This window comes from Bubalus kerabau, chromosome 1, assembly GCF_029407905.1.
Source record: "Bubalus kerabau isolate K-KA32 ecotype Philippines breed swamp buffalo chromosome 1, PCC_UOA_SB_1v2, whole genome shotgun sequence".
NCBI lineage: Eukaryota > Metazoa > Chordata > Mammalia > Artiodactyla > Bovidae > Bubalus > Bubalus kerabau.
Genome location: NC_073624.1, coordinates 13,950,847 through 14,022,935, shown reverse-complemented (window position 1 = coordinate 14,022,935; position 72,089 = coordinate 13,950,847).

Sequence of the window (72,089 nt, the reverse complement as noted above, 5' to 3'; positions counted from 1 at the left end):
GAACCCTACACAGCATCTTATATGTATGGCGTGGGGCCAGGGGGTGTGGATATGGAGGTACTTGGACTGGGGAAACAGAGGCAGACAGTGGGGGCGGTGGGGTGGGTGGGGGGGCAGTGTAATCCTGAACAATTGTGACTCCAGGGCGCCAGGGGGCCCAGCCAGGACAGCAGCAGAGGAGACAAGAGGAAATCTTGATTCCTCCAGTTTTGTCAGGATTCAAATCGCATTGCTGGGAAGGGTTCTGTGATCCTGTCTCTGTGTTGGTGACTGAGGTTGATGCAAAAAAAAAGGAAAAGAAAATAGAGCTTGGTCAGTCTAAAACTCCAGGTATTTATGTGGGAAATAAGCAAGTGCATCATAATATTAATAATTACTGCCTATGGATCACCTGTGCTTCCCAGGTGGTACTAGTGGTAAAGAACCTGCCTGCCAATGCAGGAGACGTGAGAGACGCAGGTCTGGTCCCTGGGTCAGGAAGATCCGCTGAAGGAAGGCATGGCAACCCAGTCCAGTATTTTTGCCTGGAGAATCCTGGTGGGAGCCTGGTGGGCTACAGTCCATGGGGTCACGGAGTCAGACATGACTGAAGCAACTTAGCACACATGGATCACTTGCTTGTGTGGGATGTTTCTATGTATATTATTTCTAACTTTCACAGCAAGGTTGTATTCTGGTGCCAATTTCACAGATGGGGGAAAAGGTTCCTATTAAAGGGTCCAAGGTCATACAACTTGGACATTGTTGAGCCAGAATTTAACACCCATTCCAAGTTCACAGCCCAGACTCCTTCCCTGGCACCGAAGTGCAAGACAAGGCTGGACCCAAGTACCCCAGGATGTGAAATAACCATATTCAGGGGAATCTTGGGAAGCAGGGCCTCTATCCCACCGTGGGGATAGGAACTGCATCCCAGAGGGGTGGAGGACATGAGGTGTAGAAGCTCTGAGATGACCAAGAAATAGTGAGTCATCCTATTAACTGTTAGGGGAAGCACATTGATTGAAACCGTCCACCCTGGCCAGGCACCATGGTTATCATTTGCATGAGTTATTTTACAATAGGAGGTCTGATAAGGAACACAGAACTAATAAGCTACCACCAACTGCAAGAGTTCGGAAAAAGTCAAAAGGAGACGAAACGTGTCCAACCACCTCCCAGAATCCTTCTTGCTGGTGTCCATCTTGGCTAAGCAATGTGTGTGCCACCAGGAAGGACCCTGAGTCAGAATGATTTGCCAAAGACAACGCAGAGACTAATCCCATGACCTTAAAACCCGAGACTGCAAGCCACGTGGCGGAGCAGTCCTCCTGAGTTCCCTTACCCTACTGCTCTCTGCCCTGGCGTCCCTTCCCAATAAAGTCTCTCTCTTTGTCAGCACATGTGTCTACTCGGACGATTCATTTCTGAGTGTTAGACAAGAGCTCACTCTCGGGCCCTGGGAGGGCTCCCCCTTCCTGCAACAGTACTGAACCAAACTTGGGTTCTCTCCCCTGTGTAAAGCCAATCTACCGACCCCAGGCTGTGGGGAAGGAAAGTGAAGTGTCTATTGCAGTTGCCAAGCAAGGAGTCCATGTAGTTAGTGTTTGAACCACTCAGACTTCCTGATGGGGTTCAGCATCTTTAAAGGCCAGGTGAGGCAGGGGCATCCCGGGATCTGTGATCAGCTAGTGCACTGTTGTCTGACTTGTTGATGGTGAGGGGACAGGAGAGTGTCACAAGACATTCACATGATCAAGCCTTAAGTTCCAGGAGGCCTGGGGGCTATGTGCTCATGGTCATCAAGTAGTTGTCTTCCATTTGATGGTGGTTTTTGTATTTATAAGAAAAACTCAGGAAATGTGCATCAGATACTATTATCTAGGTCCTTCAGAGAGGAGCTACAGCAGAGGATATGGGGGAGGGATTTGGCCCTGGGAAGGCCCCATAGTGTCCTGTGTGTGTGTGCGCGCAAGCTCAGTTGTATCTGACTCTTCATGACCCCATGGACTGTAGCTCACCAGGCTCCTCTGTCCATGGGATTTTTCAAGATCACAGGGTCCTGCTCAGGTATAATCTTGGGGTTTAGGATCTGAGAAGAAGAAAACAGAGCCTAGGTTGGCACTAGAACACACAAGGCTCTGGAGGCACCAGGACATGTTCTGTAGGTGTTAGGGGACCAGGGAATGTGTTTGAATAAGACAGTGATGTGAGAACTCAACAAGACATTGGTAAGGGGTCTTGGGATGAGGAGAGAATAAATGACAATAGGAGACTCAGGTTGTTGAAATTCCAGCATGGGCCAAAGAGATGTAGAACAGAGTAGCCCAAGAATGGCAGGATGGTGTTAAGTGTCTGAAATGATTTGGGGTAGAATGGGGGTCTGGAGCACGAGGCGAGGTGTGAACTGGAGCTTCAGGTGTGGAGACGGCAAGTGAAGGTAATGCTTGAGTGGACTTCCCTGGTGATCCAGTGGCTAAAACTGTGCTTCCCAATGCAGCCAGCCTGGGTTTGACCCCTGGTCAGGGAACTAGATCTCACATGCTGCAGCGAAAGATCCTGCATGCTGCAACGAAAACCCAGTGCAGCCAAACAAATAAATAAAAATACTTTCAAAAATTGATCCTTGAAACCCTAGAAATGGATTTAAGCAACAAGGGTAACAGAAGACAAGAGAGGTCTTGTCACAAAGGTCAGAGAAGCAATGGAGATGGAAAAGAAACTATGTGGGTGGCTGGGAAGGGTAGAAATTCAGTTCCCAGGGGACTGCCTCCGTCAACCCTGTCTGGTCCCGACCTAAGACACAGCCACCAGGCTGGGCTGTGACTTGGAGCCCTGACATGTGTCTGGCACTCGGAGCTCACATCCTCTTTTGTGAAAGGTACGTAATGCTGGAGAAGCAGAGCACCTTCTTGGGGCTCAGCCAAGGGCAGCTCGTGTGGTGCTGAGTGCTGTCTAGTTACCTGTTCTTTCCCAAGTTCAGGACCTCCTCAAGATCAGGGATCGGATATTTGTATCAACCCCAGTCGACACCCGGCCTGTCAGTCATTCGTTGTTACTATTTTTAATCGATCTATCTGTCTGGCTGCTCCAGGTCTTAGTTGCGGCACTCAGGATCTTTTGTTGCGGTGCATGGGCCTCTGCAGCTGTGTGACACAGGCCCCAGCGTGCAGGGCTCTGGAGGCTCCAGTAGTTGTGGGGAGCGAGCTTAGTTGCTCTGAGGCATATGGGATCTTAGTTTTCCGACCAAGGATCAAACCCCCGTCCGCTGCACTGGAAGGCAGATTCTTGTTTTTTTCTTTCTAATTAATTAAGTAATCGTTGGCTGTGCTGGGTCTTTGTTCCCGTGCGGGCTTTTCTCTAGTTGTGGCGAGTGGGGGCTCCTCTCTACTTGTGGTGCACAGGCTTCTCATTGTCGTGGCTTCTCTTGTGGAGCACAGGCTCTAGAGTACTCGGGCTTCAGTTACTTGCAGTTTCTGGGCTCAGTAGTTGCAGTTCCCGGATTCTAGAGCACAGGCTCAAATGTGTTGGCTTAGTTGCTCCTTGGCATGTGGGATCTTCCCAGACCAGGGATCGAACCCCTTCCTGCTCTCTGCTTGGGTTTCTCTGCCTAGAATATCAGCCTCCAGTTTCCATTGATGGGGCCGTGACAGCAGCTCAGCCATGTGCTTGATGCCAGTTTCAAGTCGGGCAGAGGGTAGTTGGGGGCTTATGGGGCCAGCTGCGTCTCTCAGACAAGGTCGTGGGAGCAACCTGCTGCTTTCTGGACTTCCGTGGTCTCAGCTGGTGAGGCATCGGTGGGTGGGCATGGCCCCACGGGCACTTTCCCCCACGGCTTAGTGAGGGGAGGCATGGTGTGCAGAGAGCTTGGACAGGACCAGGGCTTCAGGATGGGCACAGCTGCTCCCTGAACCTGAATCCAGGTGCCTTTTATCTCAGCCTGGGGGTGAAAGGAGAGACCTCCATCTGCGTGTCTGGTGAGAGGACGTGGGAAGGATTTCTTCCCTGTCATCAGTCCTTACAGAGCTGGCTCCAGGAGTCTGTTACAATGCCCCCTCCACTCCCGGTGGCTGTTTTGCCCGTATGTTTGGGTGGGGCGGGTTGAAGGGCAGGCGATGAGTGTTTGGGAGCCCAGCCTCCCCCACCCCTGGGGGCTTGGCTGCCCCAGGCTCTGATAATGCTGGTGGCTGAGACAGCTACTGAGTATCAGGCCCACTGCTCCCTGAGCTGGCGGCTCGGCTTTCATCTCTGTTTGTGGCCAAGGACAGGGACCCCGGGGACCAGCGCCCGGGCTGGCTAATGAGTAATGGGAGCCTCGCCTGTGTGTGGCCCTGGGCAGACCTCTGGGATGACCTTGAGGTTTCTGGACCTGGACAGGCCAAGGCCTGGGTCTATTTCCTCTTTATCCCCCCCTGGCTACTATCCCTCCCTGTGAGCCCCTCATCCCCTTCACCTAAATACTTTGGTTTGAGGCATTTATGAAAGTTATTCCAAAGGCTTTCCTCCTCCAAACTGTTTTGGTTACACAGAAGAAAGAGATGGGGCTGCTCTGGGGAGCCCTACGGCCTCCAGTTACCTTCTTCTGAGTGTTTGTGCAAGTCTCCTTCCAAGGATGGTGAGCAGAGCCACCGAGAGGTCAGGCGCACACCTTCGTGAGGGCCGCATCATCCTGGTCTTCCTTCCTTGCTCCAGTCGAATGGCTTCCTGCCTTTCTCTCCAGGGCCTTGAACGGCCGCCCACTCGGGAAAGCAGCTGTCTTCACTTCCTCCCCTTCTTCCTCAGCGGGTGGCTCCCGGGCTTGTCCACGTGCGAGTCTCTTCCCTGGTGCCTGTCACTGGCAGCACTGGACCCTGGGCCAGGTACCCAGATCCTCTGAGCTGCACAAAGAGGCCCCCAGCAGCCCCTCCTGGCACTGGGGGGAGCGGCCCACAGGGCAGGGCAGGTGTCCAATGCGAATGAGAACAATAAGATTGTCGTTCTCTGTTTTGCAGCCTGTGTTGGTCCTCCTCTCCACCAGACTGAATGCATGAAACACGTGAAAAATGTTTTCCAAAGGAATAAGTGAATAAATGAGTAAGCACATTGCTAGTGGCAGCAAATACTCGTGGATGTCTGTCCTCAGGGATTGAACCAGTTCCGTGATTCTAAAGCATCCCTGGGTCATGAGGCATTGAACTTGAGACAATACCCTAAAACAGTGGACTTGGGCTTTAAAAAGTACCAGAATGCTCTGTTTTATTTTGAGTTAGTTTTAGGGAGACTCCTATTTGGGAAAGGGCTCTGGCCCCTGACAAAACGTGACTTGGTTGTAGCGTCTGTATTTTGTTAGGTGCTGGATGGGTTTCTGTGGGATGGAGAAACGGACGAATGTCAAGTTAGCCATCAGGGATGGGAACAGTGCTTATTCGAGCTGGTGGGGTGTGGGGACTTCTCAGGGGTCTGCGTACCAGTGTGCCATGTGGTCTTAGCCATGCCCCTTACCTTCTCTGCCTCCACCCCCCTGTCCCCAGTCTGAGTCATGAAGTTCCACAATTCCCCATCTCCATGTCTTCTTACAAAGATCTAGAACTTGGAACTTGGCCTCATTGCATTTGCCTTCAGCAGCCTCCCTGAGCAATCTCATGTGAACATGACTGCATAGCTTTCTGGGACCTTTAGAATAAGCGGAGTTGAGGGAGGGGGAAAGAAGAGGATGCAGATGCTGGGAAAGATAGAGGGCAGGAGGAGAAGAGGGACACAGAGGATGAGATGGTTGGATGGCATCACCGACTCAATGGACATGAGTTTGAGCAAGCGCTGGGAGATAGTGAAGGACAAGGAAGACTGGCGTGCTGCAGTCCACAAGTGGGCAGAGAGTCAGACATGACTTAGCCACGGAACAGCAACAGAAGAAGAGGATGACGAAGGAAGAATGAACTGGACAAGTCAGCCCAAGGCAGTGAGGCCCGAGAAGGCCCCTCGGTCTCCCTCCCCGCTGTCCAGTCTCCAGATGGCATGCACTGTACTTCCTGCACAGTTAGGCTGTCTCCTAGGGGCTGGGCCTGTGGGGTGCAGAGGAGAGGTGGGCTAAGCGCGGTGGATTAACTTGCAGAGCTCTTCCTCATGCCCTGCTTTAGGGCAGCTGTTGCTTCAGGAAGTTCTGATACGCCTCTGGGAGTTGTGGCCAGGGCCTGCGGCTGGCCGGTGCTCCTCGGGGCTGCCTCAGCCCCTGGGGGCTGCTGTTTCTCAGCTGGGAGCCGGAACTTTGTGACGCATCCTGCCAGGAATTCCAGGAGGGTTGGTGACTGGCTCTGGAGCTTAGAACAGCTGCTTGGTGATGGCAGATGTTCCAATCTCACTTCCTCCAGGAAGCGTTCTGGAGTTACCCAGTCGGGTGCTCCTTTTCCAAGTCCTAGGGAGCTTTTTTAAAATTCCTTTGGAACACTTAACACTCTCCTTTTGTTGTCTCATGCTTGCAGTGCTTGCTGTCTGTGCCACGCGCTTAGTTGCTCAGTCGTGTCTGACTATTTGCGACCCCACGGCCTGTTGCCCGTCAGCCTCCTCTGCCTGTGGAATTCTCCAGGCAAGAATACTGGAGTAGGTTGTCGTGCCATCTTCTAGCGGATCTTCCCAATCCAGGGATCGAACCCAAATCTCCCGCATCGCAGGAAGCTTCTTTACCGTCTGAGCCACCAGGGAAGCCCTTAAGCTCTTTAACTGGTGTTGGTGTTGACTTTGCAGCCTGGCTGAGGGTGCAGTGCCCCAGGGGACGGAAGTCCAGGAAGTAAAGCCATGGGGGGCAGTTTAGGTGAATGGACTTCACTGGGCTGCTAACCCTTAGGTCCCCTTTTCTGTTTTCTTGGCCCATCACAGGACCTTGCCCTGTGAAATACTAGTTGGAACAAACATGCTTTTTTACAGCCTCGTTTTGGACTTCAAAGAGTGAGCCCCTCGTTAAGTTTCAAGAGGCAGGCTATCAAGGTGGGTGGGCTCTCAGGTTTTAGAACCCACTTCTTAGATTCACCTGAGTCATCACTAAATGGCTGCGGGAACATGAGCAAGTTACTTAACCTCTCTGTGCATGAGCAAAAGAGGAAAAGGTTAGAAGCTGCCTCCTAGAATAGGAGGTTTGAAGGACGGAGCTCACATAAGTCTCTCTGAATAGTGCCCAGCTGTGCTCGCCCACCCCGATGAAAACATCTGTGCTCAGAACAGCATTGTTCGATCCTAAGTTACTGAGGTCCTGCTTCTCGACAAGCCGAGCTGACACACCTGTTAACAGAGACACTTTTTCTGGGTCTTCCCAGAATGCAAGATATACTGAACATCCACATCCACCTCCTCCCTACCATCATCATCCCTTGAACCTTTATCTCCAGTGACCCCCTGACCCTGACCCGGTCACAATGTGGAGGCTCAGCCCTGGGGAAAGACAGGCTGTCTTCAGCCCAGGTGTGCCTGACCCTGGGTCAGCCTAGGCAAACATCTGCCTTCCGGGGAGGCCAGGCGATAACATTCCTGGGGCTCGAGTGCAATCCGGTCTGCTCCTGCCGAGAACCCTGTGTCAGGTGACCGGGGCATCCTTGCCAGCTCCCCAAGGCCCCTGGCATGGTTAGAGGAGCTGTAGGCACTTTGGCATATACTGTCCAGCCTGGAGTTACATGGCATGCCTGTCTACGTGCAATGCCAGCTTTGCTTATAATACCCCCTTCCAGAGAACAGGCGAAGCTCATGGCCTCGAGTGGGTGAGTCAGTGGTCAGGGTCATCTCCAAACTCTTCTTGAAAATATGCAGTTTCAGGGACTTCCCTGGTGGTCCAGTGGTTAAGACATTGTCTTCCAAGGCAAGGGGTACAGGTTCGATTCCTGGTTGGGGAGCTAAGTCCCATGTGCCTTGTGGCCAAAAATCCAAAACATAAAACAGAAGCACTATTGTAAGAAATTCAATGAAGACTTTTGAAAATAGTCCACATTAAAAAAAAAAATCTTAAAAAAACTGCAGTTTTATGGCTGATGCATAGAACGGTTTCAGAAGGAAGTCCCGTGGAGCTGTTGACGAAGACCTGGGTGAGAAAGCCAAGTCCCAGTAACATTCCAGCCTTTATTTCATCCCAGGCGGTGTTTCATGTGCTGTGTACGTGCATGCACATTCGTGTCCGACTCTTTACAGTCCTCTGAACTGTAGCCCTCCAGGCTCCTCCGACCATAGGATGCTCCAGGCAAAAATACTGGAGTGTGTTGCCATGCCCTTTTCCAGGGGATCTTTCTGACCCAGGGATCGAACCCATGAATCCTGTGTCTCCTGCATTGCAGGCAGATTCTTTAGCGCTGAGCTGTCGGGGAATCCCTAGGCACGTGTTAGGTGTCATGCATAATTTCACCGCAGCCCTCCTGAGGTGTGCTGGAGAACACAGGCCCAGACAGGGGCCATCACACAACTCGTAAGTGGAGGAGATTTGAACCCAAGTCTCCTGGCTTCTGGCCCAGTTCTTAGTCCTCTTTTCACATCTGTTCATCCTGGAAGGGACCCCAGAGCTCATCCTTCCATACTCGAGCCAAAGTTTTGTAGAACATTAACCTCACGGGATGGCCCCCTGAGCAAGGGTTCTGTACAAGCCATCAACCTGTGAGGCATGGTCAAGGTGTCCTGCAGTAGAGACCCACGTGTCCTGATGTTTCTGAAAGGTTCTTAACCACAGAGGGCCTGTGCTCATGTAACAATCATTAACCTCCTGAGGAAGTGTCCTTCAGAACATCTCCTGGGAAATATTAATCAAGTCCAAGGTGTTCGCTTTTTAACAGGAGAACCGAAGCACTCAGTGAGAAAGGAACTGCCTGGGGGCAGCCAGCCAGTTAGCGGCAAAGCCGGGCAGACAACCCAGTCTTCCGGACCCTCAGCTATTTCCTTCTTCCACGCCTGACTGACGGTGTTCTTTAACGTGGTATAGACCCGGAGGGGACTCAGGGTGTGGGAAGACAGATTTTACCTCCGGCCGAACCCAGGTCATGAAAAGGTCTGGGGAGTATTTGCATTCAACAGGTCAGCAAATGTGTGTCTTCAAGGGCTGTAGGATGTCTAGTGGCTGAGATCAAAGGCAGGGCTGTGAGTTGGGTTGTAGGATTCTAAGAAGGGTTTCTGAAAGACAGAAGTGTGGAGACAGATTTTGAGAGCCCGAATCACTTTTCTTTCTTTCTCCCTTTTAGTTTTTTATTGAAGTATAGCTGATTTACTGTGTTGCACTAACTTCTGCTGTGTAGCAAAGTCATTTATATATTATATATGGCAACCCACTCCAGTACTCTCACCTGGAAAATCCCATGGACGGAGGAGCCTGGTAGGCTGCAGTTCATGGGGTCGCAGAGTTGGACACGACTGAGCGACTTCACTTTCACTTTTCCTTTCATGCATTGGAGAAGGAAATGGCAACCCACTCCAGTGTTCTTGCCTGGAGAATCTCAGGGATGGGGGAGCCTGGTGGGCTGCCGTCTATGGGGTCGCACAGAGTCGGACACGACTGAAGTAACTTAGCAGCAGCAGCAGCAGTAGCAGCAGCATATACAATCTTTTAAAACAGTCTTTTCCATTATGGCTCGTCTCAATATATTGAATATAATTCTCTGTGCTATATAGGAGGACATGGTTGTTTATCCATTCTATATATAGAAGCTTATATCTCCTAACCCCAACCTTTCAATCCATTCCTCCCCCAACCCCTCCCCTTGGCAGCCACCAGTCTGTTCTGTCTGTGCTGAGTCACTTTTTTTTTTTGATACTGGCAAACATTTAAAAAATATATATATTTATTTTTGACTGCCCTGGGTTGCAGTGAGTGGGAGCTAGTCTCTAGTTGTGATGTACGGACTTCTCATTGTGATGGCTTCTCTTGTTGCAGAGCACAGGCCCTAGGGTGCACAGGCTTCAGGAGTTGTGGCACACGAACTAAGATGACTCGAGGCAACTCAGTGGAATCTTCCTGGACCAGGAATCGAACTTGTGTTCCCTGCATTGGCAGGTAGATTCTCAACCAACTGGACCACAAGGGAAGTCCCCGAGTCACTTTTAAAGGGAAAAATAATTAAATGTCGAATGTGAAAATCTTACTTTATTCATTTAAGAAAACTATTTTGCACAGATAGGATTCCTATCAAAGAGCAGTTGACCCCCCACTCCCCAGGTGCCTTTCCCTCTCGTCCCCAGATGTGCTGAGTGTCTTACACAGCCTACTGTGATTCACCCACCGCAGTCGGCCCTGACTTCCTCTGCTCCAAAATGAAGCATCAAGGATTCAGAAGCAACAACAGTACGCTTAGAAGGAGAAAAATCCATGTTTGAGTCCTGGCTCTGTGATTTGGGATCCTTCCATTTATCTTTCTGGGTCTCAGTTTTCTTGATGAAGAAAGAGAGGATTAAACCCAAAGGTGGGTCCACAGGCAGACAGCATCAGCAGCACCTGGGCTCATTGAGAACGACAGCTCCTGGTCCTCACCCAGGAACTATTGCAAGAGATTTTCCAGGGGATTCATGACGCAGAATCGGGCTTAGGAACACTGGACTAGATTATTTTTGAGTGCTTCCAGCAAATGAGTTGCTTATGCTTTGTTGTTGTTCAGTCGCTAAGTCATGTCTGACTCTTTGCGACCTCATGAACTACAGCACGCCAGGCTTCCCCGTCCTTCACTATCTCCCGGAGTTTGCTCAAATTCATGTCCATTGAGTTGGTGATGCCATCCAACCATCTCATCCTGTCACCCTCTTCTCCTCCTGCCCTTGATCTTTCTTAGAATCTGGGTCTTTTCCAATGAGTTAAGTTTTCCTATAAGGTGGCCAAAGTATTGGAGCTTCAGCTTCAGCATCAGTCCTTCCAATGAATATTCAGGGTCGATTTCCTTTAGGATTGATTGGTTTGATCTCCTTGCTGTCCAAGGGACCCTCAAGAGTATTCCCTGTTTATAGAAGGTCAATATTCTTGTCATAAAATGGAGATATTAATATTCTTCTTCCAAGTCATATATTGTATCAACATATCGAGGACTTCATAAACTGTAAAACTGCCTACAAATAATATCAATATTTATAGGAAACAATTTTGATGCATAAAAACTTACTTTATAGGGAAAATATAGAAAACTTGCACCCAAGTCTGTGGGAATCTTTCCTGCATGATATTTGCACCAGGCCTTAAGCTGGTCCCAAGCACAACTATAAAGCTGTTGAACTTTTTACTTGGTCATGTATTTAATCTTTCACTTTTCTGGATTACCCACAGAGGAAGCTGTGAAAGCAGTTTACACAAAGTCAATGTTTCCCAAAGTGTGTCCCATGGAACACTAACAGGTGTTAGGGGAGAAACAGCAGAGGTTTCTGGATCAACTCCATTTGGGAAATGGTGCTGACCCAGTTTTACTAAGAATTCTGGGAACTTCCCTGGTGGCCCAGTCGTTAAGAATCCACCTTGCAATGCAGGGGACTCAGGTTCGAACCCTGGTTGAGGAACTAAGATCCCGCAGACCTGGAGAAACTAAACCCATGCACTGCTGAGCTACTGAGCCTGAGTTCAGTAACTAGAGAGTCCATGTGTCCTAACGAAAGGTTCCCGCATGCCCCAACTAAAGCCCAGTGCAGACAAGTAAATAAATACATAAACATTTAAAGAAAGTATTCTGAGAGCCTTTCCCACACTAATATGAACAGCAAATCTGCAAGAAAGCGAAAAGTGTGGTTAGCACTGCCACACATATTCGATCAGGAAGCCCCTTCATCGAGGGCCATCTCTCAGAACCAGGACAGTTTTGCATTAAGGTTCCAGCCTCCTGGGGCTCATTCTTCTGAGGTGTCCTTCCTTTTCAGATTAGGACAGCTAGGAAAGCAAGACTCAAAGCAAACTGAGTTAAAACCTGGCTGTGGACCACGTGGGGAGCGTTGAACAAAGATGCCTCCCGGGGCATCAGTGTGCAGCCAGCCCCGGAGCATCCTTGGACCTGTGGTTGGACTCCTCCAAGGAATGAATCACTTCAGGCATCTAAGTGGGAGGAACGCTTTTGTGTGAAGAGGGCAGAGAAGGGGAAAGAGTGGTTGGTCCCTCAGCCTTCCTTGCATTGCTTCAGACTGTCAGGGATTCAGGGCTTCCCTGATGGCTCAGTGACTAAAGAGTCCACCTGCAATGCAGGAGACACAGGAGATGTGGGTTTGATCCCTGGGTCAGGAAGATCCCCTGCAGAAGGGAATGGCAACCCACTCCAGTATTCTTCCCTGGGAAATCCCAGGGACAGAGGAGCCTGGAGGGCTACAGTCCATAGGGTTGCAAAGAGTTGGACATGACTGAGTGACTGACACACACTGCACATGTTAGGGCATAGACTCTCTCTTGGGATGCTGGACCCTCCCCATAGCATGGGAGAAGGCTTCTCAGATGTCTTCAGATGAACCTGAAACCACAGTCCTCTCTATGTCACGGAGGAAGCAGTCCTACAATCTCTCTGAATTTCATATTCTCCATATGAATTGGTGGTACTCCTAGATGCCTCGGGTCCTTCATGGAGACATGATGGAAACCCAAGAGGCTAGATAGACAACAAGGATTTACTGTACAGTACATGGAACTCTAGTCAATATCTTATAATAACCTAGAATGGGTAAGAATCTGAAGCTGTACACAGGAAACTGACACAATATTCTCAGTATTATAAATCAACTATAGTTTAACTAAAAAAAAAAAAAAGGCAACAGACAATGCTATATTTCTGGCTTTCCAAAGGTGACTGCAAGTGAGGCTATCATGACTTTTTTAAAACACTTTCAAACAGTTATTTATTTGGCTGCACCAGGAGTGAGTTGCAGCATGTGAACTCTTGGGATCTAGTTCCCTGACCAGGGATAGAACCCGGGTCCCCTGCATTGGGAGCACCAGGGAAATCCCAAGGCTATTATTAATATGATCACTGATCTGGATTTAACATCCGTTTTAAAACTAGAACTTAACATGCTAAGTGACTCAATCTCTTTCTTTCCTCCAAAGAACCTCCGTGCTACCTTCATACAGTTTGAAATAAATAGTGAATCAACATTTTATATATAGAGATATATGTATATATAGATATATGTATTTTAAAAACATATTAAGCAAAGGATCTGTGAAAAAGCAGGTCTGCATTGGGCAAGACGGGGCAGAGACCAACACAACTGTTCTGATCACTCAGCCTGGGCGCCCCCGATTTGGGGTGGGGATTATCTGGAAAATTACCTCAGCTGTCCACTTCATTTTCAGTGCTTGCTCAATGAACCACTGTTACAAACATTTTTTAGAACCTTCCAGCCTGCTGCTGAGACTGGAGGTTATGATGACAGCCCTCGGACCTGGATGTGTGGAAAGAATTTCATTTTTTTTTTTTTAATGCATGAAGTCCATTGGGTTAAAACTAATTGGGGGAAGACCATACCTCTCTCAAAGAAAATAAGATTGGTTATGAAATCACTGTTTACCAAATACCCATCATGTGCCAGGTATCAAACTAGCTCCCTTTAGAAGTGTTATGTCATTTACTCCTCAGATCTGTTTAATTACTTTAAAAGTAGATAGGTGAAGAACTGGAGATGCTAAACAAACAGAAAAACAAAAACCACGACCTGCCCAAGGACTGCAATTGCTGGATTTGAAGACCAGTCTTCGCATCGTTTTTTGCTACCTTTATTCCTAGCTCCTTCCTTCTAAAATTTGAATCTTAAAAAAAAAAAAAAAACTTTATTGAATTTGCCACAATATTGCTTCTGTTTTATGTTTTTCCATTTTTTCAGCCACAAGGCAGGTGGGATCTTAGTTCCCTGACCAAGGATGAAATCCACATTCCCTGCCTTGTGAAGGCAAAGTCTTAACCACCGGACCGTCAGGGAAGTCCCTGAATCTTTTAAACTTAGAAATCTCAAGGAGGCACAAGATATATTCTCCATTCGTCTTTCATGTGGAGACAACACAAGGCATGAAAAATTCTTAATTCCATTCTAACCGTGCAAGAAACAGCAGAACTCAGGCGTCCTAACAGCCACCATTCATGATTCATGGTCTGTCTGTTGTACCTTGTTTTCCTAAAACCAGAAGAGAGATTCAGTCATGACGTGTTTCAGAGCAGATGGCTTCTCTGTGGAATTGTGGTGAGGTCCTGGGAGGGGCAGGAGACAGGACTCCCCGGGCAGACCTGCTCCTTTCTCTACGTCTGACCCTGTCCATCTGGGGACAAAACTTACACAGCCATCCTCCCCACAAGCAAGCTGGGAATGTCCCCGTGGATTTATTCTGCAGGATCTCAGGCCTCTGAGGTTCTCCGCCCACCCTGGAAGGCCTCCTCCCTGGCCACTGGGCCAGTTCCCACCTCCTCTCCTTGCTGGGGCAGCCTCTCCCTGGGCCCCCTTGGTTTGGGGGTATGAAGATGATGGTGTAACAGAGAACTCCATCCAAGTGAAGTGGGGTGCAGTGACCCTGTTCTTGGAGGATTCTTGGAGAAGAGAAAGGAGGGAAGGAAACTGTCTGGATCTGGTGTGAAGAAGGCGTCCTCCAACCTCTTCTCCAGGCGGGTGGTTTTGTCAGGAAAAGAGGATTCTGTGTGCACCCGTGGACCAGGAAGAGACACCCTGAACTGACCACAGGGCTTCCTCTAGGAAGGGGAGCGAAGAGCGGGTGCCTGGGCAGGGACATCAGAAAAGACTTTGGGCTTAGAGGCGAGGATTTCATTGTTTAAAAGGCAACACTTTCATGAAGAAGGAGGAGGAGGATGGGGAGGGGAAGGGGACGAGGAGGAGGACGGAGAAGGGAAGCCTGTTTAATAGGAAGGAAACTTAGCTTAACTGTCCTGAAGAGTTAACTCTCCTATGCTGGACTTTTCAAAAGAGAGAGAAAAAAAAAGAATTCACCACTGCAGACCCAGCACGAGGCCTGGACTCGATGGCGGCCCAGCACCCCTTTAGAAAGGGTCTCTGACTTGATGGAATGGAAATGATACCCCCTACTAATGGCCGAGCCCCAGTGTCCTCCCCTGTGAAAGGGGCTGAGGATAATTTCCCGGTCTAAAGTCAGGAGATGAGCATCCTGCCCAGGGAGGGAGACTGACTTTCCTAAGGGTGGATGCTCAGAGAGCTTCCCTCCTGCATTTGGATGGACTCCACCCTACCTACCTCCTCAAGGTAGGTACCTTAAGCTTGACAGTGCCTTTCTTCAATTGCGGGTCCGCATAATCCTGAACAGGACCCGGGTCCCCCCACCTTCCAGCCCAAACTAGTCCTGGCTCTGGCACCTTCCCACCACCCCAGGATACTGCAAGCCTGCATGTGCAAGATCTTTCAAAACCATCACCCCCACAGTCTGTGGGGTGTTCAGAGGACCCGGCACCTGGGGAGAGGAGGCAGGCAAACCGCCAGCCTAAATACCTTTCCTGAGGCCCTGGGGAGGGAGGAGGAACCATCCGTGGGAGGGCAGGTCCTACTCAGGGAGCAGCATCAACACTGGAGGGGCTGGGCCAGATGCAGGGCGATAACAGGAAAGTCTGCACGTAGCCACCTGCCCAGGCAGGGATGCCTTGCCTGGGAACTCAGGGACCCCATGGATGGATGAGGCTGTGAAGTTTGCCTCTTGGGATCCGAAGCTCCCTGCCAGGTGGCAGGAGACTGCCAGGGCTGGGGCAGGCACTGCAGGTCTTTCCCTGGAGGAGAGTGGGGAACCAAGGGGCAGGATGACACCAGGGAGCTGCAGTCCGTGTGCAGCTGGCACGCAGCACCACCGGATGTAGATTTCTTATCTGCAGCTTCCTGGGGCTGCTCTCGGCCAGGACTCCCACGCCTCTCCTGGTCCCTGGCATCCATCAGCACCCAGGGCTTTGTGCAGTGACAGCCTCCCTTCCTGGCTCCTGACTCAGACCCAGTTGAGCCTCCTAAAGCTGTGACTCCGTGGGGCTGGGGGTCGGGGCCACTGCTGCCTTGGCTTATGTTGGCTGCACGTTTTGAGACAATCACCTGACCTGCTGTACTTTGGGTTCCCCCAGACCTATTTATGCAAGAGACCCGGGTTTGATCCATTGGATGGGAAAAACCCCTTGAAAAGGAAATGGCTTCCCACTCCAGTTTTCTTGCCTGGAGAATTCCATGGACAGAGGAACCTGGTGGGCTACAGTCCATGGGGTTGCAAAAAGCTGGATATGGACTGAACAACTAACACTTTCACTTTCATAGTCCTATTTAAACTCCTGCTTTATGAAAAGCAGAAGTGAACTTAGAGATTCTATCAGTCCTGACCATTGAGGAATGACAAAAATGGTCTCTCAAAGGTGGAAAAGTAATTATTCAGGACAGAAAGTGGAGCTGAGTCTGCTAGTTGTCCCAGCAATCATTACCTGCTTCTTCCATAGAAATGCAACCCAGAAAACCAGGATCTATAACGTCAGCAGAATAAGGATGACATTTATCGACTTCCTTTGTGGCCTCTAAAATTTAGGGAAAGTGCTGTGGAAAAGTTCTAGGAACTGTCTTTAAAGGGAAGGAGTATGCCCCTCTTCACTGCTTCCTTGTTTCTGCTGGTGGGATGCTGGCCTGAGAGCTGGAGCTCAGCAGTTGTTCTGAGCCATAAGGCAGGAGCCAAGCTCTGAGAAAAGCAGACCACGTAGAAGTATCCTGATGATTTTAGGAAGCCCCTCTGGCACCCCTGTATTAATGCCTCTGAACTTCTTCCATGCCAGATCTTTTAGTTACGGCATGTGAACTCCTAGTTGCAGCGTGTGGGATCTAGTTCCCTTACGAGGGATTGGACCTGGCACCCCCCGTATTGGGAGTGCAGAGTCTCAGCCCCAGGACCTCCAGGGAAGTCCCCTCCTCTCTCCTCTCTAGTGAATGAATCACCATAGAGTCACGAAGGTTCATCACCACCACGCCCGGGATGCATGTTTCTATGCCCAGGGTCCACACTTAGACGTGACTGTGCCAAGGGCGGCTTTGTCTTTAGTTTGTGAGTAAAATGAGGCAGAGGGATGGGGGGTTGGTGATCATTAAGAGAAGCATAAATGCTCCCCGCCCCCCCACCCCCACAACCCTTTGCCTCCTTTCGCAAGAATGAGAGAAAAAACTAGACCTCACATGGTGAAGTGCCTATGGCACTGGAGAAGAGCGTGTCTGGGGGTGGGGAGCGAGGGCACATTTTACTGTTCTTCCCTGAGACCTCTTCCTAGAAACAGGAAGTTTGTTTGGCCCATCGTACCTGCCAGGGTCACTCGCTATCTACCTGGAGGCACAATCTGCCGTTTGTAATAGCACAGCCGTCGCCATGGAGACTGTGACGTAAGCAGCACATCGGCCTCCTGGCTGGAGGATGGGAACAGTTTGCCGAGAAGGGGCCCCATGTACAAATAAATACATTCCAAAGCAACAGGTGAGCCTCAGAGAAGCCATGTCTCTGGTTTCCCCTGAAATGTTTCTACCATTAAACAAACATGGCAGGAAACACAAGCATCTGTTGGAAGCAAAGCCTGGAGCTCATAGATTCCCCGGGCGGCGCCAGGGCCCCTGCATCTGATTTCCTGTGTGGGCCGGGACCACTGACCCAACCTCTCTGTGAATCTTGGTGGACTGGCGCTCTCTGCCCCCTGGCTTCCACCCTCTGCCCTGGCCTCGAGGTGGGATTAAGAGGGCAAATGCAGTTGGAGTGCAGAAGGAAGTGTTTCATTCCACCGTGGCACTAGGCAGAAGTGGGCAGGAGGCATGTTCACCCTGCCAGGGCTCATAAAAATCCTTCCAACCAGCAAACTCCACCGCGGGTTAACCCCTTCCCCTCTGCAGTCATCTTGCTATCCTAATGCAGGAAGAAGTCCACAGGACTTCTTGAGAATGACCTGTGTCAAGGGCAATCGCGGCCCTCCTTGGGGAATTTGGAACATGAGATAGTTCCTCGAGCTCATGCGTTGGGTTTCACTGTGTCTTCATGTGCCACTGGATACCTGGTTTAGTTCATGTGCAAGACACACTCTCTGAGCTTACTAATGTGTGCTCAGTCACTCAGTCGTGTACAATTCTTTGTGACCCTGTGGACTGTAGCCCAGTCAGGCTCCTCTGTCCATGGGATTCTCCAAGCAAGAATATTGGAGTGGGTAGCCATTCCCTTCTCCAGGGGATCTTTCTGACCCAGGAATCAAACCCATGTCTCCTAGATTGGCAGGTGGATTCTTTACCGTCTGAACCACCTAGGAAGCTTAGTAACAGCTACCATGAATGTGAGGACCCAGCATTTCCTGCCTGCTCAAGTCACTGATAACCTGTGCTAAATTTCCAGCCCTCTTCTTGGCACACATAGACTTATATACCAACATAAATAATTTGGTTTACTTTGAAATTCAAATATGCGTCTAGCTTATGCTCATCTTTAAGTCATAACTGGGCACTAAAATTGCTTTGCATTTAACAGGCAACTACTTAATGAATGAATGAGTGTTGACATTCATAATCTGGGTGCAGTGGTCTGTGTGTGTGTGTGCGTGCGCACATGTGAACACAGATGAATTTTTAGTCCTAAGGTTTTAGAGCCAGAAGGGACTTTAGATCCATTTGTTCTAGCATCTTATTTTATGCAGGGCGGGCCTGGGGCTCTGATGGAGTGATTTTCCCCAGGTTGCCGATAAAAGCACAGTTGGACGAAACTCCAAGACCATGGATTCTTCCACCTGAAACCATAAAACCCCTAGAAGAGAACATAGGCAGTACACTCTTTGACATTGGTCTTAGCAGCATTTTTTCTTTTGAAATATTTATTTATTTACTTGGCTGCACTGCGTCTTAGCTGTGGGACGTGAGCTCTTAGCTGCAGCACGTGGGATCTAGTTCCCTGAACGCTGATCAATCGAACCCAGACCCTTGCTTTGGCAGTGCAGAGTCTTAGCCACTGGACAACCAGGGAAGTCCCAGCAATGTTGTTTTTTTTTTTTTTCACTTTTTCAAAACACTAATTTGAAAAGATATATACACCCCTGTGTTCACTGCAGCATCATTTTCAACAGCTAAGACACGGAAACTACCTAAGTGTCCATCCAGGGACGAATGAATAAAAGAAGAGGTGATATATGTGTAGAAAATGGAGTAGTACTCAACTGTGAAAAAGAATGAAATCTTGGTATTTGCAACATGGATAAACCTAGGTCCATCCCAGGTGGCTTTCCAGGTGCTGCTAGTGGTAAGAATCCTCCTGCCAATGCAGGAGATGCATGTTCGATCCTTGGGTCAGGGAGATCCTCTGCAGGAGGGCGTGGCAACCCACTCTAATATTCTTGCCTGGAGAATCCCATGGACAGAGGAGCCTGGTGGGCTACAGTCCGTAGGTCACAAAGACTCAGACACAACTGAAGTGACTTAGCACACATGCATGGATGAACCTAGAGGATATTATGCTAAGTGAAATGAGTCAGAGAAGGACAAATATTTCACTTATACGTAGAACTGAAAAAAAGAAATGGAAAAATACGTTGACTCCCCCACTCCCCTCCCCGACTCCCCAGAAGCAGACTCATAGATGCAGAGAACAAATGGATGATTACCAGGGAAAAGGGAAGGGGGGATGGGCAAAATGATGAAGGGGATTATAAGGTGCAAAGTCCTAGTGATAAAATTTAAATAGATCACAGAGATGTAACGTACAGGCATAGGGAATATAGCCAATAACATTGTAATAACTTTGTATGGGGACAGATGGTAACTAGACTTATCGTGGTGATTGTCTTATAATGTTTAAAAATATTGAATTACTATGTCGTTCCCCTGAAACTAATATAATACTATAAGTCAATTATACTTCAGATGAAAAAAAAAAGACTATGGATTCTCAGTCCATCACTTTTTCTTTCATTATTTCCCTCTGCACTCCTCTGCTACATCCCCATCCTTCCTTCCCTCTTCCTTCTGCTTCCTTAAAGCCACACGAACTTGCTGAAGTTGTGGGGAGCCTGTGTCCGGTGTCCCAGCCTATGCACTGCACAAGTAACTCTGTGCTGGACCGCCTTTACCTGGAGCTCTGGTGGCTCAGACAGTAAAGAATCTGCTTGCAAGGCAAGAGACCTGAGTTCGATCCCTGGGTCGGGAAGAACCCCTGGAGGAGGAAATGGCAACCCACTCCAGTATTCTTGCCTGGAGAATCCCATGGACAGAGGGGCCTGGTGGACTACAGTCCATGGGGCCTCACAGAGTTGAACATGACTGAAGCGACTTAGTGCAGCACCCAGCAAGGGCCTCAGAGAAGGCTGGGAGGCCAGGCTGCTGTTCAGGCTCTTTCACTTCCTGTCTTTTCTTTTTATTTATTTATTTATTTTGCACTCGGGCTTAGTTGCTCTGTGGCATGTGGGATATTCCCAGATCAGGGATCGAACCTGAGTCTCCTGCATTGGCAGGCAGATCCTTTACCACTGAGCTACCAGGGAAGCCCTTCCCAGCTTTCTTACCTGAAAAGAAAACTGGGTCGAGATGGAGTCAGGATTCCCTGTTTGAACTTCAGCTCAGAGCTGTACCAGCTGCATGACCTTGATCAAACCATTTCAGTACTCTGGGCCTCAGTTTCCTCCTCCGTGAAAGAACAGAAATAATTCTTGCCTTGTATGTGTCCCAGGTTTAGGGGATTAAGTGAGATAATATATGTATTACACACAATACGTGTGTAATATGTATATAGAGACCAGGAAACGGGGCTTCCCAGGTGGCGCTAGTGGTAAAGAACCTGCCCGTCAACACAGGAGACATAAGAGGCATGGATTTGATCCCTGGGTTGGGAAGATCCCCTGGCGGAAGGCATGGCAACCCACTCTGGTATTCTTGCCTGCAGAATCCCCATGGACAGGAGCCTGGTGGGCTATAGTCCATGGGGTTGCAAAGAGTCAGACATGACTGAAATGACTTAAGTGTGCACGCATGTCAAGTTACCGTAACAGGACAATAATTGTTGCTATCGTTTTCAATGATTTCTTACCTGAGACAGGTGATGAATCCAGTTAACTGTGTCCTACTGTGTTGCTAAAACATCTGTGGGACAGAGATTGGCCCTTGCCCCCCACAACTTGGCGTGCTGACTCCACCCACATTTACAAGGGCTTCTCTCCCCCGCCATGCCTCTCTTTCCAGCTCCCCCAGGTTACAGGTAACCCAGTGCTTCCAGCCAGGACCCTACAGACTCCTGTTAATATTAAGGAGTGCTGCATTCCTTGCTGGGGGGAGGAAGGCGCTGGACCACACTTATTAGTGCCCTTCATCCCTTGACGTAGCTCCTTTCAGGCTCGGTACACAGAGGGTTTTAGTTGTTTGTTTGTTGTTTTTTTTTTTTTTTGCAATGTTGAAGTCTAATGAACGCTAAGCATGAAATAGCCTTCAGTCTCTACCTCTGAAAACCAAGACTGATGGCGTCTTCCCTTTCCGCTCTGCCTTTCAGCTCTGTAGCCCACAAGCTTACAGCTTTTGAGTCCCCTCCTACTCACAAGGACTGGGGTTGTTTGGGGGCACTTATGGGGAAGATCCTGCCTGAATCCCCCAACCTGAACTTTTTGCCATCTTTGTGTGGAACCCAGGGAACCTTGTTTGTTCCCACCAGTGCCTTCTACCCATTTATTCCAGGGGCACTGGCTGTGAAATTAGAAAATGGGAGAAACAAGAGGATGCTCACCTGTGTTTGCTCCAATCTCATCTTTAAAATGGGCTTCCCAAGTGGCTCCGTTGTAAAGAATCTGCCTGCCAATGCAGGAGACTCAGGAGACATGGGTTTGATCCCTGGGTAGGGAAGATCCCCTGGAGAAGGAAATGGCAACCCATTCCAGTATTCTTGCCAGGAACATCCCATGGGCAGAGGAGCCTGGTGGACTATAGTCCATGGCGTCTCAAAGAGTAGGACATGATTGAGCTACTGAGCATACAGGCACACATCTTTAAAATGGGGCCGCCCTGCTCTAGTCGACCTCACAGTCCATCCTGAGGTTTCAGTGAGCTGCCGGACGTGGAAGCGCTTCATAAGCGTCACACAAATGGAAAGGGTGATTCCTACTTGGATGTCATCGTTCTCCCTTGCTGTCTGACACCTCCCTTGCTCCCTCTTATAGATTCTAGTCCATACCACGCTCAGCCCCAGGAGGCCTGACCCGACTTTACTCGTAGCTGACTGTCTGGACTTAGTTTTGTCCCAGTGGGTCCCTGTGTGCGTTCTGCTGGGTACCAGTGGGCTCATCACTTTGTAGTGAAGTGTAAGTGAAAGCTGCTCAGTTGTGTCCAACTCTCTGCGACCCCGTGGACTATACAGTCCATGGAATTCTCATGCCCAGAATACTGGAGTGGGTAGCTGTTCCCTTCTCCAGGGGATCTTCCCAACCCAGGGATCGAACCCAGGTCTCCCACATTGCAGGCAATTCTTTAGCAGCTGAGCCACCACGGAAGCCAAGGCGCTTCCATCACTGAATTGTCAGGTTGGAAGTGGAGTCGGTGAATTCAGTTCTCCTATTTATCAGCTGAAGTAACTGAGGTCCAGAAAAAGTCAGGGGGTGAAGGACATCCCCCATTTATTACCCTGGAGAGGAAAGTCTTCTTTCCCAGAGTTTTGGAGGAAAGGAATGCAAGCCATCAGCCTCCTCTGGTGCTGATCTGCATGCAGTCGGTTGGGCTGAGGGGGCCCCAGGGGAGAAGTCCTTGCGGGGAACCAGGGCAGGCTAATTATACCCGGCTCCCTCTCCCTCCCGAATGCACAAGTGCTTGACAGCTGCTTCTTTGTACCCTTAAATATTTGAGCAGCCTGCGATCCTGGCCGGGCGCTCCTCCCTGCCCGCTCCCTCCACCCGGAAAGCGCCCAGGTCTTGCAGAGCTGCCCCTCATTCCCGAGATTAGATATGGTGCCTGTCAGCAGATAAAGAGGGGTCAGGGGCCCCAGGGGAAGAGGGGAGGGGGCGGCATCTTCTTTCCCAGAAAACAATCCCCACGGTTTCTGAATGTTATTAAGAAGGTATTAATGTAGAATTCAAGTTCATTCCAGCACGGAGTGGGTTTGCCAAGTCCAGCCAAGGGGGTTTCGTGGGTCAAGGACTATGACCTCAACTGTCCATCACTGAAGTGTATGTATTGACCGAAGGCAGGTCATTCTGCCTTGACAGATACCGCAGGAAGGAGCTGATGGTGGAGAGGAGGAACAGAGAAGAGTGTGGGCTGCAGGATGCACGCGTGCACACACACACACACACACACACACACACACACACACTCTTGTATTAATTGACAAGTCACCACTGCCCTCTACTGGCAAAGCTGTCACCTCCTCCCTGTGTGAAACACAACCTGGAACCTTTGCTGCTTCCGAAAATAATTTGATGATTTTTCACACAACTCGCAAATAAACTATATTTCATGGGTTTTAGACAATGCATTCATTCATTCGTTTATTCCACAAGTAGTGGAATAAGGAGTGGAAAAGCAGTGTATGTCCCTGCTCTCCGGAAAGTTATAATATTCTATTTCTAAAAGGAGGTAAGGGGACTTCCCGGGTGGCCCAGTGGTTAAGAAACTGCCTGCCAATGCAGGGGATGCAGGTTCAATCCCTGGTTCGGGAAGATATCACGTGCCTCGGAGCAACTAAATCTGAGCCACAACTGCTGAAGCCCGGGAGCCTTGAACCTATGCTCTGCAACGAGAGAAGCCTGACAACCACGACTAGAGAGTAGCCCCCACTTTCTGCAACTAGAGAAAAGCCTGTGCAGCAACGAAGACCCAGCACAATCAGAAATAAATAACTTTTTAAAGAGATTTGCTTTAAAAAAATAAAAGAAGGAAAGTGATGCTTATTTAACAAGTACAACTCATTTCACTTTGTACAGATTTGGTACCTGAGGCACAAGCCCCCTGACCCCTGGAGCTCAGCTTCAGGCTTGCCAGTTTTCACCCGCAATTAGGATCTGGCTGGAGAAAGGAACTCTTCCTCGCTGTCAGGGAGTATCTGGACTGGAATAATTATCTTGGACTCATGGGTCTGGAAGCTCAGTCAAGACTCACCCAAATCAAGTGTGAGATTCCTAAGTCTCGATGGAAACCCATCCTAGCAGTTCCTAGAGTTTAACGCCTCCTTCAGGTGTGGGAGCCTGTGTCTCCCACTTGGCCCCTGCAAGCACCCACGTGGCTTCAGATTCTTGGAAACCATGATAAAGCACTGCCTTCACCTCACCTCCTTCCTAAGATTTTTTCAAGCTCTTTGTAAATCCTGGGGTTTTCCCCGGGCAACTGAGACAGGCATGGTTCCATCCAAAGCTTCTGATCCTGGTTTTTCTTCTTGTGCTTTTTCTTTAATCAAGTTAGGCAAAGTACGTATCCTTTCTCCCCCACCCCCAGCGTTTTTTTGGATTAGGTAATGCAATTCACATGGTCCAAGATCAAAACAATGAAAAAGCTTATGGTAAATATCAATTCATCCTGTCACCAGCCGACCCTGGCATCTCTCTTTCCTCTCTGCTCTGCCAACAGAAACTGTTGTTGTTAATTTCATGTGTGTTCTCTCCGTGTTTTTTTATGCAAATACAAACACATATAAGTATACATTATTGTTGTCCTTCTCCATTAGACAAAAAGGAAGCGCCCTTTGTACACATTTTAAACTCTTTTTTGCAGAACAGTGTACATTGGTTAACTTTCCATATCAATGTAGTTTTAAAACGTCCTCATTGTTTTTATAGCTGTTAATATTCCATTGTGTGAGGATATTGTGGTTTATAGAACCAGTCTCCTATGGATAGGAAGTAGGGTGTTTCTATTTTTCAGAATAAGGGCTCTTTTAAAATTTTTTATTTATATTGCCTGTGTTGGGTCTTAGTCACGGCTTGTGGGATCTTCAGTTGATTGTGGGATCTAGTTCCCTGACCAGGAATCGAACCTTGGCCCCCTGCATTGGGAGTGAGGGATCTTACCCACTGGACCACCACCAAGTCCCAAGAATAAGTATTAATACTCTTGAGTTCATCTTAGTATACTATTTTTGCTCCCTTCCTCTCCCCAGCCTTTTCACTATCTAATAAGGTTTAAAATAGTATTACTGAACAATTGGAGGTTTACCTGCCTGGGGACTCACTTTGGAGCATGAACTCCACGCTAAGAGCTCTGCGAACATCCCCAGGAGAGCAGATTGCGGGACCTAGCTCTCCATGGCCGTGGGCAGAACGCTGCACCTTGGGGCTCTGCTTAGATCTAGCAGCTGGCATGATGGAGTGAACTTTGACTCCAGTACTTAGTGGAGAGAAATGATAGGAGTTTCTAGGGAGACAGATGAAAATGATGACCCTGGGCTGAACTAGAAATCACCTGCAGGGAATTGAAACTATATGGTCCTTGGATGGCACTGGAATACAAGCAGGGAATGAGCCAAAGAAGCGAGGATGGAATGGAACAACGTCAGGCTTAAATGTAGGAGAACCACTTCTCCTTTCCAGAGATGCACTGGCACTTTCTAACACACTCCTGATCTTGTCTACAGGATCAGGCAGTTTTCCCAACCATGAGCATCACAATGCCTGGGTGACTCTTTCTTCTGAGGACTGAGAGAGTCCTAGGCTGGTTTGCAGCCCACGCAACAGTAGATGATAGACTGACCTTGAAAGATGAGCAAAGAAGTGATGGCTTCACTGGTGTTGGACCACAAACACAATCACAGAGTATTTCAGTGTGTCTACTGCTGTGTAACAAACAACCCCAGAGCTTAGCACCTTAAAACGACAATTCTGTGGGTCAGGAAATTGGGCGGGACTCATGGGGCAGTTCTCCTGACCATGAGCAGTCATCTGGGGTCACTCATTGGCTGCATTCTGCTGACTACTTGGCTGGTGAAAAACCAAGATCTCAGACCTGTGTCTGGGACCTTGACCCTCCTGCAGTGACTTCTCCTCTGCTACCTTTTATGACAAGAGTCAGAATAGAGGCAGGAAATGGTGGGCATCAGCCCTCTGGCTGGGATCCAGGCATCCATACTCTGGCTACCAGCTTGCATCACCCACACCAGCCAGAGGCTGACTCTCCTGGCTGACTCTCCCACTCTACAGGGTGGGGTCCGGGAATGCCTGTTAAACCCAGTTCCAACCCTTCAACCAAGAGGTCTAGTCCCTCTTTTCCCTTTCTGGACTCGCACCTGGTGTTAGTGCCTTTGCCAGAAAGGCTTAAACCTTGTCAACTTCCCAACGGTGAGAAATCCCACTGCCCCAGCCCTGGTGGCCCAATCAGACTTCAGGAAGAAGTTGCAAAATCCTCAGAGACGTCTGTCCGAACTTCCAAAGGTGGAGAACACGAATGGAACCTGGGTGTTGGACAGATGCAGATGGAGCAGAGTCCTCAGGATGAACCGGACGGTGCAGGAGAGATGGAACCTGAGGAAGACAGAAGAGAGACAAAGGAGAAGGTGAAGGAAGAGAGTGGGGCCTCTTCCTCTGCTGCTGAGAGCACGGCTGAGCCAGGGTGGCTGTGAATAGGGGTCCCTGGGCCCCAAATTCCCTGAGAAGGCAGGGGAGGCTCTATGGGACGGTGAGACATGGGGCTGGGTAGGGGAGCCCACGATGCTGTGCCGTCTAGTTCGTCTCCAAGGCCCGCTGGGGCAGGACAGGAGCCCCCGCGCCGTCTGGGGCCCCGCAGCAGCCCTGGGCCCCAGCCCCAGCCGTGCAGCCCTGCTCCGAATTTCACACCATGTCTAATCCAATCACCCGGCAGATTGCAAGCTCTCTGCCTACCTCCCAGATAGAGACTTCTTGGCTGCCTCAAGCAGTCGGCTCCTTCCCAGCCAGGCCGGCCGGCCGTCCTCCTGCTCACCCATGTAAACCGTTCAGTGGCCCCCTCCGACCCACACCTCCCCTTCTGGGCTGCAGAGTTAATCCTGTTTGCCTGGTCTGTCAGTTTAAACAGCTTTAAATATGCCTCCCCAGGTCCGGGTGACAGAACCCTGATGCTTCAAAAACAGAAGCCTCTCCTCCAAGGGGTTGGTGGGGAGGGGGACACGGGCCACAAGGGTGTCGTTTAGAGACACAAAACCCACCCCTTGTTCAAAACAAAAAGAAGCAAGCCAAATGAATCACACATACATAAAAAGAAAAAAAAAAACAAAACCCTTGCCACCCCACAGAACCAAGTGCCCTGTGCTGTGATCAGAAATACTCCCAAAGCTGGGTGATGTGGGGTGGGCAGCATTCTCCATGAGGAACAGAGATGAAGGGACCCACTGCCCGGGGACCACTCCCACCTGCCTGCAGGGAACGAGGCTAGCAGTGGATGGCTGGAATGGTTTTGGAGTGGAGCCCAGCATGCTGGGGGGTTCGGGGAAGGGTGTGATGAGGGGCGGACGCTGACACCTCCGCACACAGTCTCGCTCTGGGTTGAGACTCCTGCCCCGAAGCTCACAGTGAACAAGGACACGAAGCCCTAGTCCGGCGCTTCTCAGACTTAAATGAGCAGATGAGTCCCTGGGAGACCTTGATAAAAACGCCAAAGCAGAATCAGCAGGTCTGAGGTGGGACCCGGGATCCCACATTTTTCCTTGGCTCCCAGGGGAGGCGGACGCTTCCTGCCCATGGACCACACTTTGAGGAGCCAGCATTTAGACAGAGCCAAGCATCCTCAGCCTTGGACTGGACTGCCTTGGTTTTGACTTCAATCCCTCCCCCTGGTCCCCCTCCAGCCCATGACTCTCTGTTGCCGTCTCTGCAAGAGATAAGACAAGAGAGATGGGTCTCATGTGAGAGCAGGTGACGTCTAACCCAGATCTCAGAAAGGCATCATTCCCCGACCATCGCACGCGCAGGGAGCTGCCCATGGCTGGACTGCTAATGAGCAGGGGCTGCTGTAAGGGGCATCTGGCAACCAGGGTCTATCTTCAGAGGAGGACAGAAAGCCTCAGCTGGATGTAGAGGGGATGCCAGAGATGACCCTTGAAGGGGGGCCTTCCCAGCCCAATATGCCCTTATCATCACTCCCGCCCTTGGCTTTGATAAGGGAAAGGCACCCGCCCGCCCTCCATCACGCAGGGAATGACCCAGGGTGCTGACTGCACACTGATATCTGGGGAGACTTGTGTGCCCTGTGGGGCAGCCAGGGGCCTTGGGACACGCAGGAAGGCTGTCTGGTCTCAGTTTTGCAAGTTCTGTTTTGACTGCTAGAGAGAGGCACAGGCCTGCTGTCCCACCACTGCTGGAAACAGAGCCTTCTGGCGGGGTCGGGGCGGGGGGCACCTGGCAGGCCTCTTAGCATTCTCCCCCACTGCCCACCTGAAAGGGGCGGCTGGCAACCAGGGTCTATCTGCAGAGGAGGACAGAAAACTTTAGCTGGATGCAGGGAGACTAACTCCACCTCTCACCCCACACCCACATCTCCAGGGACATGGCCAGTCCAGTCCAATCTGCTCAGGGTCCCTTTCTACTTGGAGTCCATGCTGCCTGGGCCTGACAGGTGACCCGAGCATAGCATGTGAAGCTGGGAAAAAAGAGTGGACATACCCAAGGAAGCACCACACGGCCAGTGCTCGAGTCCTCCAGAAGCATCTCTGATCAGCGTGTTGGGGGAGGCAACCCCAGCCACGGTGGACAGGGCTCAGGGCAATGGCCACCCAGGGGTGCCTGCAGGGCAGGGGGGCAGCAAGTAGAGGCAGGGAACATGGGGGAGGCTTTGGTGGAGGAGGCAGGGAGGCTGATATGAGTGTATATTTTCATCAAAGGTAGACCAATTAATCCTAAAGGAATTCAACCCTGCATGTTTATTGGAAGGATTGACACTGAAATTAAAGATCCAGTACTTTGGCCACCTGATACAAAGAGCTGACTCATTGAAAAAGACCCTGAGGCTGGGAAAGATTGAGAGCAGGAGGAGAAGGGTGCGACAGAGGATGAGATGGTTGGATGGCATCACCGACTCAATGGACATGAGTTTGAGCAAACTCCAGGAGACAGTGAAGGACAGGGAAGCCTGGAGTGCTGCAGTCCATAGGGTTGCAGAGAGTTGGACACAACTTAGCGACTGAACAACAGAGTCCAGACCAAAATCACATGAGAGGAAGCTGCTGAGTGGAGCTCCGAGCTCTCAGCTGAGATCTTTACCTGGATCTTCACCTCAGTCCCACACCACTGTCCCCTGGAAGCAGGCAAAGTGCCATGCCTGCGAGACTGAGGCGACCTCGCCCTGGGTGCTGGTCAGAGTGCCTCAGTTGCCCTCACCCTAGTCCCGGCCCTGCGCTCCAGTCCTGAGCTGGTTTTCAAAGAGGAGAGAGAGAGACACATGTTGATGAGAGGGATTTTTTTTTTTCCATCTGTTTTAGAACAGATGGTAAATATGGTCCCTGCTGCTCTATTTTGGCCAAAAGTGGAAGTCCCGTATGATGTTTCTAGCCTTTAGTGTCTTCATTTGTAAAATAAGATTGTTGGATTAGAAGGGGCCTGTGCATTTCTACTATAAAACTGTTAGCCTGGCAATCATTAGTTCTTAGAATAGATCACGGATCAGCAGAACTCTCAAGACATGCTCATATGTATCCCTGATGAAGACCCATACACTTTTGCTAATGACGGGGAGGAAAGAAAGAAAAGTGAAGTCGCTCAGTCATGTCCAACTCTTTGCGATCCCGGGGACTGTAGCCCACCAGGCTCCTCCGTCCATGGGATTCTCCAGGCGAGAATACTGGAGTGGGTTGCCATTTCCTTCTCCATTTCCTTCTCCCCTTCTCCAGGGGATCTTCCCGACCCAGGGATAGAACCCAGGTCTCCCGCTTTGCAGGCAGATGCTTTATCCTCTGAGCTACCAGGGAAGCCCCAGTGAGGGGGAGGAGTCCTCAATAATTCTGCCTCCCTTTCCCGGAGTATGTTTCTAGATCTCTGCACATGGGTGCTGGCCAGAAAGGTCAAGCTTGAGGAGGGTACGGTATCCTCTCCTGATGCTGGTGAATCAAGGCTGGGTTTCGTCACCCCTTCCTGCTTCCCTCCCTCCCTCCCTGCCTCCTTTCTTTACTTCTTTCCTCCCTTCCTTTCTTCCTACACATTGAGAGCCTACCTTGTGCAACACTTAGTGAAAAAGTCTCCCTTCTTTCTGAGGAAACGACTGCCTGAAACATAACTTACGAACATCCAAGAACCGACCTGAAGCGACCCTTTGTGAACCTTAACTCACCTGATACCATGAGCAGTGCGTAGAAATCCCATCTCCTGGGTTTTGGCTTTTGTTAGTCTCAATCTCCAAGTGATAAAGGGGAATGGGGCAGCAAAAAACAAAACAAAACAAACAAACAAACAAAAAACTTCAGGGAAAGTCCGATTTTAGTTTGCTGACTGTCTTGAAAAACGTGCTTCACCGTTTTGGTCTCTAGAAAATTCTGATGGGAAGCTTCCGAGTGAGAAGACATGGCCTCTATTTTTCCTCTTTAAGAGAGAAACCTGTTTTGAGGATTAGAGCTTCAGCTTTCTCCTTTTGAAGTACTGTTTCTTTTGGGGACCTTAGGGGTGTGATGTGATTCTTGCCAAGGTATCCTGCAGCCTCTTTGGGCGAGAGTGATGTCTGAGTCCATTGTATGTACCTTTTCAGGTATAGATGGAGAAGGAACACATCTTCCTGGCTAATTATTGGCCACTCTTTTGGGCGCTTATGGGTTTGTGTGTATATGCGTGAACGTGTGTGTATCTCTGCATATATATCTCTTTCTCGTAGCACCCCACCACCATCGTGTGCAATTTGGCGGGACCATCCCTTGTCCACCCCTAACTAAGTGGCAGTGTGTGAACTAAACTAAGCCCATCAGATTCTCTTTCCCGATTCTCGACATCTTGAACCAAGGATGAATCACCACCATGGCCACAAAGACTGTTCACTCCCAGGCCAGGAGCCAGATGAGGGCTCCAGAGCTGTGATGATGCCGGTGCTGGCTCCTCCTCTGTGTCCACACCTAGGTCTGTGGCTGCCTGTCCATTTGACCCCATCAGCAGATGAAGGGGGACTTCCCTGGTGGCTCAGATAGTGAAGAGTCTGCCTGCAATGCAGGAGACATGGGTTCATTCCCTGGGTTGGGAAGATCCCCTGGAGAAGGGTATGGCTACCTACTCCAGTATTCTTGTCTGGAGAATCCCACAGACAGAGGGGCCTGATGGGCTACAGTCCAGGGGATGGCAAAGAGTTGGACACGACTGAAGCTACTGAGCGCGCGCGCACACACACACACACACACACACACACACACACACACGTAGCTACGGGGATGTGTTGATGGGTTACCCAGGTTATTCCCAGTCACCATAGAATGAACTCATACAGAAAACTGCATGGGCACAGTGATGAGCCATTCTTCGGTCAGGGACCTCATAGTGTTCACATCAGCCCATATCGGACGTTTAAGAGAAGGTAGAAAGTTCAAAGTAAAACCAACCCTCTTGCTTTCTTTCGAGTCTCTTTCACAGAAAGAAGAACAAGTGTTAGAATATCTATCAATCATCATTCTACCCGCTCCCTCCCCCTTACCTGTCTCCGTTCTAGACCCTGAAGTGTTGAACAAATACAGTAGCAGAGATGACTAAAGTCACGCTGCTGGTTTGCACCTGAAAGGTCATGGTCTCTAAAAATTCAGAGAAAGCCTAAAGTTCAAGCCATCGCCTCCCCTCTGTTGTCAGATGAGAAAACTGAGGTCAGGGAGGTAACTGGGTGTTGAAGGTCACGGAGCTGATGTTCGTTATGCCTTCACCTGAACACACCACCCTTGTTTGTCAATGCTGGGATGTTGACAGTCATTGAAAAGGCTGGAGGTCACAAAGCAAGGCTGGGAGAAGCCGGAGAGTCCTTCCTAGCAGCCTCTGTCACTTGGGGACGATCCCATCTCAATAGACTACAGTACCTGCAAGGTGGCTAGAGGCCTCATGTTTTCCCTATAGGTGAAGATAACTTTAAAAAGTGGGATAAATTCCTTTGTGCATTTTCTACAAAAATGTCATTCTTTATGAAAGTCTTACCACCTGTTGGAATCACTGCCTAATATCTGTGCTTACTCAGTCATGTCTGATTCTTTGTGACCCCATGGGCTGTAGCCCACCAGGCTCTTCTGTCCTTGGGGATTCTCCAGGCAAGAGTACTGGAGTGGGTTGCCATGCCCTCCTCCAGTGGATCTTCCCAACCCAGGGATTGAATCTAGGTCTCCTGCACGGCAGGCAGATTCTTTCCTATCTGAGCCACAAGGGAAACCCAAGAATACTGGAGTGGGTACCCTATCCCTTCTCCAGGGGACTTTTCCAACCCAGGAATTGAACCGGGGTCTCCTGCATTGCAGGCGGATTCTTCACCAGCTGAACTACCAGGGAAATCCCCCCTAAGGTCTACTAACCCTAATATCTACTTGTGCCAATTAGATCAAAGTTTAAAAATGATATAACACACAGGAAAACGCACAGGGAAACATTAAGTATCTTTGTATCTAACCACATTTAAAAAAAATTTAATTGGAGTCTAGTTGATTTACAGTGTTGTGTTAATTTCAGGTGTATAGCAAAGTGAGTCAGTTATATGTATATCTACTCTTTTTTAGATTCTTTTCCCATATAGATCATTCCAGAGAGCTGAGTAGAGTCCACTGTGCTATACAGTAGGTCCTCAGTGGTTATCTGTTTATATGCAGTAGTGTGTATGTGTCTAACTTCATATATATCAAACAGTTCTGAATACGGTTTTCACCAACTTCTGCGATCAGATTTATTTTTAACAGCTACGAACTAGCTTTTCTATTCTGCTGTGGTTGGTTAGGAGGGTGAATGAGTCTTTACCTCTTTTAACCCTCTGCTCTGCAGTTTGCTGCCACTAGAATCTTCTCTTAATGTTCAACAGGAAAGCAAATCCTGCTTATCTCGCTGGGTTGAGAGCTCGGCTGACCCCGATCCGTGTCTACACTGCAGAGAATGAGATTATATCAAGTCTTTGTGCTGGTTTTCCTCTAGAGAGATTTCAGCTTCACTGTACACCATTAATTTCCCTCGATTTATTGAGGAAGATTGTTTAATTTTTAAATTCAAAGGCATGTTTTATTTATATAACTGTAATCACAGTGTATCCATGTTCTTTTTTTAAATTGAAATATAACGGACAGCATGATGCTAGTTTTAGGTATGCTATGGTGACTGGCCATTTGCACGCATTGTGAAATGATCACCATGATAAGTCTAGTAACCATCTGTCCCCATACAAAGTATTACGATATTATTGGCTGTAATCTTTTCTCGGTGTATCACATCCCTATGGTTCATGTATTTTCTGTCTAGAGGTCTGTGTGTCTTAATCCTCTTCATCTTCTTGGCCCCCTGCTCCCTCCCTTCCCTCTGGCAACCACCTGATGATTCTCTGTATCTAGGAGTCCGTTTTCATTTTGCTGTTTTTGTTTGTTCTGCTTTTCAGATTTCACATGTAAGTGAGGTCATAAAATTATGCAGTTTACCTTGCATAATACCCTCTAGATCCATCCTTGTTGTCACAAATGGTAAGAGTTCGTTTTTGCTGACTAAGTAGCATTTTATTATATACATGTGTATATAATGAAATACTATTTATGTGTGTATGTATATATATATCTTCACATCTTCTTTATGCATTTATCTGTCAACAGACAATTTGCTTTCACATCTTGGCTGTCATAAATAATGCTTCAGTGAACATTTGTGTGTATATATCTTTTCAAATTCGTGTTTTCATTTTCTTTGGATAAATACCCAGAAATGACATTGCTGGATCATATGGCAGTTTTAGTTTTAATTTCTGGAGGAAACTCCACACTGTTTCCCACAGCGGTGTTGTGTGTTAGTTGCTCAGTCGTGTCCGACTCTTTGTGACCCCATGGACTATAGCCCTCCAGGCTCCTCTGTCCATGGAATTCTCCAAGCACGAATACTGGAGTGAGTTGTCATTCCCTTCTCCAGAGGATTTTCCCTACCCAGAAATCAAACCCGGGTCTCCTGCATTGCAGGCAGATTCTTTACCATCTGAGCCACCAGGGAAGCCCACAGCAGCAGTACCGGTTTACAATCCTACCATCCATACGTGAGGATTTCTTTTTTTTCCAGCCAAAGATTTATTCTAAACAGACAAGCAAACTAACTTCTTAGAAGAGCATAGTCAACATTAAGCAGTATCACTCATCACCAAATGACAGTGTACAAGCACATGAGCTTTAAAGACAGGCAAGAGTTGTGACATTTCTCTAATAATCATGGGCAATCTTTAAAATGTTTTATATCTTTTGATTAACTAATCTTTAGGAAAATCCCTGGTAGGTAGATATTTTTCTTACGCTCAGTTTATAGGTCATGAAACTGAAACAGTCAAGCCGAGCATCTTGTCCAAGGTCACTCCATCCGTGCTGGGGCTCTGACTTGAGCCCGGGAGGTCTGACTCTCTATGTCACCTGAATGCTCTTCTCTCTCTGGGACTCATTCTGATCTCACTACAGAAACTTCTTTGGGGGATGCTGAGTCCTTTCCCCCAGACTATTAAAAACCCCACACCACAGCAGAGCTGCAATTCACCAAGTCATCAAAGGCATTGGTTATAAATAACAGGTTACCCGAGAATGCTTTGACAACATGAGAGTTTTCTCACCTTTGGAAATGACCTTGTATTATTTCTGCTGGAGATAGAACTCTAGCCCAAGAGTCAGCAAACTTATTCAGTGAAGGGTCAGAGAGCAAACCATCTGGGCTCTGTGGGCCACATGGCCTCTGTCGCCACCTGCTCACTATGGCCACCATAGAGCGAAAGCTACCGTGGAGCACAGAGACACCAAGCGCAGTACCGTTTTCAAGTAGAACTTTATGTGTGGACACTGAGATCTGAATTTCGTTTAATTTCCACATGGAGCACCCTGGAGAAGGGAGAGGCTACCCACTCCAGTATTCTGGCCTGGTCCATGGGATTGCCAAGAGTCTGACACATCTGAGCAACTTTCATTTCCCACATGGAACAACGTACAACTCCTATTTTGAATTTTACAAAAACCAGGTACAAAGCTGATGGGTCTTAAAAAACCAAGCCATGGGCTATGTTAGCCTGGGGAGGGGATCCCCGTTTGCCAACCCCACTTGAGCTGTCCCTTCCACCCTCTCTGGGAGCTCCCTGAGGGCAGAGAGTGTGTGAGAGTCAGTTTGGAACATGACAGACATTATGCTTACTAGAATAAATGTGGAAAAAAAGTGGAAGTTTACTAGATGGAAACGAGTTGAACTTGGGAAGGAGAAAGGGGGCGTTTTTCAAAAGCTTGTCCAGCCTCAAGCTCAGACAGAGCTCAACGGTGGGGTCAGCCCTTGCTTCTCCGAATAGTTTTGTTCATTATTGATTGCTCTGTGCTGTGCTAAGTCGCTTCAGTCGTGTCTGACTCTGTGCGACCCCAGGGACTGTAGCCCACCAGGCTCCTCTGTCCATGGGATTTTCCAGGCAAGAATACTGGAGTGGGTTGCCATTTCCTCCTCCAGGGGATCTTCCCAATCCGGGGATTGAACCTGGGCCTCCTACATTGCAGGCAGACTCTTTACTATCTGAGCCACTAGGGAAGCCCTTCGATTGCTCTGGTTCCTGGGTTATCCAGGTTTGTCTTCCCTGAAGCCCTCTGCCTCACTCTCTGCAGGGCAGGTTTCAGGCTGCAATCTGTAGATAGAGATCAAGAAGGGAAGAAGTTGGGGCTCCTTCACTGGGCTCCCTGCCAGGTGGCACTCCTGGCACTGCCAGCCAAGGGGACCATCCAGGGCAGTCAGTGCTTCTTCCTTTGGCTGCACAGCAAAGTCAAAGGCTTCTTTCTGATTTCTCCTCCTGAGAGCATGGCACCCAGATCAAAGGCGGAGGGCTCCAACTCCCACTGGAAACCTCTGCCTCCAATGGCTTAGGAACTATTTGGAAAGAGTGGAAACCTAGAAGGCATGCAGCTCAGAGAAGCATACATGGCACCCACTGGAGGTCTCTGAGGATGTAGGAACGAGAGACCCCCTCTCGTGATGCTGTGTTTGTTTGTTAAAGATCGGAGGAACTCCCCACTGTCCCGTGATAGAGACAGACTGTGACCTCTGATGCCGTCTCCCTCTGGGGAGACTCCGTTACTAGAAACAAAACCTCACCCTCATCGACAGGAAGTGATGGGAGAGTCTGAAGGCTTCATGGCCAATCAGGTTAGCAGGATGCAAAGATGCTCTCTGGCTGCTCGGAGGAAGGAGGGGCTGGTACTTCTCAGTGGGCACCCCTCTCCTGTATGTCTGCTGGGCCTGCAGTTGAGGGCACAGTGAGAAGAATGGCGTTTCGAGTTCAAGTGGGATGTTCTCCAGCCTGGTTGTGAGAATCTTCCCCACACGCATCTTCCCTAACAGCACTGCTCTGAACAATGGACCCTAAAGTCCCCTTACACTGGTGGCCTCCCTCTCTGCCCTTCGGGTCTGCTTCTCCAGGTGCTCAGCTGGTGACAGAGGGGACGTCCCCGGAGGTGTCACCACATGCTTCTCTTTGGGGAGGGGCACTGCCAGTGTCTTTGCTTTTTTACTGAAATAATCAGCACTCTTTTTGCTTTGCCCTCCCACTCCTAACTGCGTGTTTTTCATTTCTAAGCTCGTCCCTGTCTGTGACCTTAGTCTGGAGACTGGAAGGAATCCCCAAGGTTTTCCCTCAGAACTGCCTGAAATTCTGCTGTTAGTGACTCACTTATTTGGGTAAAGCATTGACCCTTTACTGTAACCCTTAAAAATCAAAACAAACAGAAGCCCAACGATTAGGACCAACCTGACAGATTCTTTGTGTGTGCTTGTGTATGTGTGTGTATGTATGTTAGTAACTTAGTTTTGTCCGACTCTCTGCTACCCCATGGACTGTAGCCCGCCAGACTCCTCTGTCCATGGGATTCTCCAGGCAAAAATACTGGAGTGGGTTGCCATTTCCTTCTCCAGGAGATCTTCCTGACCCAGGAATTGAAACAGGGGTCTTCTGCACTGCAGATGGATTCTTTACCAGCTGAGCTAATTGTCTATTAATCCTCTTGAGTATAATTTCAGCTCCAGGAAGGCAGCGAGGGTGTTTGTTTTTCTCACCACTGTATCCCTAAATGCCTGGAGCAGGATCTCCCTCATGTGAAGCCTGGGTTTTCCAATGAGCAATGGATTGAACGGATGAGTGATTATGGATTCTGTGAAAGGACAGCCCAGGTGGCTATCAGAGAGCCGGACAGCAGCATCTCAGGGTTCTCACATGTCCACTCTGCCAGTTTGGTTCTGATGCTGAGGCTTTGGGAGGGCAGAGGACAGGGTGTGCAGGATGGAGACAATGGGAGATGGGATGAGGGGGACCCATGAAACCCAAGAGAGGGCAACACAGACCTGCCCTGCATCCTGGTCAGCAGCTAGGTGGACACATCTGAGATTCAGTGCCTGCTGTGAACAGTATAGTCTCTAATCTATTTCCCTGCCTTGCAGGGGGTCAGCGTCTAGCACGAAGCCAACAGAGAGGAGGCACCCAGGAAAAGAGTTGTTGTCTAATGACTCTAGTAGTCATTGTCGCTAATCTGGCATCTCAAGGAATGAAAGCTCATTTCCATGTAGACTTAGCTCACAGAGGCACAAGTGAGGAAGCCAGGCAGGGTCTGGCAGATGCCCCCCGAGCAGGGATGATGCCTGGGTTGGACGCATCCACGGAGGAGTCAAGAGAGACTGAAAAGGGAAGCGTGGGCAATGGGGGTCTTTTCACGATGTTGATGAAGCTGATCCGCAGGGCTCCTCACAGCCTGGACCCTTCCCAAGACCCAGAGAGGCTCCAGCTCTTTGGCTGGTGTCCTTTTCCTTAAAGAGGGCCCCACAGATTGCTTAAGCCCTAGGGACCCACAGAGGCAGAGCTCTGGATATGTTTCACGGTGAGCCTCAAGGGCCGAGCTGGGGAGCTGGTGGATGTCTCATGTAAGCCCCGGGGCACTCTCCAGTGGGAATGAGGCAGTGTTGGCGCTCCTGGAAATTGTCCAACTCCTTGGCATCCTGGGAATCTGCTCAGCCCTTCTGGGGTGGCCAAAGGGCCTCAGAGAGCACGCCCGGAGCAGCAGACCGAGAGGAAACCCTGAGCCGCGCTCCCCTCCCTAGGGCAAGCCAGCGCAGGCCCCTCGGATTGTGGGATCACTCACCGCTCCCAACGATTTGGAGAATCTGAGGCATGACTGCTGCTTTCCTGCCGGCTCCCAGCCGGCTGACACCACCGTCCGGCTAAGGAGATTAAGCAGGCTTTATTCATAGGAGCCTCCTGGTGACAGCAGCGCCCACCACACCCAGGTAGAGCCTGGGAGGAATGAAAGCACATTCCCTCCTCTTTGCCGCGGAATGCAGGGCGAAGGCTCCATCCGCCATGACTGTCTGCACAGGTACCGGAGTCCCCACCGAGTCTGCCTGAAGACCAGCATCACGGGACTGGGCAGGGGCCGTAGCACAGGAGGCAAGAGGAGAGACAGGGCCCGGTGTCCAGAGAGGCCTCGCCATGCTTCGCACCGGGTAGGGACTCAATGAGCGTTTTCTGAATGAGCATTAATGAAATGAATGAATGAATGGCAATGATCACCCCCAGGTCATACCCCTTCCCCAGTCGTCATTTCTGCAAAAAACGGCTCATCTTCCAGTATCATATCTTTTTACCTTTTCATACTGTTCATATGGTTCTTGCAGCAAGAACCCTATGAAAACCCCTCGAGTGGTTTGCCATTCCTTCCTCCAGTGGACCACGTCTTGTCAGAACTCTCCACTATGACCCGTCTGTCTTGGGTGGCCCTGCAAGCTTTGTCTTATCGCTTCGTTGAGTTATGCAAGCTCCTTTGCCATAACAAGGTGGTGATCCATGGTTTTCAAAATATTAAGTATTTTATAAACACAAATATTAATAAAACTTAGCTGCTCAGTTGTGTCTGACTCTTTGCCATCCTATGGACCGTGGCCTGCCAGGCTCCTCTGTCCATGGAATTCTCCAGGCAAGAATACTCTGGAGTGGGTAGCCATTTCTTTCTCCAGGGGATCTTCCCGACTCAGGGACAAACCCGCATCTCTTGTATCGGCAGGTGGGTTATTTACAGTCTGAGCCACCAGAAAGTCTTAAATAAAACATGTTAATAAGAATTGTGACCCACCCTCTAAGTGTTGAGCTTGCGCTCGCAGAGTCTGAAAGGACAGAAATCAATGACTCCCCTGTCCTTCCACCACATGCCTTTCTCTCATGTACATGCTTGTGTACACACACACGCATACGCACACACACACACACGTGCATGTGCACACACACCTGAGAGACTGTGCTGCGTAGTGATCTCTAGATCTCTAGAGTCAGATGCTTTGGGCTGGGGACCCAGTTCTTTCATTTATGAATGGAATGACCTTGGGCAAGTTACTTAGCCTTTCTGAGCCTCAGTTTTCTTATCTGTAAGATGGGATGATGATGCCAGCCACTTCCCAGGGTTTGATATGACAATCAACAAAGATAATAAAAAGTGCCATAAACACTGCAAAGGTTTATTTCTGCCTCTATGGGATGAGTGAACAGGAGTCTCTTGCTTTTGCTCTCCCTGGCTGTCAGTGGGGACCAGAAAAGAACATGCGCCCATCCCCACTCTGCGTAGACAGGGCTGGGTAGACAATGTGGACTAAGTTGCTAAACTTTCAGGGAGAAACCAGTGGGACGCTAGGAAGACTTCCCAAAGGAAGTGATTTTGAAAAACATCTGAGATGCCTGATTGCTTGGCACTTTAAAAAAACCCAAACACCCATGTTATCTCTGACCCTTCTAAGGATCGTGACTTGTGTTTCTGATTTCTCTCCCAAGATCCACGTGTTTTCTTGAATTTCTGCTCATGCAGGTCCTTTGTTGATTTCTCAACTGTGGGTTGTATAGCCACTAGTTCTGTTTGTGAGGGTTCCTCCCAGAAAGACATTCTGGTTGTTGTATTTGTGTATTTGGGCTGCTCTAACCAAAGGCCGTCAGTGGTGTGTCTGAAACAAGACATTTACTTCTCACAGTTGTAGAGTCTTCCCAGGTCTACACATGAAGGTGGGGGAGAGAGAGAGAGCAAGCGAGTGAGCCCTGGTCTCCTCCTCCTTGTATAAGGACATTAATTCCATCATGAGGGGCTCCACTCTCGTGACCTCATCTCAACCTAATTACCTTCCAAAGGCCCCATCTCCAAACACTATCTCCAAACCTCCAAACACTGTTGGAGGTTAGGACTTAACCATGCAAATTGGGAGCGGGGACACAATTCAGTCCCCAGATTTCTGCCCCTGCCTCCCCAGATCATATCCTTCTTGCATGTAAGATACAGATATTCCACTCCAACAGCCCCCGAATTCTTAGCTGATTCCAGCTTCAGCTCTCACATATAAAGTTCAGTATCATCTATGTCTGTGTGTGTATGTGTATATATATATATATATATGTATGTGTATATATATATATATATATATGTTAGTCGCTTGGTTGTATCCAATTCTTTGCGACCCTGTGGACTGTAGCCCATCAGGCTCCTCTGTCCATGGGATTCTCCAGGCAAGAATACTGGACTGGATTGCCATTTCCTTCTCCAGGGGATCTTCCCAACCCAGTGATCAAAACCCGATCTCCCGCATTGCAGGCAGATTCTTTACTATCTGAGCCACCAAGGAAGACCTAATTACCTTCCAGAGGCCCCATCTCTAAATGCTATCATATTGGAGGTTAGGATTTCACCATATGAATTGGGAGTGGGGACAGTATCATCTAAATATCTTCTAAATAAGATATGAACAAGATTTGAAATCTTATTTATCCTAAGGCCAAATTTTTCTCTAGTCATGAACCTTGGAAACCACACAACGTATGTGCTTTCAAAGCACAGTGATGGACAAGCATTGGACAGACACCCTCCCTCCAAAAGAGCAAAACATGGGACTTCTCAGGTGGTCCAGTAGTTAAGACTCTGGGCTTCCAAAGGAGGGGGTGTGGGTTCAATTCCTGGTTGGGAACTAAGATCCCACAGGTGCTGGCATGGCCATAAATAAACAAAAAATTTTTAAAAATTAAAAAGCAAAACACACACACACACACACACACACACATGCCTACTCCAAAAGAGCAAAACAAGAAAGGTAGAAGAGATGACAGGTCCCAAGCAAGTCTCAAAGCTAGCAGGGCAAATCCCATGGGATCCTAGGGCACAAGGATAATCCTCTTTGGCTCAGTGCTCTGCCATCCAGGCCTACCAGGGTAGCAACGTCACCCGCATGGCTGTGCAGGGGCTCCAGGTGGGGCCCCATCCATAAGGTGACTCCCTGGGGGATTGGCTCAGGCTGTGACTCTCTGCGGGGTGCAGCAGTCCTGTCCTCTGAAGGAGGCAGAGACAGCCTGGCCCTCCCTTTCCCCTCCCACCCCTGGCCTGTGCTCCCTGGGGTCATCTCTGAATTGCCTTTGGGGTCCTTCCTCCCCTTTCTGGAAAGACAGCACACATCTGTAGGCAAAGACCTCTCCGATCCTAACCTGTAGCATCCAGGAAGTCTCATGGCCTTCATTCACTCCGTCCCTCTTCCTTGGTCCTCTCTGGGTCAGCCTGGAGTGTCTGCTGGCATGATCCCATCTCCACTCCTGCCTCTCCCGGGCGGGCTGGGTGAAATCACGAGTCATACCCACCATCTCCTTGTCTCACCCTTAGTGTTCTCTTCAGGACAAACTCTATGTTTGGCAATATGGACATACTGGGAGTTTTCCAAGTTCTTTTTTTGTTTGTTTTTTGGATTTTGGGGCTTACAATCCCGTCTTCATGTTACCGCTCTCCTTTCTCTTTGCTGTAGAGAGTCAGGAGGAACCAAACCGCTCCTTCTACATTTGGCTTAGATATCTCCTCAGCTAAATATCCAGCTTCATTACTCGCAATACGTGGTAAATGGTATGAGAGAGGGACCTTGTATTATAGAGCACTCTGGGTATGTGTTCAGTTCAGTTCAGTCGCTCAGTCGTGTCTGACTCTTTGAGACCCCATGAACCACAGCATGCCAGGCCTCTCTGTCCATCACCAACTCCCAGAGTCCACCCAAACCCATTTCCATTGAGTCGGTGATGCCACCCAACCATCTCATCCTCTGTCGTCCCCTTTTCCTCCTGCCCTCAATCTTTGCCAGCATCAGGGTCTATTCAAATGAGTCAGCTCTTTGCATCAGGTGGCCAAAGTATTGGAGTTTCAGCTTTAACATCAGTCCTTCCAATGAACACCCAGGACTGATCTCCTTTAGGATGGACTTGTTGGATCTCCTTGCAGTCCAAGGGACTCTCAAGAGTCTTCTCCAACAATACAGTTCAAAAGCATCAATTCTTCTGCACTCACCTTTGTTTATAGTCCAAATCTCACATCCATACACGACTACTGGAAAAACCATAGCCTTGACTAGATGGACCTTTGTTGGCAAAGTAATGTCTCTCTTTTTAATATGCTGTCTAGGTTGGTCATAACTTTCCTTCCAAGGAGTAAGCATTTTTAAATTTCATGGCTGCAGTCACCATCTGCAGTGATTTTGTAGCCAAAAATAAATAAATAAATAAAGTCAGCCACTGTTTCCACTGTTTCCCCATCTATTTGCCATTAAGTGATGGGAACAGATGCCATGATCTTAGTTTTCTGAATGCTGAACTTTAAGCCAACTTTTCACTCTCCTCTTTCACTTTGATCAAGAGGCTTTTTAGTTCCTCTTCACTTTCTGCCATAATGGTGGTGTTATCTGCATATCTGAGGTTATTGATATTTCTCCCAGCAATCTTGATTCCAGCTTGTGCTTCATCCAACCCAGTGTTTCTCATGATGTCCTCTGCATATAAGTTAAATAAGCAGGGTGACAATATACAGCTTTGACGTACTCCTTTTCCTATTTGGAACCAGTCTGTTGTTCCACGTCCAGTTCTAACTGTTGCTTCCTGACCTGCATACAGATTTCTCAAGAGGCAGGTCAGGTGGTCTGGTATTCCTATCTCTTTCAGAATTTTCCACAGTGTGTTGTGATCTGCACAGTCCAAGGTTTTGACATAGTCAATAAAGCAGAAATAGATGTTTTTCTGGAACTCTCTTGCTTTTTCGATGATCCAACGGATGTTGGCAATTTGATCTCTTGTTCCTCTGCCTTTTCTAAAACCAGCTTGAACATCTGGAAGTTCACGGTTCTCTGTGTTAATCGTCCAGTCGTGTCCAACTCCTTGTGACCCCCTAGCCCGCCAGGCTCCTCTGTTCATGGGATTCTCCAGGCAAGAATACTGGAGTGGGTTGCCATTTCCTTCTCCAGGGGAATCTGCTCGACCCAGGGATCAAAGCCAAGTGTCTGGCATCGCAGGCATGTTCTTTACCATCTGAGCCACTAGGGAAGCCCAATAGAGTACTCTGGTATGGAGAAAATTCATCCAATTATGGGGTTTGATGCAGGCATTGGTGAAAAAGTAAGAATCTTGTAGATGGTTTGTGATGGGGAAGGAGAGAGCAGACAGAGAGTGGAGGTGGGCTTAGAGAATCAAGTGCTGTTGGGGATGGGAGAACAGAATTCAGAGAAGGCAGCCTTGGGAGGCCATTAAAGAGTTTGGACTGTACTGGCTAGAAAATGGGGGCTCTGAGGGTCTTGAATTTGGGGGCCAGCCTGCTTTAGAGGAGAAAAGCATCTCTCCATCCTTGGCCCAGAGCCATGCCTTGTCAATGCTACCTGGTCACAGAGCAGACCAGGGAACAAAAGTGGTTGACCTGGACTCCTGGCAAACAGACCACAGCCAGGTCCAACAGGAGGACAGAGCCTTGCTATGGACATTGCCTCTCCCTGGGAACCCAGGATAGCAAACAGCCCACTGACCTCTAGTGGTCAAAATGGCACCAAAGCACCCCACATATGTGTGTGCTCAGCCATATGACTCTTTGTGACCCCATGGGCCATAGCCCGCCAGGCCCCTCTGTCCATGGGATTCTCCAGGCAAGAATACTGGAGTGGGTTGCCATGTCCTCCTCCAGGGGATCTTCCTGATCCTGGGATTGAACCTGAGTCTTTTACACCTCCTGCATTAGAAGGTGGGTTCTTTACCAGTAGCGCCACCTGGGAAGCCTCATTTACCATACCTCCTCTCATACCACTGCTCCGCAAATCTATCTCCAGGGATAACAGTGGAGGAAAAAATTGCCTAGAATAGTCTCTCTTCTTCCAGCCACTTCTATTTTTTGCCCGCCAAGGACTTTGCTTCATTCAACTAAATCTGTCCACTTGCTCTCTAAGCAAAAGTGTCTGACCCACGGCAGGGACCTTCAGGGCTGCAGGAGACACGACACCTTTCTGTGTTGGTCGAAGCCCACCAAAGCTCTTTTCACTTCGTGAAGCATCCTGGTTGCCCTGAAGGATGAGCACACATTAACATTACCCTACTCACAGTTACGTTTTACTAGACTGTGACGTAGAGTCCAGTGTTTTAGAAATAATCACTAAGGCTTAACATTAAGTCAGATGCCGTTCTGAGCATTTTATATATAACATTTCAGTCAGTCTTCATAAAAACCCTCAGAAGCAGGCATTTTACAGATTTTTTTTTTCTTTTCCATTATGGTTTATTATAGGATATTGAATATAGTTACAGCTTTATTCAATATCCTATAATATAGGTATTCTGTAATATAGATAAGGTATGTAGCTATGCAGTAGGACTTTGCTGTTCACCCATTCTGTATATACGCGAGGTTGCGTCTCCTGTCCAATCCCAGTCCATCTCTCCCTCACTCCCACCTCCCCCTTGGCAACCACAAATGTGTTCTCTATGTCTGTGAGTCTGTCTCACGGACAAGGACGTTTCTGTCATAGTTTAGATTCCACATATAAGTGATATCATACGATGTTTGTCTTTCTCTGTCTGACTTACTTCACCTAATATGATCATCTCTAGGTCCATCCATGTTGCCGTAAATGGCATAATTTCACTCTTTTTTGACTGCCCTGGGTCTTTTTTGTGGTGTGGGCTTTCTCTAGCTGTGGCGAGCAGGAGCTACTCTTCTTTGCAGTGCTCAGGCTTCTCATCGTGGTAGCTTCTCTTTTTGTGGAGCAAGATGCTAAGTGTGTGGGCTTCAGTACTTGCAGCACATGGTCTCAGTAGTTGTGGCACATGGGCTCACGTGCTCCACAGCGTGTGGGATCTTCCCTGACCAGGGATCAAACCCACATCCCCAGTAGGTGATTCCTATCCACGGTGCCGCCAGGGAAGTCCAAGTATTTCACTCTTTTTTATGGTTGAGTAGTATTCCATTGTTGGAGAAGGCAATGGCACCCCACTCCAGTACTTTTGCCTGGAAGATCCCATGGATGGAGGAGCCTGGTGGGCTGCAGTCCATGGGGTCGCACAGAGATGGACACGACTGAGCGACTTCACTTTCACTTTTCACTTTCGTGCATTGGAGAAGGAAATGGCAACCCACTCCAGTGTTCTTGCCTAGAGAATCCCAGGGATGGGGGAGCCTGGTGGGCTGCCATCTATGGGGTCACACAGAGTCGGACACGACTGAAGTGACTTAGCAGCAGTATTCCATTGTGCATTTGGACCACAGAGAAGCAGGCATTTTAAAGATGAGGGAACTGAGGCACAAAGACATGAGAAATAAGCTTGAGATTACAAAGTAGGCAGTGATGGAACAGACACCTGACCCAGGCAGCATAATCGCAGAACCTGTGATCTCACACACCAGAGGATGTTGCCTCCAGCTTCATCTTGGACCAGCAAGTGACATCCCTAGAGTCCCTGGGCCTCTGCTTCTTCATCTACCACACGAGGGGATAAGAATACATGCTTCAGACTTACATGTGCAACAAACAACAGACCACAGAGCATTTGCTTTTGCTAGTGGGAGGCTGATAACCCAGCTCACTTTTCCTCCCCTCCCCGTCCCCTTTCCCATCCAAGGGGCTCTCAAACTCCTGGGAAAGACCTCAGGACTCCAGGGAACTGGATGGCACTACAGAATTATTTAGCAAGCATTTATTTATCACTTACTGTATTTCTGGTGTCATATTAGATGTTTTAGAAGTATCATACTTGTCATTCCTCACATTATTATTATTATTCCTATTTTGCTGATGAGTAAACCAAAGCTCAGAGAGAATCAAATAGCTTGCCCCAAGCCACACAGCCAGTCACTGGCAAAACTGGGATGCACATCTAGGTCTGCCTTATGCCAAAGGCAGGGCCCTTCACAGCAAAGTCCGAGGTCCTTCAGCAGTGAGACTGTGTCCTGAGGTCTGAGTCACGGTGCAGGTGAGGGGAAGGTGACAGTGATCCCTTCTCAGGCCGAAGGGGAGGCAGCAGCTGGAGGGAGCTCACAGAAAGAGTACCTCCTTTCTCGCTCAGCAGCTGGCCAGCCTCTGGCTCTACAGCCCGTCAACAGGGAGGTGATCTCGGCCCTTACAGAAGGTTCCAAAGAAGCTGTTCTGACTCAAGCTTGCTCTGTCAGGGTCTCTTTCTAGATTCCAGCTCCCATGCTAGGAGGGTGGAGAAACAGACAGCTCTGCCACCAGCCTAGATACCAGGAGCCTCTTAGAGGAAGCAGCTTGCCCCGGCTCAGCAGGGCTGTGGGACCAGAGCACCCAGTGGTGGGTTATCTCCGCATGACAGGTGGAGAGAAATGGTTGGTTAGAGGCCCCCAGGAGGCCCCCTTTTTTGAAGTCATGTGTTGCTTCTCAAGCTTGTGGTTCTCACTCTACATCCAGGAACCAGATAGAAAAGTGATCCTCATGGGTCCTTGATGCCCCCTCCCAGTATAGAAGAGACGTGATTTCTCAGAGAACTTCTCTTCATAGAAGAGAACCAGAAGCAACATATCTTAGCAGCTTCTTAGGAGAGAATCCGACTCATAGTAAACTTTATCTGAATGGAATCGTAGACAGTTTTGAAGCTGACCATTTTATTCCTGTATTCTTTCACTCTGCAATTTATTTTTATTCTTTTATTTTTTGAAAAAAAAAAAAAAGGATTTAAATTGTCTTTATTCACAAACAAAATAATTGTGTAGATGGGAAAGTTTTTTTTTTTTTTTTAAAGAGATTTTAAAACAGTATTTAGCCAGGCTACAAGATGTATATACAAAAATCAATTGCATTTCTATTAATTGCTGTTTTTAAATTTTTTAGGTAATTTTTTATTGGAGTATAGTTGCTTTATAATGTTGTTATAGTTTCTGCAGTACAGCAAAGTGAATCAGCCATACAGATACACATATCCCCCCTTTTTTGGATTTCCTTCCCATTTACGTCACCTCAGGGCACTGAGTAGATTCCTTGAGCTACACAGTAGGTTCTCATTAGTTATCTATTTTATACACAGGATCAACAGTGTATATATATCAATCCCAATCTCCCAATTCATCCCACTATGTTTTATTTCTTAATTTAAGTATTTTGTGTGTGTGCTTAGTTGTAACCAACTCTTTGCAACTTAGTGGACTATAGCCCACCAGGCTCCTCTGTCCATGGAATTTTCCAGGCAAGAATACTGGAGTGGGTTGCCATTTCCTGTTCCAAGGGATCTTCCCGACCCAGGGATTGAACTTGTGTCTTCTGTGTCTCCTGCACTGGCAGGCGAATTCTTTACCCACTGAGCCATCTGGGAGCCCCTATTTTAGTATAGTTGTTATACAATTTTATACGTTACAGGTGTACAATATAGTGACTCAATTTTTAAAGGTTATGCTCCATTTATAGTTATTATAAAACATTGGCTCTGTTACCTGTGTTGTACACTGTATTCTTATAGCTTATTTTATACTTAATAGTGTGAGTCTCTTAATTCTCCACCCCCCTGCTGCCCCTCCACCCTCCCTGCTCCCCACTGGTAACCACTGACTTGTCCTCTGTATCTGAGAGTCTGCTTCTTTTTTTTTTTCATCCACTAGTTTGTTGTTGTTTTTGATGCCACAGGAAACGATATCATACAGTATTTGCCTCACCGTTTCATTAATCTATTGTAAACTAAAACACCACACCCTAATCTATCTTTCTAGCAAATGTTGACTGTAGTCATTTCACACCAGATTATCTTTAGTGTCTAAACCACTGATATGACCACTGTTGAAATAAACTCACAGAAGTTGAGATAAATCCAAAAAGAGACCGGGAATGAAAGTTGGATCAGCCACCCTGGTCTGGCTACATCGTGGTCATCCTCACCACTTCCTTCCTCAGTCACCAAAGAGAGGCCCAGGATGAATGGGGAAGGACACTGTCTTGGAGGAGCCCGCCGTCTGGTGGAGGAAATAGATGGACAGGGGGAGTATCCCAGTGCGATGTGATGCGGGCACTTACAGAAGCATATGCCACGTGCTATGGTTAAGGCTGTAATTCTTAGAAGAGACAAAGCGCTTCTGCTTCCCTGGACCATAAGTCTCTACAAAGAATGCTTTTTAGGCCTAGCTGAATGATCTCAGTCAGAGCACAGAGCACAAGCGTCCATTAGAGCAAAGACTGATGCTTCTGGAGCTCTGACCACTGCCTCCTCAGTCTCCACAGCCCCAGCCTGGCCCCTTGAAGGACACCGTCGAGCCTGCAGTCCAGGAGGGCCAGACTCCTCTGTAGCTCTGAGAAATGAGGGGACCAGCCCTTGCTGATCGCCTGGAAAGTCGCCCAGTGATGGTTCTCACCATGGTGTGCCCGAGTTCCTGGGTAGATGGCCCATCCCTTGAACATCAACCTCTTTCTTTTCTAACCCCAGCCACGGGATGTCACCATGCTTCATCTCCTCGACGGTCACCCCAGTTCACCCCGATGCCAGGTGAGGGAGGAAGACCCCATCTCTCAGCAGGGGAGCGGCAGTGTCAGGATGTGGTTGCCGTTGGGAAACCCCAATGACCACAGTGTAGCTGGACCCAGACGAGGAGGGACGTGTCCACTCTACTTGGCCTGCTAGGGTTTTGGAGGAAGTTATTTGTTAGCAGACTGACACCAGATTTGGTTTGATGCCCCCCACCCCCACCCCCACCTTCCGATGCCCCAGAGTTCCGGTCAGTGGAGAGTGATCTGGAGTCTAGTCAGTAGACATCCCTGCAGCCCCCAGACGTCTTGAGCTACTTCCATGCCAGACGGGCAGCACACAGGGCCCTCGGCCCCGTCAAGGGACAGCAGACCCCTGAGGAAGGTGGGCAGGCGAACGAGGGGCCGCGACAGCCAGTGCTGAGCATGCCAGCCATGCTTCTGAGCACTCCGCATATTCACGTAACCCCACCACCTTAATCGGAAGGGCTGACAGCATCTTGAGGGACAGGGAAGGATCAGGGCTGGAAAGTGAGGAGACTGCGGTCCAGAAGGAGCCAGGTGGCAGGGGGAGTCAAGCCGTGGTCTCTGGGTCTATAGTCAGGGCCTCGCTGGTGGAGGCCCAGCCCTCATCTGGCCTAAGTGCCCCCTGAACATCCCTGGTCAGGCTGGACCACAGCTGCGGTGTCAGGCGGCATCCATCTGTGGAGGTCGGCCCACGGTGACCTTGGCCTCTTCTAAAGCCTGTTGGGTCAGGCCAGGCTGGAGCCCTGGTGGGGACTGGGGGCAGGCAGGAGGCCAGATGGCAGGAGCTGGAGCTGGGTGGACGGATGGGTCCGGGGCCCCTTGCTGGCCCTCTGCCCCCATCCTCATCCAGGCCTCCGGCTCGTGGCCAGTAGGAAGAAGCTGTGGCTGTAAGGAATTAGTAATGAGATATGAAGTTGCTCACCTCCAGGTCACTAGTTCAAAACCAGGTCAGCAGGGAGTCAAAGTTCCTGACCAAGGAGGCCACGGAGGTTTGTTTGAATGGCTGGAAGGCAAGATATTCATTTTCTCAGAAGTCAGTGCCGGCCGGTCAGCTAGGGCCACGGGGCAAGGCCGTGGTCCCTGGTGACACGCAGGGCGGCAGAGAGACCTCCGTGGGGGTGCTGGTCCTTCTGGCTCCATTCTGTCCAAGAATCTGCTTCTCTACCCTCAGGTCAGGTCACACCCCCGCTGTGGGCTCATGACAGGTTCACCTGGCCAGAGAATACAGGTAGGCAGCACCCAGAGCATCTGGGGAGCACTGGGTTTCCCTGGAAACCTGCTCTGAGGGCAGAGACTGCATGGTTACACGTCATATGTACAAGAGATAATCACTCTCCAGCATGCTCTGATTTCACTATTATTTTGCCTTATCACTGTCTCAACTAGTTTATTTATTTATTTTATATTTGCTTCAGATCTCAAAAATAATTTATTTTTTAATTGAAGGATAATTGCTTTATAGAATTTTGTTGTTTTCTGTGAAACATCAAGTCAACTAGTTTTTATTTGTTTACTTGTCTCTTGCCTGAATATTAATATTATTAACATTAAGCTCTTTGAAAGCAGAAACCCTATCTAGGCCTAAGGGCTTTCCTTGTGGCTCAGACGGTAAAGAATCTGCTTGCAATACAGGAGACCCGGATTCGAACCCTGGGTTGGGAAGATCCCCTGGAGAATGGAATGGCAACCCACTCCAGTATTCTTGCCTAAGAATCCCATGGACAGAGGAGCCTGGTGAGCTGCAGTCCATGGGGTCACGAAGATTTGGACACGACTGAGCAACTAAACAACAGCAAGAACAACGTATCACTGAAGTGAGAGTTTAAGAACTGGCAGATTTCAGAAAACTGCAGATAGATACATAAATGGAAAACATAAACACAAGATTAAGAGACATGCAGAATAGAAAGAGGGGAAACATATGACTAATACAATTTCAGGAGAAGAATATTAAGAGAACGAGGGAAGAAAGCAACCAAAGAGAAAAAGGCTAAGAAAGTTCCAGAATCTGTGACAGACACAAATCTTTGGAGACAGGAAATGAGTCCTAAGAAAGAGCAGATGAAACCTATACTCATAGCATCAGAGAAAAACTTAAAAATCAAAAAGACACAGAAGATCTTAAAAGAAACGAGAGACAGAAATACGGATTGCTCATAAAGAAATCATAACTGGATTTATAACTAATTTCTCAAAAGCAACAGTGAAAATAATAATATTGAGGTAATATTTTTAAGTTGCCGAGAGGAAAAAAATGGTCGGCCTTCATTTTTATCATCTTAAATTATCACTTAAAAATGAGAAGAAATAAAGATATTTTTAAGCAACAACCCAAAGAATGTATTGTTCAAGGACACTTGTGGAAAAGGTTTCTAGAGTATTTTAGAAAAGAAAAAACTGAACTCAGAGGGTAAGATGTTAAGGCAAGAAGGGATGGTAATTAAAGATGCTGATAAGCATCTAGGCAAAGCCAAAAAAATGTACTAATTGTTCAAAACCAACAATGATGAAAGTAATGAAACTTGAGTGTAAAACTAAAGTGAAACTATCTGAAACGCTGGATAGCAATAATATGTAAGACAGGTTAAAATGTTTTCAGTTCAGTTCAGTTCATTCGCTCAGTCATGTCCAAGTCTTTGCAACCCCATGGACTGCAGCACGCCAGGCTTCCCTGTCCATCACCAACTCCTGGAGCTTGCTCAAACTCATGTCCATCGAGTCAGGGATGCCATCCAACAATCTCATCCTCTGTTGTCCCCTTCTCCTCCTGCCTTCAATCTTTCCTAGTATCAGGATCTTTTCCAATCAGGGTCAGTTCTTCGCATCAGGTAGCCAAAGTATTGAAGTTTCAGCTTCAGCATCAGTCCTTCCAATGAATATTCAGGACTTATTTCCTTTAGGATTGATTGGTTTGATCTCCTTGTAGTCCAAGGGACTCTCAAGAGTCTTCTCCAACAGCACAGTTCAAAAGCATCAAAAGCATATTATTTAGGAAGAGGGTACTAATATTAACTTTAGAATCTGGCTTGACATAAGTTTCAGGCTAACCCCTGAAAGAGTAGAAACAGAGCATGTAATTTCTAAATTAATTGAGGGAAAAAGAGAAATATGGAGGTCTTGAACAATCCAGAAAAGACAGGAAAAGAGGAAGAAAAGGCATGAAAAAGAAGAGTAAACAGAAAATACAGAAAGAAATGGTGGAAATAAATATAAACATATTAAGAAACACAGTAACTTTTTAAAAAATATCTTTTATTCAAGTACAGTTCATTTACAGTGTTGTGCTAATTTCTGCTATACAGCAAAGTGAACCAGTTATACAGAAATATAAATATATACATTCTTTCTCATATTCTTTGAATATTGACTATAGTTCCCTGTGGTATAGAGTAGGACCTGTTGTTTATCCATCCTATATATAATAGCTTGAATCGGCTAATCCCAAACTCCCAGTCCATCTTTCCACCACTCCCCTCCCTCTTGGCCACCACAAGTCTGTTCTCTATGTCTGAAGAAACACCATGAATTTAAGTGGATTACACTCACTAGTTAAAAGACAATTGTCAGGCTCAATGTGAGAGCAATAGAAAGAAAACTTACTTATGCTTCCTTCAAAATATATACCTAAAAGAGAAGGATTCCAAAAAATTGAAAGTAAAGGATAAAAAGATGTGTGTATACTAAGCAAATACTAATCAAAACAAAACTAGCTATAAGGCTGTAGCAGAGTAAATGTCTTTAATGCAAAAAGAGTTATCATATCGTGATAAAAGGAACAATTTATCAGGAAGGTATAACCAACCCAAATTTGCATTCATTTATTCTGCTGCTGCTGCTAAGTCGCTTCAGTCGTGTTCGACTCTGTGCGACCCCATAGACGGCAGCCCACCAGGCTCCCCTGTCCCCGGGATTCTCCAGGCAAGAACACTGGAGTGGGTTGCCATTTCCTTCTCCAATACATGAAAGTGAAAAGTGAAAGGGAAGTCACTCAGTCGTGCCCGACTCTAGCGACCCTATGGACTGCAGCCTACCAGGCTCCTCTGTCCATGGGATTTTCCAGGCAAGAGTACTGGAGTGGGGTGCCATCGCCTTCTCCAAACCACAGTCTAGTTAGTTAATTATTTAGTTAAGTCACTCAGTCGTGTCTGGCTCTTTGCGACCCCGTGGACTGTAGCCCACCAGGCTCCTCTGTCCATGGGATTCTCCAGGCAAGAATACTGGAGTGGGTTTCCAGTTATAAATGAACAAGGAAAAGGTAACTAAAAAAGGTTTCAATACTTTGGCCACCTGATGCCAAGAGCTGACTCATTAGAAAAGACACTGATGCTGGAAAGACTGAAGGCAAAAGGAGAAAGGGGCAGCAGAGGATGCAGTGGTTAGATAGTGTAACGGACTCCATGGACATGATTTTCAGCAAACTCCAGGAGACAGCACAGGACAGAGGAGCCTGGTGTCCTGCAGTCCATGGGGATGCAAAGAGTTGGACATGACTTAGTGACTGAGCAACAAGAAAAAGCAACCAACGTTAAGACTTTAATACCTTTTGAGTTGATTCATAGGTTAAAGAAAAATCATAATATCAATCAACAAATATTTAAACAAAATTAATTTTTAAAATTTATATATATATTAATTTTTAGTGGAGCATAGTTGTTTACAATGTTGTTAGTTTCAGGTGTACAGCAAAGTGAATCAGTTCATATATATATATATATGTATATGTATATGTATATATATATGGAGGAAATGGCAATCCACTGCACTATTCTTGCCTGGAGACTCCGATGGACAGAGGAGCCTAGTGGCCTACAGTCCATGGGGGTCACAGAGTTGGACACGACTAAGCAACTGAGCACACACACACACATCTATTTATGTATTACTATTGGAATACTTATTACTATTAGAAAGGTAGTAGAAAATATGAGATTACCCAAGTACCATTCTGTCTAAGTTGTCTCTGGCAACACTCATTCAGGTGCCACATTTGAGAGGGACATGGGTGAACTGTTGTATTTATGGGAGGCCCTTCAAGTTTATATATATATATATATATATATATATATATATATATATATATATGGAGAAGGCAATGGCACCCCACTCCAGTACTCTTGCCTCGAAAATCCCATGGATGGAGGAGCCTGGTAGGCTGTAGTCCATGGGGTCGCTAAGAGTCGGATACGACTGAACGACTTTACTTTCAGTTTTCACTTTCATGCATTGGAGAAGGAGATGGCAACCCACTCCAGTGTTCTTGCCTGGAGAATCCCAGGGACGGGGGAGCCTGGTGGGCTGCCGTCTATGGGGTCGCACAGAGTTGGACACGACTGAAGTGACTTAGCAGTAGCATATATATATGTATGGGAGAAGGAAATGGCAACACACTCCAGCATTCTTGCCTGGAGAATTCCATGGACAGAGGAGCCTGTCGGGCTGCAGTCCATGGGGTTACAAAGAGTCAGACATGACTAAATGACTAACACAACTATATATATATATACACATACATTCTTTTCCAGATTATTTTCCCATATAGCTAATTACAGGATATTGAATAGAGCTCCCTGTGCTATATAGTAGGTCCTTGTTCAGTTCAGTTCAGTTCAGTTCAGTCGCTCAGTTGTGTCCGACTCTTTGCGACCCCATGAATCGCAGCATGCCAGGCCTCCCTGTTCATCACCAACTCCCAGAGCTCACTCAGACTCACGTCCATCGAGTCAGTGATGCCATCCAGCCATCTCATCCTCTGTCATCCCCTTCTCCTCCTCCTGCCCCCAATCCCTTCCAGCAACAGAGTCTTTTCCAATGAGTCAACTCTTCGCATGAGGTGGCCAAAGTACTGGAGTTTCAGCTTTAGCATCATTCCTTCCAAAGAAATCCCAGGGCTGATCTCCTTCAGAATGGACTGGTTGGATCTCCTTGCCTATTATTGTGATCGTTCGTGCCCCTCCTATCGTCCCATTGCAGCTTCTCCTTTGTCTTTGGACATGGGGTATCTTTCTCCAGGGTCCTTCCGTCGATGGTTGTTCAGTAGCTAGTTGCGACTTCTGTGCTCTTGCAGTGACGAGCGCATGCCCTTCTACTCTGCCATCTGATTTGGTCTCTAGTTATCTATTTCTTACATAGTAGTGCGTGTGTGTTCATTCCAGTGTCTTAATTTATTAATCCCCCCCATGTTTCCCCTTTGAAAACTGTAAGTTTAATTTCGAGATCAGTGAGTCTTGGAACGAAATTTACAATCCTACTTAATAAAGCTTAAGGGATGTTGAGAGAAGCACTCTCAGCAGAGGTCCTCAGCGGGGGACAGTTTCACTCCCCAGGGGAATGTTTGGAGATGCTCGGGGACTTCTTTGTCTGTCAGGACCACAGGCAGACCTATAAGCATCTCGTGGCTGGAGGCCAGGGATGCTGCTGTGTTCCAATACCAAGGACGGCCACCCACAATTCCAGCACAATGGATCCCTAGGTCCTCGCCCTGTTCAGGTGGGTGTTATATAAGCCACTGAAGAGCAGTTGACAACTCTGCCATGGCAGAAAGAAAGAGACATGACCACACGTACCACAGCTCAGAGCTTCAAAGACCACGCTTAAGGCGCACTTCAAACAGCCCCTCTGCAGCGCGAGCGGGTCCCGGCCCCAAGACCGTGTCTACAGAGTTATATTTACTAGTATGAAGTCTAAAATAGAAACCCCGCAGCAAGCTCTCCTTTCATTAAAGGTATCTCTTTGATACCAAAGTGGGTGCCCGTGAAGGGGCCCGTGTCAGTTGTTGATGCCAGTCCCTGCTGGGCATGCTCTCTCGTTCACATTTTAGGGGGGAGCTTCAAAGGGCAGCAGATCCACAGTCTGGTGACATCTTTGGTGAAACACTCAGATCTTTCCCTCTCTGGCTGTAGCTGGTCTCTAGAGATTGACCTTTGCAATATAAGAGTGTAAGACAGGTGGCTCATTGTTTAATGTTTCAAATAGCCACAAAATGAATTTCTTCGAGCCCCATTTCGAGTTCTAAGGTGCTTCTGATCTAATGAGGTTTTATGGTTTTATTTTTTTCCCATCTAGATGAAAGACAGTCTGTTAGTCAAGGTAGCTGGTATTTTTATTTATTGGTTTCCCATCAAACCCTCTCTTTCTCTGTCTCTGAAGTACACACAGGTCTGTATTCGGTGTGTCTGTGTGTGGGAGACAGACACAGGATAACAGCCACAGAGAAAGGCAAAACAAGCCTGTCTATGTCTGTCCTGCTGAACTGTCTTGTCTCTGTGAAACGTAGAGGACGTAGGACTTCCTGTAAGTCCGTGATGGTGGTGATGCTGGTGAGAAGGGAACACAGAAACACTAAGAGATGGTGGCAAACCAGGACAAGAGGAAGACAGAAATAAAATATTAGGAAGGTGAGGATCGTGTGGCTCCTTTTCTCCGCCCTTAGCAGCACTGTCTTGGATCCAGGTCTCTCTGTTCACAAGTCCTGTCTGCCACTGAGGATGGACCCGCTGAGGCCTTGGGGTTATGACGGCAGAGGAGCCGGAAAAGGCTCCAGCATCTCCACCCTCCATCCTCCTGAGACCCAGGGCATCTTTAATGCCTGCCCGACTGCTGCTGGGCGGCCTCCTTCTTCTTGTAAAGGTCAGGAAAGGAGATGGTGGAACTTGTATGGACTGGTTGAAATCGTTGTGGGCTGAAGTGATGGATTCCAACATCTAAACTTTAGCTGATTTGAAAGTTACTTGGCCTGCAAAGGTGAATTTACTGAGCACCCTTCCAGGAAAAACAAAGATGTCACAATGAAAATTTTTCTCTTTCATCTTGGGAAAAATTCTAACGCTAATGCCTCCCTGTGTATCATAGTACTTTGCATTTATTCAGGTTATTTTCACAGCTGCCATCTCACTAGGTTCTGTCAGGGAGGAAGACAAGGACTGTTATCTCTGTTTATCCCTGGGACACTGGTGTGCTTCCGCCTTTCTGGTGATAAGAACGACGTGGGTTTCCCTGGTGGTCCAGTGGCTGAGACTCTGCACTCCCAATGCAAGGGATTTGAGCCTGGTTCCTAGATCCCGCATGCCACAGCTAAATATCCGGCATACCACAGCAGAGATTGAAGATGCCACACACAGCAACTAAGACCCAGCACAGACACATAAATAAATGAATATTAAAAAAAAGAGAGAAAGATGTGACTGGTGGTATCTCTCACGTTTTCCTTTGGTGACAAGGAATCTCAGAGCCTAATGTGTAGCTCAAACTTCATTGATTGAGTCTTTTCCTGGTTTTGATTTTTGTTTGTATTCTTATTTTCCTTGGGTCAGGTTTTTATTTTGATGATATTTTGCCATTTATTCTTCTTCGAGTCTTGGTTAGAAGCTCATTGCATTTATGTTTATTATCTGTCATACTCCCTGCTCCTCTTTCCTGCTTATTTAACACCATCGAACGTGCCATGTGTGTGTACTAAGTCACTTTAGTCGTGTCCCAGTCTGTGCAACCTTATGGGTTGTAGCCCACCAGGCTCCTCTGTCCATGAGATTCTCCAGGCAAGAATACTGGAGTGGGTTGCCATGTCCTCATCTAGGGGATCTTCCCAATCCAGGGATTTACCCATGTGTCTTGTGTCTCCTGCATTGGCAGGTACATTTTTAACCACTAGCAACACCTGGGAAACCCCTAAAATGCCATATATTTTATTTATTGTTTATCATGTATCTTTCCTGACTCCCCAACACTGTATAATAGAAATTAAGCTCCATGAGGGCAAGAATTTTTTTCTGTTTTCTGTACTGTATTTCCAGAGTCTAGGGCAGTGTGCTTGGTACATGGAAGACCCTCAATAAATACCTACTGAGTGAAAGAATCATTTATCACCTGCCAAATTCTGTGCCAGGAGATGGTGACTAGAGCCAGTGCCATGGGGATGTGACCTGAGCAGGTCACAGGGTCCCACACTGAGGTGGGCCCCACACTTGATTAAACGCTATGGTGTCACCATCTTGAAATTCCTAATACACTTTGAACAAAAAGCCCACGTTTCTGCTTACTCTGGGCTTCTCGAACTCTGTGATGAGTCCTGATGAGGGTGTTTCTGTGTTTCTACCTGCACGAAGGTTTGATCTGGAGGCAGGAATCATAAGAAAAGAAACAAACCATGAATATGAGTTTAAACATGAAATGTATACGGGTGTACACACATACACACACACACACACACACCTTTTTGATGCAGAGTCAACGCCTTTTCTCTGCCATCTTTCTTGTGTAAAACACACCCTTAATACATCGTCTGTGATTTCCTGTTTTCATTTCTTCAAAGGGGAGGATGAAGTTAAAGACAGACTTGAAAAGAAACCTGCGCAACTCTTCTGCAGTTTGATCATCTCCTTTCCAAACACTGATGATTGTCTCACTCACTCCTAAGCAAGTTTGGGGGCCTTACCTTTGTCAAGTCTTCCTAAATGATTCAGTTTGGTTCTCATACAGATGAATACTTTTTATACGCATGTTTCATTGGCTTACATAATATTTAATTCAGTTATGTAAATTACAATAACACACACAACTAGCGTGAATCAGTTTAGGAATAAGCACAAAAATGACTCTTGAAAAGCAAACACTAAACAAGAGAGAAACAGAAATATTCAGTCATGTTAAAGAGTGGCCTACCTGCTTCCAGCATTCAGAGTACCATGGGTACCAATCACAGAGAGATGGAAAGCATGGGTGAATCTGGAAGTCAGTTAAGGGGAGGTTGGTTAAAGGAATTTCTACTGTCATTAATGCTATGAGAATACATAACAGAGAGATTCAGCCAGGCCAGAGAGGTTCCAGAAGGCTTCCCTAAGAAAGTTATGATTGAAATGAATTCTTAAAAAAACATAAAATAAAGGTAGGGTTTGCCTAGATGAAGAGGGAGTGGTAATTCAGTTTGTAGGAAGAGCAAGTACAAAGGCCCTGAGGAAGGATGGGTTTACAGCAGATTCAGAGACCTGAAAGAAGGGGAGTGTAGCTGGAGCCCACAGAACGTGAACTGTGGTTGCAAAGCACAGAGAAGTCAGGAGAAGACATGGATTTTAACAGAGCTTCCCTTGTGGCTCAGACGGTAAAGTGTCTGCCTATCCTGCGGGAGATCTGGGTTCGATCTCTGAGTCTGGAAGATCCTCTGGAGAAGGAAATGGCACCCCACTCCGATATTCTTGCCTGGAAAATACCATGGACGGAGGAGCCCGGTAGGCTACACGTCTATGGGGTCGCAAAGAGTCAGACACGACTGAGTGAATTCACTTCACTTCACTTCACTTCAGGGATTTTAAGTTTTTCAATGGGAGTGAGGGAAGCTACCAAAGATTTAAGCTGGAAGAATGACATTATCAGATTCAAATTCATGAAGATCACTCTGGCTGCAGTGGAGGAGAGCCAGAGTGACTTGGAAGGTCAGCATAGTCCAGGGAAGAGGTGTTGTTAGTCGAGGAGGACTGTAAGGATGGGCATGAAGAGGATACTTAGAACTTGGTGACAGAGTAGATATGGAGGGAGGGCGATGATTGATCGAGAATGACATAGTTTCTGACTTGTGAAACTGGGTGCATGATGTTTCTGTTCATTGAATTCTTCATCAAAACTATATTACAAGCCTATAGTAATCAAAAAAAAGTATGGTATTGGCAGAAAAACACACACATAAATCAATGGAAAAGATTAGAGAGCCCAGAACTAGATCTGTGTGTTTACAGTTAATTTATTTTTGACAATGAGCCAAGAATATACAATATGGAAAGAAGAGCCTCTTCAACAAATGGTGTTGGGAAAAACTGGACAGACACATGCCAGACAATCAAACTGGACCATTATCTTACACCATACAAAAGGAAGATGCACAGATGCCAATAGGTACAGGAAAGTGTGTTCCACGTTACTCATCTTTAGGAAGATGTGAACCAAAACTGCAGTGGGGTATCACCTCACACCTGCTGGAATGACTATTATCAAAAAAAAAAAAAAAAAGAAATAACAAGTGTTATCTTATAAAAGAAAAAACAAGTGTTTCCCCACAAGATGTGGGGAAAAAGGGACCCTTTATGCACTCTTGGTGGGAATGTGAACTGGTGCAGCCCCTGTGGTTAATACTGCGAAAGGTCCTCAAAAAATTAGAAATAGAACTATGATGCTTGTGTGCTCAATTGGGTTGATGCTTTGCAAACCCATGGACTGTAGCCTACCAGGCTCCTCTGTCCATGGGATTTCCCAAGCAAGAAAACTGGAGTGGGCTGTTCTTTCCTACTCCAGGTGATCTTCCTTAACTATCCATTGAAACTGGCAACATGAAGGTCACTGATGACTTTAAAGAAAGCTGTTTCCTGAAGTGATGAGATAGAAGGCAAATTGAAGTGAGTTGACTATGAAGTAGGAGATAAGGAGATGGAGGCTCTTCAAATCCTTTCTAGGAGGGAAATAGAAGATCAATAATAGATAGACAGGTAGAGAGATGATAGATATTTAGTAGATGATAGATAGATGATAGATAATAGACAGATAGATGATAGGTACATAATAGATAGATGATAGATAATGGATGACAGATATATAATAGATGATAGATATATAATAGATAGATGATAGGTAAGTAGGTAAATTAAGAGATAGATAGAAATGGATACACACAAACATATGTGAAATGTATCTGGATATCCATATGGATGTATGCGTGCATGCTAAGTCACTTCAGTCGTGTCTGACTCTCTGTGACCCCACGGACTGTAGCCCTCCAGGCTCCTCTGTCCATGGGATTCTCCAGGCAAGAATACTGGAGTGGGTTGCCATGTCCTCCTCCAGGGGATCTTCCTGACCCAGGGATCAAACCTGCATCTCTTACATCTAGCTGCTTCGTCAGGCAGGCCCTTTTCCACTAGGGTCACCGGAAAGCCCTTCCATATGTACATATCTATCTTTCTACATATACATTTGTATCCATACAAACAAGTCTCTACTGTATTGTTGAGAAAATAGATTCAGAGAAATTGTATGATTTACTGAAAGTTGTATAGAAAACCCATAGCCAGGCTATGGCCATAAGCCCATCCTCTGACTCATCCGACATAGCTCAGCACGTGGGAGGAGGGTTGGCTCTCAAAGCTCTGGCAAATCACACATTTTCTCCAACTCTCAGTTCCCTTAGCTTTACCCGTTTGTTGTGAGGATTAAATGCAAGAACCACTCAACAAGGGGACTTGGCAGCCTGTTTATCCATTTCCACGCCCTTCTGACCCCCAACTTCCTTTTCTCCTTCATCTAAAAACAGGGGGATAACATGAAAGGAGAGAGGGGCTTTGGCTATTTCTTTTGAGAAGGGTGGTGAGCTGGAAACTGGGTTAAAATCAGTTGGAGAGATGGAGGGTTGATGGAGCCAATGTACTGGCGGCCAGAAAACTGTGTGAGCGAAATGTGCCATGGAGGAGAACGGAGAACTGTCTCTCCCTGCAAGTCTTTCAACTGAGGCAATAACTCGTTTCTGGGTGCTTCGAGCCATTTGTTCAGCGCTGCTGTCCCTGGTCTTCCAAGGGAGTGATCCTTTAACAAGTCTGAGAACTTTGTTGTTCTTCAGTCTCTTGGTCGTGTCCGACTCCTTGCAACTCCATAGACTGCAGCATGCCAGGCTTCCCTGTCTGTCACTGTCTCCTGGAGTTTACTCAAATTCATATCCATTGAGTCAGTGATGCCATCCAACCATCTCATCCTCTGGTGCCACCTTCTCTTCTTGCCCTCAATCTTTCCTAACATCAGAGTCTTTTCCAATGACTTGGCTCTTTATATCAGGCAGCCAAAGTATTGGAGCTTCAGCTTCAGCACCAGTCCTTCCAATGAGTATTCAGGGTTGATTTCCTTTAAGATTGACATATTTGATCTTGCTGTCCAAGGGACTCTCAAGAGTCTTCTTTAGCACCGCAATTGGAAGGCATCAGCTCCTTGGGGCTCACTTTGTTAGCGATCCTGAAATCGAGTCTTCATTAGCATTTCAGAGGAATATCTAAATGCCACCACTGAAGTGCAGGCTCCTTGGTCTCCTGAGGGCATGTGTGCAAATTCCTGTGCTGCCTGGTCCTGGAGCCCAGTTTCCAGGGGCGACCAAGAGGGAATGAGGCTGCCTCCTCCCATGCCCCACCTCTTCATTCTGTCTGGAGAGTCCACAAAATGCAGGTTACCTAGGTGTCTACGACTGATTGTCCTCTGCCCTGGCCCTAAGAGGTTAAACCAATTTAGATGCCTGGGTTTAATCATTTTTTCCAAGTGGTTTTCAAGCATGTCATTATTCCCCTAGTGGAGCCCAGTTTAAGATGGGAAACAGTTCCCTGCCAGCTTGCACCAATACAGTGTAGATTTACCTAAAGGTGGGGTGGGATGATGGTGGACAGTGAATGAACCTTTCGAGTTCTGCCCAAAGCCAAGGGACACACCATTAGCAACCCTATAGAGCAGCAGTCCCTGACCTTTTTGGCAAAAGGGACTGGTTTCGTGGAAGGCAATTTTTCCACAGACAGGGTAGGGGGAGATGGTTTGGGGATGATTCAAGCACAATACACTTACTAGGCACTTTACTTCTATTATTATTATATCTGCTCCACTCAGATTATCAGGCATTAGATCCCAGAGGTTGGGGACCCCTTTGGTGGGTTACCTTCGGGCTCTCCTACCCAGTAAATTTTCATTTGTATTTTTCACACGAACCAGCTCCAGAAGCTGCAAATGCCATTCCACATGCTTGAAGAAACTATTTCCAAATAATTCATTCAGCATCACGGTGATGGCCAGAGGCTCCGTTTCCTGGTGGTTGGGGGCAGGTGTGGAGGAAGAAGCGGGGGGAAATGAAGTCAACTGGATACAAATCAGAATAAACACGAGCGTGGAAGGGCTGCACGGCCGATCAGACTCAGCTCCTGGAAAAGGTTAAATAAATAACCTTCAGCTATGACCTGAGTGAAACAGGAAACTCAAACCTCCCGTCATATCAGAGAGGTTTCTACAGTTCACGGACTCATTGGTCCTTAAGGGCTGCCTTCCCATAGCTGTTCTTTCCCAGCCCCACACAAACACTTAGGTTCAAAGCATTCAATCCTTTTTTTTCAAGGCTTGGGTACTCAACCATGACATCTCTTTCCTTGGTGAATTTTAGGCCATGGCTCAACATTTGATTTACAATTTAAACATCCCCCCCTTAAAAATAACTGAGTGCACACAAGTGTGTAACGTTCAGCCTTCTTTTCTCATAGAATATTAAAGAAGGTCTTACAGAATCTAGAACAACTTGAACATCAAAATGAATAATACTGCTAAAGGTATAATGAAGAACCCATGAATCTTGCTGTACAACAGAAACTAACACAGCATTGTAAAGCAACTGTACTCCAATAAAAATTAATTTTAAAAAGGTAAACAAAGAACCCATGCTTATGGAATGGAAGAAAGATGGAAAGAAGGAAAGAGAGGAATAAAGAGAGAAAAGCTCTTCCTTAGCATGGAAAGTGAAAGTGAAAGTCGCTCAGTCATGTCCCACTCTTTGCGACCCCATGGACTGTACAGTCCATGGAATTCTCCAGGCCAGAATACTGGAGTAGGTACCCTTCCCCTTCTCCAGGGGATCTTCCCAACCCAGGGGTCAAACCCAGGCCTCCCACATTGTAGGCAGATTCTTTACCAGCTGAGCCACAAGGGAAGCCCAAGAATAGTGAAGTGGGTAGCCTATCCCTTCTCCAGGGGATCTTCCCAACCCAGGAATCAAAGCGGGGTCTCCTGCATTACAGGCGGATTCTTTACCAGCTGAGTTACCAGGGAAGCCCTTAGTATGGAAAGTCAACTGATAAATGTAGAAGAAATGATGAAATTAGAAAATCACTACTTGGCACCAACGTAATAATTGATTTAGGCAAGAAACATCAATGGATGCTTAAACCAATGGGGGAAGGTTTGAGGAGTATTCAAATTTTATATACTCTCAATGTCTACCCATAAGACACTTACCCATTACAAGGGGCAAAATAGTCATTTTGCAGTGGAGAAGCCTGGCAGACATCATCTTAAAAGAGTGGTCAAAATTAACATCAGCAGTAATGGGGCAACTTGATTTTATATGCCTCTAATATGATAAATTTAAGAGAACACAACTTCACTTCTGTGGAGTTCCTGCCAAGTACGTGTAATCTAATCACCAGACAAACCCAACTTGAAGGACAGTCTACAAACAAATTGAGCTCTACTCTTCAAAATTGTCCACAGCATGAAAACACAAAGGGAGGCTTAGGAACTGGTCCAGTTTAAGGGAGACTAAATTAGAGATGTGATAAAGGAATGCAATGTGTTTTCTTTCACAATAAAGGACATTATTGGGGCAATTGGTGAAATCTCTGTCAAGTCTGAAGTTTAGATAGCAGTATTGTGGTCTCCTGGAGGAGGGCATGGCAACCCACTCCAGTATTCTTCCCTGGAGAGTCCCGTGGACAGAGGAGTCTGGTGGGTTACAGTCCATAGGATCACAAGAAGTGACTTAGCATGCACACACACACACACCTTGCTAACAATTGGCTTCCCAGGTGGCCCAATGATAGAGAATCTGCCTGCCAAGGCAGGAGATCTAGGAGACATGGGTATGATCCCCGGGTTGGGATGATCCCTTGGAGGAGGAAATGGCAACCCACTCCAGTGTTCTTGCCTGGAAAACCCCAAGAACAGAGGAGCCTGGTGGGCTACAGGCCATGGGGTCACAAAGAGTTGGTCACCTCTGAGCTACTAAGCACGGATGTCTCATTCATGTTGTAGCATATGACAGAAGTCTCTCTTTGCCGAGGCGATTACACTGTGTGTATAGACCACATTGTCTTTGTTTATCTGCCTGTTGATGTATCCTGAAGCTGTTTCTTCCTCTGGCTCTGAATAATGCTGCAGTGAACACGAGAGTGCAGATACTTCTTCAAGACTCTGCTTTCAATTCATTTGGCTGTATATCCAGAAGTGGGGTCACCAGATCGTATGCTAGTTCTATTTTTAATTTTTTGAGGAATTTCCATACTATTTTCAATAGCAATTGCACCATTTTACGCCCCCACCAACAGTGCCCTAGAGTTGGTCTGGCGGGGAGACCTTTTTGGTTTTCATAACTGGGGAAGCTGCTACAGGTATCTAGTAGGTAGAGGACACTAATCATCTCACATGGAGCAGGACAGCCCACCATCCCCACCAACAAAGAACCACCAAGTCCCAGATGTCAATAGTTGAGGTTGAGGAACCCTGTCCTCGACTGACTTCAAGGTTTTCTTCCCGAATCCCACCCCCACCCTCCATCTTCAGTACAACCAGGGTTGAACCAACTTGACGCCTTGAAAGTCACCTTTTCTCTTGATTAGTTTTTGGTCTTTTCACCAGCCTTAGGAGCCAGGCAAGATTTAGCCAACATTTGACTACTCACCAGGCAGCAAGCATGTTCATCACCTTCTCTTGTTATCTTGCTTTATTCATGCTTATTACATAGTCATTGCAACCTTACTATGTGCCAGGTATAGTACTTCCATCTGAGGAAACCATTCTACCCCTGTTTTTGCAGATGAGGCGACCGTCGCTCAGAGAGGTTAAGCGATGTATCCTGAATCACACAGCTTGGAACTGGCTTGTCTGCCGGATGCATATGCTGATAGTACCTGCTGCCGCCGTCTCTCTGCTGGGACCTGTGGGTGACCCAGAGGCTGGGGTCAGCATCTGCCATGGTCGGACACCGAGGCAGGGTTGGGGAGGTGACACCATCATGGCAAAGGGAGGAAGAGATGCCCCTGTTCCAAGTCCCCACCCAGGTGCTCCACAGGCCTCCCAGAGAGTACGAATGGGTTTTGATGGGGATAACAGTCTCTCCAAATACACTCATGGCTGGCCTTTCTTACCGAGCCATTCAGCTTTCAAATGCTCGGTACATTAGCCCAAAGGATGGGTGTTTTGTCTTCTTTTTCCCCTGCCCTTTTCTTTTTTTTAGGGAAAGCAATTTGCTCCTTTCTGATGGAGAATGAGATCTGGCAAGCAAGTGCTCTCTCTGCCTCCTTCCTCTGTCCGCAACCCCCTTACCCTTGGCCCCCCATCCCTGCTTCTCTCCCCACCCTTCAGGGGAAAAAAATAGTTGTGGGGGGGACTGAGGGGGGAGAGGAACACAGGATCCATGCTAAGCAAAACTATTTGCATAAGCCGTACATTCGGTTCTTAGAGCTGGGGCTGATCTAACCTATGACAAATTCCTCCGTCTCGGCTACCTGCCAGCTGCGTTTTCATCGGGGCTGGCAAGACAACTGAAGTCTACATTCTGTACCAATTAACCACCTTCAGGGAGAAGACCACCAATCGCAATGCCAGCACACTCCGCTTGTTAAAGGGGACAGGGGGCCTTGTTGGACAAGGCCCAGGCTTTTTTCTTTGGGGTGGTGGGCAGGGAAGCAGGCCAGGAGGAGTGAGGGGTGGACTGGGGAGGGTGGGGGGGAAGGAGACCAGAAAGACCAATTCTGAAGTTGCAGGAACTGTCCAGAAGCCGTCTGCATGGGCCGGAATGCTGTAGTGAAGACGGGCATCCACAAGGTGACTCTAGCAAGTAGAAAAGGGGCCTGAAGTGAGGGAGAAGGACTTCTGTGGGCCCTGAGAGCCACAGGGGACCCAGGATAGCCCTATCTGGAAACGTGGGGCTGCCTTAGCTGCTGGCACCCAGGTGGGAGCCAAGGAGGTGCCTGACCACGCCCTCCCATGCAGACAGCCATCGGCTTTGGTAGAATCACCTCCTGGCGCAGAGATTACAGATGTGTGGCTACAAGCCATGCAGGGAGGAAAAACCTCTCCTCCTTGGAACTCCACCTATTTCATCCTTCTTTGCTGTTGGACCACGCTGGGGTAGCATGGTGACAAGGCATGCTTAAGAAACGTTTGGGGTGAGATGAAGACCCATGCCCAATCTTCCCATCTCACCCAGCTGGCCGCTAGTGTGCCACCGTGCACTGTTCTGCCCTTGGCCACCTCCTGCAAATTCCCTAGCCATCCCTCTTTTTCTTCTTCACCTGGATGGAGAAGACCTCCAACGCGAACACATGGGGGCCTGAGGGGACCCCAAAAGATCACTCCGTGACCCTCCTGGCTCCAAAATTTACTCTTTAGAAACCGAAGTGGTTGATGAGTACAGCAAGATTTTCAAGTATGAAAAGCAGGGAGCCCTGGTTCTTGCCTTACCTGCTCACATGTTGAATGGGGCAGGGAATCTCGCTGTGGGGAGGAAGAAGGTCAAGTGCTCCTGGCAGACTGCCCTTCTCCCAGGACCTCCCTCCCACCTGCCCAGCTGTGCCTCAGTTTCCTTGGGGGAAAACCATCCCCTCCATCTTCCAGCTCTTTCCTGCCACAGGCATTCCATCCCCAAAGCCTCTGACATGGGGTTAGTCACATCCATGTGGCAGTGAGAGATAAAGAGGGGCCAGCCGAGGGTCCCTCCCCTCGGCAGGAGCCTGGAGTGGAAAGATGGGGTGCCTCTAGCTCACCCCTAGCCCCCGCAGGCCCCCAGCCACCCCCATATCCCCAGCCCCATGCTTCATTAAGGGAGTACAATGTGTCCCATGGTCGCCTGCCAGCCGGGATGTCCTGTGTGGCAGCAGATGCAAAGAGAATGAGCAGGCGGCTGAAAGAGCTGGGGACAAAAAGAGCACATTGTCCCGAGCGCTGAAAGAGCTGCCTGAGAGGGGACATATGCATCTGAAAAAAAATACCCCAGTGGGTCTCCCCCCTGCTGGCCCCAGCCCGCCCTCACCCAGCCTTCAGCTGATGCTGTACAAAGGGGTCCCCAAGCCAGGCAGGGCCAGGCCAGCTCCAGGCCGACAGCAGAACGAGAGCAGAGGGAAGGGTCTCAGAGGCACAGGCTCCCTCCAGGGAAACTCTCTCCATCCCAGTCCCCTGTCCAGTCATGGAACACTGGAAGCCAGGGAGCTGGGCGTGTCCATGGAGACCACTGGCTCCGCCCCCTTACTTTACAGGTGGAAACACCTAGGCCCCGGTTAGGTGATGCCCAACAGCTTGACCTGAGATGCCAGGCTGCCTGGATACCGCGATCTCCTACGTTCTGGTCACACTCTGGGGCCACAGCCACATAGCCAGAGGATGACTTTCCAAAGGAGTTGGAGAGTATGTCTGAACCCCCCTCCTCTGCTGCTCTGCCAGGGTGTGGGCCCCAAACTCAACTTGGGGAGAGATTGTGTCCTACCCACAAGAATCCCAGAGCTTGGTCGGATTTGGGAAACAAGGGGCCCCGAGAAGTGGGAGAAGAAGAAAAAATCAGCTTACAAACAAGCTGCTATTTTGTAAGACACCATGTCACAGTTTTGCGAAAGGAAAAGCACATGGGTTTATGAATCAAATGCAAGAGCCCAAGTCCTCTGTTCTGGTGTGTGGACTTGGGCAATCCCAGGAAGCCTCCGTAAGCCTCACCTTCCACTTGAGAAAGTCACGGTGGATGCTCTGCCCATGTCAGTGTCTGCATCAGTACCTAGCCGGGTACCAGGGTGGATGTCAGCGCTACCTGCCTGCCTCTCCCAGACAGCCACTGGGGGATCAGGGACCACGAGTGAAGTCTCCGTGTGGGCGATAGGGCATGTACACATGAAAACATTACTTTTAGTGCTGGAAAGCCTCCGTGGCCCTGGACTGTTTTCCTCTGTAGGGTATTTTCTAACCAGCCGTTGCTTCTTGACTTTGACTTTGGGGAGAGAGCAGGAGGACTTGGTGGGAGTGAAGATCTTTCTAAAATCCATTGTACGTTTGATAATACCTCCTTTCAACCTGAATGGACAAAGGGACTTCTGGAGAGCCAGCCCTCTCGGTCGCGGCAGCCCTCTGCGGGCTCCCTCGCACGTCTCCCATGAGCGTTCTGACGTGAGAAAGGTCTCGCCCCACCTGGGGCCACTTCCTCTTTCCTCTGCAGCCCCTCCCGAGGTGGACTGGAGAGGACCCCACAGGCTCAGACGGCAGCCCCCCGGGGAAATGAGCTCACCGGCCGGCCGCTGGCAGATGTAGGGAATCTGTGTGGTCTCTCACACAGCTGTGCAGAATTCTTTTCCCCTGAAAGTTTCCATTCTGTATGCGGGGCAGTGGGCAGGGGAGGGCGCGCCGGCAGGCAGGAAAGGAATGTCGGCTCCCCACCCTGTTTGGGGGGCCGCTTTGTTTCTTTGAGACCTCAGTGGGGCAGAGACCTTGCGCTTTTGCACTGCAAGATGTCAGAAATGCGTTCGTTTTATTCCAGATGTAACACCAGGGTCTCCGAATCAGCTTATACATATTATGTTGCCATGTCAACACACACACACCCAGGCACACACATACCCATGTATGCACACACCCATGCATACCCACACCCACACATACACCTGTGTGCGTGCACACACACACATACACACACACACCAGGATCCCAAACTCTGCTCAGCACTGAGCAGCGAACCAGGACCCCAAGAGAAATAACGTTTTCTCTCAAAGGAATTTCCCCTGTGACATTCCTGAACCAATGAGAAGCCTGGTCAATGTCATGCTGTCCAGAGCCCAGAGAAAGAAGAGTTCCCTTTGGACAGGGTGGGTCAGAAGCAGCTTTGCAGGGAAGGGGGTACTTGACCTGGTTGCAAAGAAGGCTATAACTTGGGCAGAAAGGCAGGTCTGGACACCCAACACAGCGTGCCACGGAGACTGAGAGGCAGAGGTGGGTGAATCTGTCACCCATGGGCGCCCACAGGCACCCACGTGAGCCCAGAAATCAACTTATAGACTCCTGAAGCTGAAGGCCAGTGGAGAACCAGCTGGTCCATCCCCACTGCCAAAGGTGATCATGACCGAATCATCTCCCTCGTTTGTAGAGGCCAAGAAAAAGATTCTGGAATTTCTGGCGAGTTTTTCTGAAGTTCTAGGTCTATACTTGTCAACACATCTTCCCTCATATTTGCTTTGAATCTATCTGGCAGCCTGAGGTTCATACCTGAAACCAACTCTTTAGCTTAGAAAATCCAAAGAGGTACTGTAGGCAGAGAGGTGTCCTGCAGACATGGTCAGCTCCCCCTGTGAGGCAGACCCACATCAGGCTCTGGCTATCAGAGTAAATGAGGATTTTCGTGCCTGCAGGATGCTCAGGATGTAGTAAGCAATTAAAGCGTATCATTAGAAAGTCTCTTATAATTTAAAGGCTAAAGGAATTCATAAGAAAGTTCCCAAGACTGCTGGGAGGTTGGGGGATGATCAAGAAGTCTTCACGAAAGAGGTCGTTGTTGTGCTGGACTTGAAAGGAGGGGGATGGATTGCCAGGTAGACAGGGGCGAGAGGGGCATTCTACACGCAGATCCCCAGGGCTCCACATTGGACGCTGGTCCACAGGAATTGCACCAGGGCTGAGGAAGCTTCCCTCTTATTTCCTCCAAGATCTTGCTGCCATAGTCAACTTAGCATCTGATAAAAGAATAATAAATAAGCAAACATGCACAGAAGCAGTCCAGCACTTCATAGCATCGGCCAGGGGATTTGCAAACCTCACAGATACCAGTGCCCTCGTGGTCTTTTATTAAGTGTTGGTACCCAAGACAGAGTGTCTGAGCCTGACGGGTGCATGGAGGTTCCCTGCAGAGAGTCGAGCAGGCTGGGGGCCTGTGGTTGTTCACTCACGCGCAGACAGCCTGAGAAAAGGGGTAATGTGGGAGGTGAGGACAGTGTGAGCTGAGGCCATGAAAATTAGAATGATAACACGGGGGAATGGGGAGGGGATCATGCTGGTGTACTGGGTGAGCCCCTGGTCCATTCTCAAGCCCTTCTGTGGCCCCTTCCTCCTTGGGCTGGGAAAGCAGCATTATATGGAAGTCGCTCAGTCGTGTCTGACTCTTTGCGACCCCATGGACTGTAGCCTACCACGCTCTTCTGTCCATGGGATTTTCCAGGCAAGAGTACTGGAGTGGGTTGCCATTTCCTTCTCCGGAGAATCTTCCCAATCCAGGGACTGAACCTGGGTCTCCTGCATTGTAGGCAGACGCTTTACCATCTGAGCCACCAGGGAAGTCCTTATATGGCTACAGTATCTGCCAAATAACAGTAACCCTGGGAACTTGCCCTGACTCAGGCTCTGCCTTAAGTATCACACATTTATATATATATATATATATATATATATATATATATATATATTATTGGGGTATTAGTGCTTTACAATGTTGTGTTGGTTTCTGCTGTACAACGAAGTGAATCAACTATATATATATATATATATATCCCCGCCCTCTGGGACCTCCCTGCCCGCTCCCATCCCGCCCCCTAGGTCAGCACAGAGCACTGAGCTGAGCGCCCTGCGCTCTACAGCAGCTTCCCACTAGCTCTTTATTTTCCACATAGCAGTGTCTGTATGTCAGTGCTGCTCTTTCAGTTTGTCCCTCCCTCTCCTTCCCCTCCTGTGTCCATGAGTCTGTTCACTATGTCTGTGTTAACCCACTTGATCCTCATGACTCTGTCAGCCCCTTCTGTAGACAAGGACACTGGAGAGCTTGCCTGGTGTCACATAGCTGAGGAGTATCAGGACCCAGAATCGAGCCCAGATGAGAGGGTCCCAGAGCCTGGGGTCCTGATCACGGCCCCATAGCCCTTCCTCCAGTGACAGAGGGCACCCCTACTCCTCGATGCCCATCTACAGCATGTCAAGTGTTCAGAAGCATTGTTGGTATTATTGTAACTGCCTTTCCTCCCATCTTTACTTCCTCCAAATCTCAGGATATAGGAGTGGGCGGAGTGGCAGACAAAACAATGGGCATCAGTGTGAAGTTGGGGCATGAATCTTATATTGTTTGATGAGCTGAAAGGGGTTCTGGGTCTGTCCATCTCCCAAAGAGTACATTTCTTTTCCTGGAGAGGTGTGGGGAAATTAGAAAACCCCCTTCAATCCTCTATTTCATCTTTCCAAAACCCTGAAAGAAAGATCTCTCATTCAATAGGTGGGAAACTGAGGCACCAGGACAAAAGTTCATATACCAGTCACAGTACCCTGAGAAAGTCAGTGCAAGACAGGACAGGGACACTTATTATGTAGTCTGACGGCTCCCTGCCACTATTTCTGGATCAGGGGCTCACCAGCCTCCATTTCTCAGCCCTGCTCCAGGACCAGACTTCACAAATCCAGTGGGGCTTCCTTCCCTCTGACCTCTGACACTGCCACAGAGGACTTCCCAGGTTCACCCTTTGGAAGTCACTCTCTCTGAATCTGATTTGGTCCATGAGCTAAAACCCCTTTGACATCCCTGGGCCAGCCATCAGCTATTTGAGGGCTTTACTGGGACCTTGAGTTTCTTCCTAGATCTATAAC